This window comes from Lampetra fluviatilis, chromosome 9 (genome assembly GCF_964198595.1).
Source record: "Lampetra fluviatilis chromosome 9, kcLamFluv1.1, whole genome shotgun sequence".
NCBI classification, from domain to species: Eukaryota; Metazoa; Chordata; class Hyperoartia; order Petromyzontiformes; family Petromyzontidae; genus Lampetra; species Lampetra fluviatilis.
The window spans coordinates 2,656,501-2,727,114 of record NC_136283.1 but is presented as its reverse complement, the minus strand read 5'-3'; the positions used below and the strand labels follow the sequence as shown (position 1 = coordinate 2,727,114).

The 70,614-nt window shown below is 46.6% G+C and overlaps 2 protein-coding genes across 2 annotated transcripts; one reads left to right on the top strand and one right to left on the bottom strand.

The window, feature by feature from the left end:
- The first annotated feature begins 26,441 nt into the window (after window positions 1-26,441).
- On the top strand, window positions 26,442-38,379 carry TIMM23 (translocase of inner mitochondrial membrane 23). The gene is made up of 7 exons (XM_078859573.1): window positions 26,442-26,690; window positions 28,959-29,017; window positions 29,823-29,916; window positions 31,374-31,458; window positions 32,773-32,831; window positions 34,456-34,566; window positions 37,945-38,379. The coding sequence occupies exons 1-7, from the start codon at window positions 26,588-26,590 to the stop codon at window positions 38,058-38,060; spliced, it is 627 nt and encodes a 208-aa protein (XP_078715699.1). The 5' UTR covers window positions 26,442-26,587; the 3' UTR covers window positions 38,061-38,379.
- An 8-nt stretch (window positions 38,380-38,387) lies between these two features.
- Window positions 38,388-50,607, bottom strand: NCOA4 (nuclear receptor coactivator 4). The gene is made up of 10 exons (XM_078859572.1): window positions 50,423-50,607; window positions 47,214-47,345; window positions 45,771-45,911; window positions 43,518-43,612; window positions 43,293-43,401; window positions 42,284-42,373; window positions 41,895-42,050; window positions 39,681-40,943; window positions 39,281-39,373; window positions 38,388-39,059 (listed from the first exon to the last, which is right to left on the bottom strand). The coding sequence occupies exons 2-10, from the start codon at window positions 47,331-47,333 to the stop codon at window positions 39,054-39,056; spliced, it is 2,073 nt and encodes a 690-aa protein (XP_078715698.1). The 5' UTR covers window positions 47,334-47,345; window positions 50,423-50,607; the 3' UTR covers window positions 38,388-39,053.
- Window positions 50,608-70,614: the final 20,007 nt, after the last annotated feature.

The following is a 70,614-nucleotide window of genomic DNA, read 5'->3' as shown; positions in this document are numbered from 1 at the left end:
GGCGGTTATTGTTGTCCTCTCCTTTAGCTGCGCACTCCGTCGTTTAAACTCGACCACCGCACTCGTCATTCCTCCAGAGTGACGGGTCTTGCCCAAGCCCACTTCATCTTCGCGGCAGTCAGACACCTGTGTGTGTGTATGATGTGTCTCTAACGTGCGCGTGTTCCGTAGTCCGTGTCTTCCTCCTCTTCCGCGGCTGATCGTAATCCCAAGGGGGCATCTCTTCCGCGCTTCTTCGCGCACTCGTCAGATTTGTTCCAGTTCTCACGACGTCCGCGTGTGCCCTGTCGGATAGGGACGGCGAGAATTCACGCCCCACGTGGTCGTGGTTTGGACTTCGCGCAAAACAGCAGATGGTCGTGTTGGGTCACCTGTACGTTAACCATTCGCCTTTTCTTCATTAGCCTCAATTATGCCTGGGCCTGTTTATAGCATCAACGACTGGGTCTGTACACTGTACTATTCATACTACTGTTATACTAGTTTATTTTATTTTACCAGGTAAGGCGCACTGAGCTATATAGCTCTTTTTCAGAAGCGACCTGGCCACAAATGATAGTTCAACGAAGTGGCTCATCATCACGTGGACATTTATCGCAGCCAAATCCTCTAAACGCACGTTGATTCTAAATGTGGAGGGAATAACCGGAGGATCCAGAGAAAATTCCACGCGACCACGGGAAGAGAGAGAGAGAGAACTTGCAAACTCCAAATCTAGAGCAGGTGTCAGGAACGGGATCAGACCCACGACCTCCTGCATAGCAGGCGAGGTAGTTAACATCTCACGACCTTGGCACAGTGGGGGGGGGGGGGTTGAGCTGAGCCTTCAACAGAAGGGGTCCCCCCCCCCCAACACAACGGGACTGGCCCGGTACTACTTGGTACTGCTACTTGTGCAATGTGCAGAGAGAAGCGCTTCGTGTACGCGATGTTGCAGCAACGCAACCTCCTCTACGTTTCAAGGTTGCAAGAGCTATATTTAGATAATGCCTGTTTCGGGCACTGCGTATCTGCACCGTGCGCGCCCCTATATATAGCCGGTCGCATAGCATCTATACCAAGCGCAACTTGGCGGCGCGCAAAGGAGCTAGAGGAGAGCTCGCATATACGATTAATTAAATAACATATTTCAGTACTTTGCTGATTATTGGTTCGACTCATCTGATGACACGAAACGAGTTGCGGCGGGCAAGGGGGGGGGGTCTTACCTCTGCTCCCATGCGTGCCGCTGGACGGGAGGTGATGGCCGAGGCTCGCTGCTACGCTGGAGGCATGGTTTGTGGCGGGATTTTCCGCCGTTCTTTTTTTAAGGGACCTGAATAATCGACGAATGGTTCCAGCTTTTCAACTCGAGCATGGTGGCACTTATCAGCCGACAGCCTACACCTTGCATGTGTATGTTTCGCGACACGGTACAGACGTCCGTTAAAATATGTTGTTACCCATAATGCTCCAAAAAACGCATAATGAGTTTGTCTAGAATGTTGATTTTAGTGATGGAACAGCGCCCCGTCGTTTAGACAGAATGCTCGTGCCAATCACACGTGGTAAATCAGGAGAAATTATTTAACAAGCTAGATGAGATCAACAGGGTCAAAACGGGTTCTGAGTTTGCTTCCTTCAAAGCAAATACTACCGAATAAAATTGGTCTGGAAAGCCAATAGGCCGATGACTAAACACATCTAATTCGTATGCAGAGACGCAGAACGGAGATCTGTTCATGCATGCTGCATATTAAAGTAATTGTATTTTTTCATTTGCTATACAGCCAGATAATACGACAAATCGCTAACCTTAAACACCCAGTCGTTCATAAAAGTCGAAGGCAGTATAGTACTATAGTAATAGAGCAAGCGTTTAGTGCGGGGACGTCCAACAATACGAACACATGACATGAGTGTAAAGTACAAGTAAGGTAAACACATCACCCAACACATGCGAATACAACTAAAACATCGCCAAAACTGCGGACACGAACTCAACAACTATCCTTGTACCACAGCAGTGATTGCCCTCTCTGCATTGTGAACCAGGGCAATTGCGCTCAATGAACTCGTCCTTTGAAGCAGCAAAGTGGTGGGCGGAAGGTGGGGGAGGGTGCTCAGGATAACTTCGAGCAAAACAAAGATCATGCTCAAGAAACACTCAACAGGTTCGTTAATAATATTTCCCCCCCAAAATATAAATACCGTACGTATTTTTATGCAGGGAATTGGCAACCATTCGGGCAATGGTTATTCTTCATAGTTTTTTGCTGTTGTTTAGACATCTCTGTCATAGATGAAAAATATGATCCGTATGTGTTTTTTTGGGGGGCATTAGGCCACGTGGTAGTAGTTTCCTCCTAAATTTATTGTCATTAACTCCTCTTCTGCCCGACAAGTGTGTCACGTTTTCAAGGATGTTGTTGAAACGTGTCAATGCATCAATCAAATGCTGATCAAGAAAGTTCATCCCCACTCGGTGGCTGGAGACATTTCAAACTGCGATGAGCTTCATCAGGTAGTGGCGTCGGGAATTGCAATTTTGACTTAAGAGATGTTGGAAAAATACAGGAACGGACTTGACTCTTTAACCAACCTGAAGTTGTTCCAAGTCACTACAGGTCGAAATTCCCGTACAGAGTTCCAGGTGTACGGATGTTCTCCGCTCATAAACGCAATTAATAAAAATAATAATAAATCACGACGTTTCGGAGGCAACACAAGTCTCCGTCATCAGGTGGGTCTGTCACAGCCAGATTTGCTGTATCACTTGATTTTTGTTTATTTTATTTTTATAAATTTTAATTTCATTTTGTACCTACGTGACTTTACCTAAAAAACTAAGAGTATGAATCCTTGCAGTCACGAAAGCTTCAAATCTAGAAGGGATGTTAATTGCCTTGCCTGTTATACAGGAGGTCGTGGGTTTGATCCCGACCTTGACGCCTGTATATTTGGAGTTTGCACGTCTCTCTCTGTGGTCGTGTACATTTTTCTCCGCGTCCTCCAGTTTTTCCCTCCACATTAAGAATCAATGCGATGAGAGTATTTGGCTGATATAAAATCCCACGTGATAAGTCACTTTGTTGAACTATCATTCGTGGTCGAGTAGCTTCTGAAAAAGAGCCACATAGTTCAGTGGGCCTTATCTGGTAAAATAAAATAAAAAGTTGAGTTTTATATTAATAATTGTTCCACGAAATAATCAGCGTCGTTGCAGAGAATATAAATAAGACAGCAGATAGACAGCCAAATTACCCCTTCTGCACAGATCTGTCTGGCCACGTAAAAAAAACCTACAATAATTCGTTTGTATACATCTCATCACACAACCCACTGGCACCACGGTCTTCTAGAAGTGCATAATTTCAGCAGAATTGATCTAATGAAAGCAACCACTCTGAAACGATTTCCGACAAAAAGTCCCGGTAGATGTGCCAAATTTGAACGTGGCTTTTTTTTTACTGGGGTGTTTCATCAGTCGAGTCCTGCTTGCCCTGAATCAATGCATTGTTTGATGATGATGATGATGTCTATATGATGATGATGTCTATGATGATGATGTTGATGATGATGATGTTTATGATGATGTCTATGGAGATGATGATGTCTATGATGATGTTTATGATGATGTCTATGATGATGATGATGTCTATGATGATGATGATGTCGATGATGATGATGTCGATGATGATGATGTCTATGATTTTCGATTTAAAGCTTTCGTGACTGCAGGGATTCATCTTCTTGGTTCTTTCGGTAAAGTCACGCAGAATGGAAATAATAAAATAATAAAAATAAAACAATAAAATAATATTTTACAGTTTTATTTTTATTATTTTATTATTTCCATAATAATATTTTACAGTTTTATTTTTATTATTTTATTGTTTCCATTCTGCGTGACTTTACCGAAAGAACCAAGAAGATGTCTATGATGATGATGTCTATGATGATGATGATGATGTCTATGATGATGATGTCTTTGATGATGATGATTTACACTTTCTCTTTGCAAAAAATCCCCAGCAGTAGGCGCAGTGACGTCAACTGCCAGTGGGATGTCGGTGAAAGTCGCCGCACGCCGCCTCTGCGCACGTTCCACGAGGCCGTGATTATGTAACAGACTCCCATTAATAATTCACAACGCGCAACTGCACGCACTGCTACTGCCTGCACAAGTAGGCGGGCACACGCACGCCGGGGAGAGAGAGAGCGAGAGAGATGCGTGTGGTTTTCTTTTAAATTTAGATTTTTCTGGGTGTTTTTTTTTTAACGAACGCATTCTTCCGGAATATAAGGCGCGCGCCGTGGAATAATACGCATCCACCCCAATAAAAGCGCGTGTGTCCGGTGTTGATAACGTTATGGAAAGCTGGTCACAAACAAAAAATACTGCACGCGTATATTTGTTTTACGGGCTCCGTCGTCAACGTTTTCGTTGTGGTTGTTGTTGTAATTGAACCCCGTCTGTACACAAGCAGCATTGAATGTTACCAGCAGTGCACTGTACAACGTTTGTCCGAGTCATTTGCTGCAAGGTGTGCACTGTTGCGTGGCTAAAGCGTGTTGCGCATTGCCCGTGAGTTAGATAGACCCATAAATGTGGAATTTCCATTCATTGCGCTCATTTATTTTTAAATCACCATCTGGGGGGGGGGGTCTGTTTTCTCCCCACCTCCCGCTCAGATCAGACCCCCCAACTCCCATCGCCACCCGCATCCCTTCCCTATATCCTTACCTGTCGGTTCACCTACACGTTGATCCCCATGAACGTTTGAATTTCAACCGGAAGAGTCCGCAAAGCTGTTCGGGGCAAAACATGTTGGCACCCAACCAACATCCATAATCCCATCATGCGCTGGAGTGTGCCGTGGGGGTGCTAAACCAAGCCCATCATCTCTCAGCGGTCGAAAAAATATTTACTGCTTTGTGGGGAAGTAAATTATGGTTTTCCGATGGGTAGACTCTTCCTCCCTCCCCCCGCCATAGGAACGTGGAATGTCCACCACTGGTCATGGTAGCACCACCTGATTATTTGGGCAGGATATAACTGATCGTTTTTATTCAATGGGAGGGGTGGGGGTTGGGGGGCTGGGGGGGGGGGCGTGAGGGGCGTGGTGAGTTGCCAGCCACGTGCAGAGAGCTTCCGAAATGCATGCATTGTCGGAGATAATTTCTTAACGCTATTTGCTAGCGCGTGTCTCTGCGCGTTACATAACCGCGCTGAGTAAACGCGAGCCGTGCGTGTGTCTGCCTCCCTTGGCAAGCGCAGTGATTAAACAACCTACATTGAAATCCTGGGCTCACTCACTAATGGATTATTAAGTATTTTCCAATTCACTTCCCCCCCACCCCATCACCAGCAGCTTACCTACTTTTTGTCAAGGGGCCACACCTCCCACACGCATCTCACGTGGGATGTAGTAAATATCAGCAGAATTCCGTTTTGTCGTCACATATAAATACAAATATGTTTTTTAAGACCATCAGCATATTGGCTTTTCCAGACAAGTATTATCAAACAGATATGTTTTAAGATGATTATCTTTTCCTTAACTCTCAACCGGTTTCGACCTTTGGTTCTAAGTGGTAGTCAGGCTTGTTAAACAAATGCTCAATTTGTCTTGGTTCTTTCGGTAAAGTCACGTAGATTGAAAATTAAAATAATAAAATTAAAATGTCATTAAAATAAAAGCAAAAAACCCATGAAGTTTCGATCGCAAAAACAAGCGGTCTTCATTAGAATATGAATTCCTGCAGTCACGAAAGTTTTCAGTCAACATTTAAATGCTCCATTACGAGATGTTATTGGCAAGAGCGAGCACTCCGTATACAATATGGAGCTGCCATCAACGCAAAAAAGGTCGAAATTGTTTCAACGTATACTGCTGAATGGCATTGGTCTGGAAAGCCGATAGGCCGATAGACTGAAATAAAATTAGCATTCATATTTTGAAACACAGAATGGATGTTTGCTTTTGGTGTATTTGATTTTACCCACAATGCCCCACGGCAATGCATCGTTCGTTTGCCTGAGAGGATGACTGTTTTACGATGAGGCTTTTTATCGCCGTATTCTGCAGATCTTAAGACGCGCTCGGTGTCAATAAAGTTATACATATATCAGCACACACACACACATGTACCGTATTATAATACGCATCCCAATCACTTCTTTAAAACGCTGGAGGAAAAGTGCGTCTTATACTCCAGAGAATACGGTAATCGATCACTGCGTTTTCACTTGCTTAATAAAATGTAACTTTGCTGGTTTGCAAACAACCAAAAAAAAATCTCCTTTCTACAGCAAGGCCAGTCTATCACAATTTTTAAACGCCAAACAGTCAATTCCATGAATCTTTTCTCTGCCATGGCAATTGGGAAGGACGAGGCCTTGATGAAAAAAAAATGCCCTTGGGAGCAGGAGCTACCAAAAGGCATAAACTATCGAGCAAAGAAACATATTTTGCAAATTGCTCCATCAATGGGATACTGGTGTGGTGTGCTGCTAAGCGCACTGTACTTGCACTCCAGAGGTCACTGGTTCGATCTCCTGGCGCGGCAGTTGGAGACAGTGGTGCAATGTTCTCAAATCCTCCTGTGCCTCTGCCTGCTCGGCAATATCAAATGTCGTACACCCACGGCGATCGGTAGGTAGGTCACGTGTGGTGTGATAAAGCATCGGGACGTCAACCTCTTACCAAGACGTCCGGCCAGTGTGAAAGAGTAGGCCAAAAGCACCCTCTCGTGCAGTGTTCTCCACTAATTTGCATACACTTGGGCCACTTTCGCCGATGAGACATCATCGGTGTGAGGGCCGCCACACATTTGAAACCATTGTTGGGTTTAACAGCAGCACGATGATGATGATGGGGGGGGGGTGTTGTCACTCTTTGTGTACTGTCGGGGGGCCCGCATGTCAGAGGCCGCACTAAAGGCCGCCAGGGACCGCCAGTGGCCTGCGGGCCTTGCAATGAAGAGCACTGCTCGAGTGGGACTCCAGCGGAGGCCCTTCTGTCAGCAGTGGCGTGAGCAAGCAATTGCACAGCTGCGCCTTCACCCCTTGACTGCTTCAAGCGGCCCCCTGCCAATAAACAGTGTGCACGTGGATGCAAAGCATACATTGCAAAGACCAACGATAATACATCCACCGAGAACACGGGGATAGATGTTTGGTACGGTTAAATTCCAAAATACGTCCAAAAACCGTTGTCAAATATGTGAATGCATTGCCCTTTAATCAAGGGCAGCAATGACCTACTTTTTTGACCCACAGAGTTGTAGCACACAGCACACACACAGCTCTTAAAATCCACAGTGCTGCTGCATTCGCTCTGACATTCGCAGCACTGCCAAACAAGTTTGCTCTTGTGTATAAACCCCTGCCACATATACTGTATCGTGTAATGCATGCCCAACACCGCATTTCGGTGTGTGTGTGTGGCTTTTGCACGCATCACGAGCAACTAGAGACATTTTTTTTTAAACCGTGCAGCAAATTGGCAACCGAACATTTGTGATCGATAGATAGACGAATCACGCAGCGTTTGTGTTGGCAGACAGCATAGGATGAAACTACGAGGCATTATATAAACTACCTAAAGACAACGTTTTGGGCGCATACGGTGTGAGAGAGTTGAATTGGCTGTCAAGTGAATTGCCGTAACGAACGTTGTGAAATCACACAATTTGAATACCAGGCACAACTGTTTAGTCAGTATTGCAGACTGGCTCAAGGGGTTTTCTCGTTTTTTTTACGGTTCATTCTCAATCCACTGCTGGATTAATGCCGTTCAACAAACTCCGTCGTGTCGTTGATTCAGACCAACATTTACATTTTCTGGAAGTTATTAGTGAATATGCACCTTGTATAACAATATAATAATGACATATTCTTGGTTCTTTCGGTAAAGTCACCGTAGATAGAAAACAAAAATCTAAATTAAAAGCAAAAAAACCCCACGACGTTTCGATCGCAACACCTGAAGAAGACCGCTTGTGTTGCGATCGAAACGTCGTGGGTTTTTTTTGCTTGTAATTTAGATTTTTGTTTTCTATCTACGTGACCTTTACCGAAAGAACCAAGAATATGAATTCCTGCAGTCACGAAAGTTTTAAGTCTAAATAATAATAATAATGACAATTTAAAGCCGATCGTCAATGCACTGCTGGGTGAAGGCCTTCGCCAAAGCCTTGCAATGGCCCCCAGAAAAATTTGCATCGTTTTTCGTGCATGGGTGTTGTTTGGCTACACCTCACCACACTGGCCAGTTGGCCGTCGCTTTAAAGGTGGGGCCCGGGATCGGCTCGGATATCACTCGCCACCGATGTTATCTGTGGCCGCCAATCAAAACATCGTGCGGTCACATCGCCAAGGCTCACTCGGTAAAGTCCAACCAGCAGAGAGGCGTGTGAACAGAGGTGAGGCTTATTCCCCCCCCCCCCCCAACTGATTTTCATGGTATCTGATTTTTTTTTTACTATATTGATTTAGGCTGTTTAGCTTAACATTTTTTTTTTACCTAATTTCAACTTTATTTTTCAGGACAGTTTTGTCAAGTTTTTGCAGTAGAGGGCATTGTTTCCAAATGTAATCCCAAGTAGGTCATGTTTTAGCATTCCAATTTTTGGCCAATATCAAGTTCAAGTTTACGTGTTTTTTTAGCCGAGTAATTGAACTGATAATTACCGATAGAGTAATCGATTAATTAAATCATCAGACAGCCCAGCTCTACACACGTTGAAGACTGACAGCAGCAGGCCATAGATGACAATAATTTCAACTTACAACAATAATTTAAACTCACTGTCGGAGAAAGAGAATGGAATTCAGAGGCACCAGGAGGAAACACAGACTCGCGTAAAAGTCAGCAGCCACGCGGAGAGCCGGCGCCTAATTTCCTGCCAAGCTCTGTGCTCCTCTATATATGAAGACGTTATCGGCCAACTAAAGCGTGTTTACGTGTGGGAAGAAACAAGAGCACCCGGACACAAACCCACGCATGCAAGGGCGCAACACCGTATCCCATACAGATGACGCAGTTGGAGTCCACGTCTGCTGTACCGTCTTCTTCCGGCAAGCCAGGGTTATGGCATCTGGACGCCAAATGAGAATTGAATTTCTCAACATTTCTGCGAACCTCCAACCTTCGCATCTACACCGCTGGGTTGCAGCCGCGTGTCACCGCCACCGCCACCGCAGCCGCACAATGCAAACCATAGCACGATGGGCGGGCAGCCCTTTCAGCGGCAATGGTTTATTTTCCACTAAGCGATGCCACGTGCACAGTGGGTCCATCGCAATGCACAGCGGACGTTTGTTTTCTGCAAATCATTTGGAACCGCAAAGCCAAGCGCGTGGTTTCCTTTACCAGCGACTAACAGCAGCGGCGATGTATCGATAACTTCTGAGCAAAATGCCCCTGAGCGCATGCAACGTGGAAACAAATTGCGTACGCGCATGTGCACGTACGGGACACGAAACACGATGCTTTACGTCCCATACGTGACGCCGTTTTGTCGGCAGTAATGTAATAGGAATTCAATGAACATGCTTTGTGGTAACGTCAAGGCTAGAAAGGTACTTTTTTTTCTCGAGAATACTTGTATGCATCTTTAACTTTTTTCGCACCGTACTGGGCTAATCGGAGGTACTTGACCATAACATCCACATATGGATGGCAACTCTATCATTAAAATATGGATCATGGAGACAGGAACGATGTCTCTTACTCTATAATTCCGGGAGCTGTGACCAGTTTTATGAAACACCTTCAGTGAAAATATTTCCTTCATTTCCACTGATTGATTGGTTGTACTATTTTAAACTTCTTTCGCACCTTACGTAGCCAACCGCGTTAATCGGAGGTGTGAAATTGATTGAAATATGATGTCAGGGCAGTTTGTTGCATGCAAATGACCCCTGGGCTTTAAGACAGCCACCAGAATGAGAGGATACGAGTTTGCAATAAAGGAAGTTTGAAATAGAATGTGGCATCAAAGTTGTGTTGTAGTAGATGCATTCAGGAAGAGGAAGTTGCAATCAGTGGGGCACATGTGCAGGATGGGGGATGAGATAAACAATTTACAGCTTCGGAATAGAACGAGGTTAGAAGAGTGGCGTAGATGCAGTCAGGAAGAGAAAGAACGGTGCAACGAGCGGCATTACAGGAGGGAGAATGTTCACCAACGCAGTCAAGTTCAAGTTCATTTATTAGGTATAGCCCTGTGAGCCATTAGGCTCTTGAATCGGGTGCAACCGCAACAAACAAAAAACAAAAACATGAACAAAAAAACATCTTAGAGTGAATATGTGACTGAGTGCAAACAGAAAATCCAAGAAAAGACAGCAACATATTGCAGAAAAAAACACCGTACACCAACGCTGTGTGCAAAAATCTCAGTGGGATGCAAGTCAAACAACCAACAACAACGAAGTGGCCCAAACAAGTTGGTAGCGAAGAGTATGACCTCAAACCAGATGGTGGAATACCGTACAGAGGACACCGCTTTGAGGAGGGGGTGGGGGAGTGGCAGGTATCGATTCTGATAAAGCTGCGGTAAGATCGCCACGACGAGATGTGGTGGCATCAGTGGTTGTTGGCTGTCGTCACTTTGACAAAAGAATTCGACTTTTTGTTTACTGTCATTCCCCCCCTCCCCCACTCCGCGTGCCCCACTTTATCTTGATTGCGCAATCGGAGCCACGTCATCGACGAAGTAGCGCAACCCTCTGTGTTAGAAAACAGTCCGAATAAGTGGAAATCACAGAGCCGCCCTCTGAGATCCCTTCTTCCAGTGGCCTGTGGTCCACACATCGGAAGGCCGCACTTTTACACCCGCTCTGCTTTTGGGGAGTAATGTTTGTCCCGTGACAGTCAAACCGATAGGTGACATCTCAGCGCTGGAATTGAGCAAATGGCAAGGGTAGAATCATGTTAAACGTGGCGGCCATTTTTTTCGTGTTCGCAAATTATGACCTGGCCAAGACCATCAATTCACGACGCCCCAGGACCTGGTTTAACCACAGACAGCCGCCTTAGATTGGGGTGCCAACTCGGCATTCTGGGCGTTCCAGCCACACCGCTGTCAACCCACACGGTTTACCCCGTGTTCTTGTACAGCGAAATTGAGTTTTCAGGTCCACATGGCGTACAGCCGTTTCAATGCGGGAAACATTTTTTTCGTCTATGTGTCCTTCCCTTGTGATGGGACTTTGTCGGATGGACGTTGAGATGTATAAGGGGCACGGGGTGATCAATAAGGTCTGAATTGGTCTGCAATAAGGTAGGGCACTGATAAGGGGTTGACAGGTACGAAGCCACCTCTGATCATTTTGAAATCACGAAGACAAAATGTCAACGCGAGTTGCACTTTCAGCAAGGGTTCAGCACCGTGTAGTTTTGTGGGACTGGTGGTGTTTTAAATGGAGGGTTACTTTGGGATATGCCCCCCCCCATTCACCCCACTTCCCCAACCCTACAACCACACTCCCACCTCATGGTGTATAAATAGCATTTAGACCCATCCCCATTCAGCTGTTTCTGAATTGTGAATGGGCTTGCCATTCACGAGGGTCTATCCGGCTCCCGTGATTTGAACTCCCACGTGTCATAGCACACGGGCTGACAATAATCACGCAGTGCTGTGTTATAAGCGCGCATCGCCATTCAGATGATCGTTTGTGGCAATGCACTTTCTACACGCAGTATATTAAAATAATCGTATTGCTATGTGATGCATTGCTGAAGAGAACTGGTTGGAAACAACATTTCCCAACATCGAGCTGTGAGAATTACAGATTATTCTCAGTCAGATTTGCTTAAACATTGCAAACATTGCAGGTGGCCAGGTGGCTTGGCGGGCAGGAAACTGAGTTGGCATTTCTGAGACCCTGCCTGGGTGCATAGCCAGGCTGCCGCCAGTGATTGAACTGTGTTCTCAAATGTTGTGAGTTGATAGTTTCAGCCCTGGCACAAATAGACTACAAAGACAAATGTCCCCCTTTTATTTATTTATGTCAAATTTTCTTGCTGTGGATTTCACACCTGATGACGATTGCTTGTGTTGCAGTCGAAACGTCGTGATAATTTTTATTGTTTTATATTAGCATTATTTTATTATTTCCCTTCTACGTGACTTTACCGAAAGAACCAAGAATATGAATCCCTGCAGTCACGAAAGCTTTAAATCAAAATATATAAGCCTATTACGTAATGTTGATGTCTTGCTCTTTGAACGCCTTGCAGTGCGCTAACCGCTGCGCCACCGCTCCACACCCCCGCAGACAGCTCGATGACCTTTAACATGTACAGACAGGTGGGGGCCCATTGAGAGCAGAAATCTCTTCTCGCAGAGAGACCAGACTTTAAATACAAGACATCTGCATTAAAAATTAAGGAAAGCCGTCCACGCGTGGGACCTAGGGTTGGCGCCTCTTGGGGTATTAAGAAGCCGGCTCATATCGTGGGCAGAAGAAACATCTCAAAATACTGGAAAAATTAAAGAATGTAATGGAAATTATGAAAAAAATTCAGCAGCCTCTTTCACATATATTGTCCCTCCACATAAACATTTTAAAATGTTTTTTTTAATATATTTATAAGAAGCCCATCAGCCACACGGCCTTCTGTGAGTGCATCATTTAATTGTGTTATGCAACTGAGAACAAAGACTCAACAAGAGGACGCGTGTGGGAGGAGCTTCATCTGTGACGCTTCTACCCCCCCCCCCCCCCATTTAGTCGCGCGATATTCCACGTCGTGGCATAACCTTTCCGCGGTTCCAATTTCCTCGCGTCGTCAAAGATAACAGCGAATTAAGTGATGCCCACTTGAAATTCGCGGGGCTCATCGCAACCCGCGACTTGCAATGGACTCTACCGTCAGCCGTGGGAACACGTGGACGCGACTCGGCTTTGTCGTTGTTCTCGATGATTTTTTTTTCTCTCCGGTTCATTCGCGGGGCTCAAATGCTTCACGTGGGGGGGGGGGGGGGGCACGATGCTTGGCTTAGAGGCAGACGGTGGGACCGTCGGTCCGTCGGTCGGTCGGTCGGTCGGTCCGTGCGTCCGTCGGGATAGCTGGCGACTCGTCTAGACAACACCGACACGCGCTCACGCACCGCGCTCTATTCATAGCGGCGGGGTGATGAGTGCCCTGCGATAGCACACTGTACACAAGATGTGCCCTTGTGCCATCTGGCAGCGACGTTGTTGTGTCATTCCCTGTGCGCGGGCAGACACAAGCCTCGTGCACAATCTCGCAGTGACGCTGTGTACACAATCAGTGCACAATTTCGCAGTGACGCCGTGTACACAATCCTCGTGCACAATCTCGCAGTGACGCCGTGTACACAATCAGTGCACAATCTCGCAGTGACGCTGTGTATACAATCCTCGTGCACAATCTCGCAGTGACGCCGTGTACACAATCAGTGCACAATCTCGCAGTGACGCTGCTGTTCTTATGCAAATGTATTATGCAAGCTCGTTGTGATTATTTTGCGTCGTTATTCGTAATGATAAACAACCTCTGTGCACAATCTCTCTGCGATTCTGTATGCCAAGTATGCCAGCCCGGTGTGTACCGTATAACCTTCACGTTCCTCTGCGCACACGCCCTGTCTATTGTGTACACTCTCTCGATGACACTACTTTTTGTCCGAAATCGCTCGAATCTCTGTACACAAACTTCCCGTGGAACCTCAGTGATGCTGTCGTTGCAGTCCACAATCCCTATGCAATCCAACAGCCACGCGTATTTCCTATACACACGCCTTGCGTACAATGTCAAAGCGATTATGTATTCCGTATACACACGCCCTATATATATACATTTTCCTTCTGTGACGCTATATCACCTGCATGTGTGCAAGCATTGTGTCCAATCCGCCTTTTGGCGTCATCTGGTCCAACACCATGTGAGACTAGGCTCTAAGGAAAGCTGTCTCGGGTGTCGACCAATCAACTTCAAGGACAATGCATACATTATCAGAGTTATGTTTTTGTTTGCATTATGACTGCAGGTATTGTGGTCTATGCAAACATGACTCTTTGTAAAAAAAGGTGTCAGTTTTGTTGCCATATAAAAGGGTAAAAAAACAATTACTGGCAAATGAGGTTCCAATGGTCCAATCGAATCGTGACGATGTCGCTGCTCATGTGCACAGTTTCTTCTGCAACCGTCTCAATGATGTTGTATAAAATATTTTTTTTTTTAAATATGAACAATCTGACCACTATTCTGCAGTTGCCGTGCACAAAGCCGCATTGCACAATCCGCTTTGTGATTCTGCCTGACCCGTGCACGAGCCCCCCTGCACCACGTGTTCCTTCCATAGCCTCGGGGTCGACCAACCAGCGGCTCTGTTAAGGACCGCTTCGTGAGCCTCATCCACAGGTATTGTGGCCCCTTGCAATATTGAGTTGTTTGTTTGTTTGGCGAACCCAGGCCCTGCACCGTACACAAGCCTCGTCTAGCTAGACACGCGCTCTCTCTCTCTCTGATGATCACGTATTTCCTATGCAGGATCCTAATGTGCGATATCATTGTTATCCTCCTACAGCGTCACTCAGAGAGATTGCATAACCCCATTGTGTGCAGCAACAGCAGTATCACTGTTCGATTGCACACGGGGATCACGCACGAGGCATCGGGCATCGTATACAATTCTGATGTGTAATACAAAGCGCCTCGGTGCCGAGATGTTGACTCCCTCGCCGGGTATACAGGAGGTCTTGGGTTCGATCCCGACCCTGACGCCTGCTGTATATTTGGAGTTTGCACGTTCTCCCCGGAGAACCCGGATTTTTCTCCAGGTTTTCCGGCTTTTCCCTCTACGTTTAGAATGAACATCACACGTTTCGAGTAGTTGGCTGCTATACGTCCCCACGTGATGATAAGCCACTTCGTTTGAGCTATCATTTGTGGCCAGTGAGCTTCTGCAAAAGAGCGATATATCTCAGTGGGACTTACCTGGTAAAATTAATACATCTTCTTGGTTCTTTCGGTAAAGTCACGTAGAAGGGAAATAATAAAATAACAGACATGTTCTTCACCTGAGGACGGCTGCTTGCGTTGTGGCCGAAACGTCGTGAGAATTATTTAATTATGTTTTATTTTTATTATTTTATTATTTCCCTTCTACGTGACTTTACCGAAAGAACCAAGAAGAAAAATTTATATAGTTTAGCTTTTATAGTTTAGTATGTCTGTGATGATAGTGACCCAATTGACACGTCGAATTGACAATCTCTCTGTAATAATGCATTCTCTATACGCAAACAACGTCTACAAGATCTCCATTATTCTACAGTTCCCATGCATAACCCTCTTTAAAAAATGTATCTTTGATGTATGTTGAACTTCTTTCGCACCGCACGTAGCCAACTGTGTTCATCGGAGCTGCGGCTCTGCTGATCCTGCACACAATCCTCATGCTCGCAGTATGCAGCTGTATTCTGCGTACACAAGCTTCGTGAATATTCTCTTTCTCAGTCTCTCATGCTGAAGTTCCCCAATATCATTCCAATAACGGATACAAGCGTCCACTGCGTGTGCTAAATGCTCTCGGTCTAAAGCGTTATGCAAAACCACACGCTCCCGATTAACCACACTGGGGTCATCATGCCTTAAGCCACCATCAATAAATTTCGTTCTCTGGTCTGCATTCATAGTATTATGGGATTTCTCGCCATTTACGGATTCGAATTCCAATTCCCATCTAACAGTCTATTTGTGATGAGCAAGCAAGCTTCGTTCAAATTCCCCGTTGTTATTCTGCCGTTCCCATATACACTTCCAATGCACAATCGCTCCCCGAATCCGTATTCTCCATATGCCAGCCCCATGCACAACCTCACCGTTATTCCGCAGTCGCCCGTTCACAAGTCTCCTAGTCCCGCTGCTGCTACCCCCATTCGCAATCATCCTGCAGTCTCTCTCCACGATGCTGCCAACCCCGTACAGAGCAGTGTTTATCAACTCTTTAATTGGCTGAGAATAGGTTTTCCCCTTTTTTCTGCCAACAATTGCTTATTGTAACCCCACCTTGCTGAATTTAGTTTCAACGGAGTAACCCCCCTTGCCTGACCCAACATGACTCAGAGAAATAAATGTGTGAATAACGAACATTACCAATTGTCCATTTTTGTGAGATATCCCAACTGGCTCGTGACTGCAAGCGAATAAAACTAAAATTCAACGACTGCTCCGCATGCGTGCGGTGATTTGTTCGCGCCCACTGATTACTCTTGGAAACGACATTGTTTACGATCAATCAGTTTATAAATTTAGTTTATATATTGTCAGATTCATACATAATTATTCACAATTACTCATGTATGATATAATTTTACACGTTTATGAATCACCTCACCTACCCCCTGGGATATTGGCACGTACCCCCAGGGATCCGCATATCCCCGGTTCAAAGCCACTGCCATTGCTCGACAGCCCCAGAGCACATTATATAACTCAGCTGCTGCTGCTGTTGATGTATGAGCTGTGCACAGTCTTCCCCTCCTAATGCCACAGCGCCTATGCACCAGCTCTGTCGACAATTTGCTTGTAATGCTGCTGCTATTCCTGTACCCAATCCTTGTACACAACCACAATATTACAAACTCACGACGTTGCACAAAGCAAAGATCCCATACCCCCCCCACCCCACATACAGCCTTCAGCAAGAGACTATTGGGGACAGTGCCGTTCGCGTGGTGTTAGCGATCAACAATGAAAACCGTCACAACGCCCGTTCACCTTTGCCTCCGCAATGCCGATGTTGACACAACGCAGCAATGATCGCGTCGTTTGTGGCTCGCTTAACATAGGAGAGGCCCAGGACCGGTCAACGTGTTCGTCACCGATGTTGGCTGCGAGCTGAACGCTCACACCGCGTGACGACTGAACCCTCCACACACACTCCCGTGGTCCTATCTCTCCACATTGCTAAGGAGACCCCTAATGGCAGCTGTCCACGTGCGGCTCAAAGTAAACACAGCACCGGCCTGCAAGTAAGGGGTGGGCTATGTTGCTACTGGTTATTCCTATCAAGTTATTTGAATAATATTTTTCGAAAAACGTCACGGGCTCTTTAATAAGTGAAGCAGACGGCTCGTGTTTCGTGGTCAATACACCCCAACAATTATTCACGCACAATCCCGACGCCAAATCCCACCCACCCCACCCAACTCGAGTCGCCCAATCACATCCTGCCAGTCCCACGCACGGGGCAGCAAATATAGGGCCGTCCTTAAATGACGTCACGCACCTAGGGGGGGGGGTCAGACATTTGTGACGATGTGTGACGAGGGGGGGGGGGTTTGAGAAATGTGACGTCACATCAAAATGCGCAACTTTAAATACATATGGACAATATGTTCCACTTAATTAAATATACTTTTAAATAAATGTTTTCTCCTACAACATCAGAGTGCAGCGTCACATTAAATACGCACTACAATGACAATAGTTTAAAGCGATTTGAAGCATGTTTTATTTGGGGGGGGAGGGGGCAGAGCTTTGTGACGTCATATTTGAGGGGGGGGGGTCTGACTTTTTGTGACGCCGTGTGACGAGAGGGGGGGGTCAAAAATTGTCCAAAATCGCGTGACGTCATTTATGGACGGCCCCTGTGACCTCCCTAGCGCAAGATAACGGATCTAAATCCGAACTGCATTTCCTATTGCACTGATATTACGATAAGTCGAGCTTAGTGAGCGGGGGTGGGGTGGTGGTACATGGCCAGCGCCCCTCCGATTAGCACGGTTGGCTACGTACGGCGCGAAAGAAGTTCAACATTCAGCTTGCTGCACCCGGAGCGATGTGAGTGCCGGCGGTGGGCATAAGGAAACCAAGCAAAAGTGGAGTGACCCAAGAAGCTCAGGGGGATGGTGGTGGTGGGGGGGCTCTGATTGTCATTCGTCTGCACTTCTCTTACCTCGCTACATCTGTAACTCTTGCCGATGTGTCATCAGTGGCAAGGATTGTATACACGGAGAGGAGATGGCCTCAAAAATAATGTCTGCTTAGGGCCGCCAACGGCATGAGCCCCATCACTGGCCAAACATCCTAATGCTGTAAATTTATAAATGCAATCTATTGGTATGACACAAAATAACGTTGCCCCCCTACTGCTACAACTTGGCACGACCCTGAAAAAAAGAAGAGCCTTGGAGACTTTTTTTCTGAATGAGGCTTTCCTGGTTAAAGCATCATCATCACAATAACATTGCATATTCATTATTCTACATACTGTATAATCGTCATCCCGTTGTTTCTCCGTGATAAAAAAAAACACGTCCCACTGTTTTGTGCATCGTTCCGGGATATGCGGTTGCACTTAAGAGGCGATATAAATCTAATTCGTAAGTTGTAATGGGAAAGTATAACATCCCACGGGGCAGCTGTTACGTAACGTGCAGAACGCCCACTCGACTCTCAGCCACAATGCATGCGCACGTGCCCGCGTGAATTCGGAGGCGTCCCTAGTGGTACAACATCTTGTGTGCACAGGAGCGTAGGACATGCACAGTCCGTGTAACAGTCCTTGTGTCAATCCACTGCTGGATGACAGCCTCACCACGCCGAGCGGATAGTGGCATACGTTTGACCATACTTCACCCATCTGGTTTAGTGCGGGGTGGTGAGGTGCGGGGGGGGAAGTTGAGGACCGCTTCAGATATCGCGTGACCCACCGATGTTAGCGGTGCCCGGGACTCGAATTCAAAGCGCAGTGCGCTAACCACTGCACCACCGCTCCTCCCTCTTTGCACTGCTGAATGCATTCCGCGCATAGTTTATCCGGCCCTATAAACAAATATATGGCTACTGCATTAAAGCAAGTAACTGCAGTCATTGCGTGCTGTGCACTTCTGTATGTACCCGTGTGTATAGTTATGCAGTGATATATACCGTACAGTACACGCCTATGAATCTTAGTCATTCCGTATGACCACTTTATGCCTTCATGCCAACACAAAGCATAATGTTTATTTTACCCGCTGTTTGGAATTGCGAATGATACAATCTCAAAACTAAATATTCCCCACGATCGGACCGACGGAGAGTTGGCTGCATCCCTGGCACAAGCACCTGTAAAAACAAGGAAGAATAAGCAGGCGTACGCATGGCCTCTCTTCGTAACGCTTTCAAGTAGGCGTGTGTCCACGAAATGGTATTTACATACTAGTTCATGAAGCCCGTCTTCGCCAGGCAAAAGTTTTCAATAAATTATAATAATAAACCTGATACGATTTTTTACAATTGTTATCTACGATCAGACATTAACAACTACATCAAAACATTTCTGCAAAAAAACCGACTTGATTTAACTTCTTCAATTTAGAAAGACGTAGCCATCGAAAACCGCTCCATTTCAATATTCCGTTCTTTTTTATTATAAAGAACAACAATTTATGAACTTAATACTCTGAGGGGACGCTTCTCTCTTTTACCGTTTTCGAATTATTCAGATTTGAACATCATCAAATTCGTATATTTTCGTTCAAAACCGCTTTAATCCGAAACATCTCAAAAACAATAAAAGATATGGCAATGGTTCTCGCTTTAATTCAACTTGCTGTTTAACGCTCTATCAAACGAAACATCCCGCAATCTTATATTTTGAACGATTTCTGAATGACACGCACAAACATGTTTATGGGACACATAAAATCGAGATTTGTGGTTAAATAATAATACAATTTCGGATTTTCAGATTGTTCCTGTTGTTTGTGTCCCAAAAGCTACCTATGTTCCCACTTTTAGCTTTCTACCTTGTTGGGAAGTGCTCTAGAGGTTTTTGAGACGTACATATTAAGGTCTGTATTTATATAGGTGAGATAGAGAGGCAATGCGAAAGCCGACGGATATCCATCACGGCGAAGCGCCCGTGAATATGTGCACGTACGATCGCCGTTTTAGCGCTGGGTGAAGCACAAAGCACGCACGCCCCACACACACTGACGAACACTGCCACAATTGTGTTCACACTATACCTAGCGATCTGGCTATAGTTAAATCTTGACTTGAAGCTTTCGTGACTGCAGTAATTCATATTGTTTGGGTCTTTCGATAACGCCACGTATGGATAGGTTCAAAGAAAAAAAAACTACGCTGTACCTTTTGTTGTTTGCGAGCACCTATGAAGGTCGGGGTGGTGCATCCAGAACCAGGCCCGACCGCCTTTGTCTCCCCAGTGCCGATGTTTAAACCGCGCATTCAAGGCCGAGTCTACCTATGGGAGACCCAGAACTGGTGGCCAGGAATCGAAAGTAGTGTTGCTCATTAATACGCTCCCACTTGCCTTACACCGACGCAAATATCACAACAACAACCGCCATTCGCCACTAAGTGGCGGTGACGTCACCACGACGCTTGTGCCAGGCCATGTGCACCTTGAGGCCACGTGAAGTGTCGAACGCCCGCTGGCAGGAGGTCACGGAGCAGACCCAGCAGGTGCCACGGGTCGACTGACCGAGACGACTGGCTGATGCACCACCTGTGCCCCCTACTGTGCCAACTTGCTGTGCTTTAGCCACCCGGCGCTCCGCTCGTTGTTGTGAGCGTCGCTCCTCCGCCCTCCGTTGTTGTTGGAGGGCGACTGCCTCCAAATGCCCAGTAGCGTCCTTCACGAGCCTCCTCACACGCACTGACGCACACACACACGCCACGCAATGATCCCCCGTAGAGACTTTATAGGCAATTAGGCCAAGTCACTGTCGTCTAAGCGAGCACACGACGAGGTGGGTTGGTTTGGCCAAAACCAATTCCCGCCCCGCCGCCTTTGTCTCCCCAGTGATGAGGTTTAACACATTTAGCACCAGGTACTCATTGAAGGCTGAGTCGGCCCTCGGGCGAGGGAGGGCACGAATCGGCTCAGACATTTCGCTACGACGCACACAATCCACACGGCAGTCTGTTCGGCCAAGTGCTGTTAGCGAGCACCTATGAAGGCGGGTACGGCACGCAACGGGATGGTGTGGCCGGAATCATGCCCGGCCGCCTTTGTCTCCCTAGTGTCGATGTTTACACACCGCACCAGCCACTAATTTGATGGCTGAATCGACGTCGGGGAGGCCCAGGACCGGTTCAGATCATCCTCAGCGGTGTTGGCCGTGAGCGGGAATCCAACTCGGGTGACAAAGGTTTCGTTTACGCACGCAGCACGCTAACCTCTGCGCCACCGCTCCCCCAAGACACACGCACGCACACACCCCCAGGAAATCAGGGGGGGGGGGGGCGGTGAAGATGAAGGGTCTGGTGGAAAAAAAACCCTCTTTGCCATCTGCGTGTTCATTTATAAATACGATGGTGGGGGGCGGGGGGAGGGGGCGGGGGGAGGCGCTGCTGGGGAACTGACGTCACAGCGTCAATTGCACCACGAGCCGACAGCTCCTCCAGCACGCGGTTACATAACGGGCGGGGGGGGGCAGCCCGCGGGGGCCCGCGGGGGCCCGGCGCGCGCGCCCCCCGCGCGTGTGGGCGTGCACGTGCGCGAACACGTGCGCGTGAATGTGTGTCTGCTCGTGAACACGTGTGTGTGTGTGTTTGGTGTGTGAACACGTATGTGTGTGTCTGCTCGTGAACACGTGTGTGTGTGTATATTTGGTGTGTGAACACGTGCGCGTGTGTGTGTATCTGCTCGTGAACACGTGTGTGTGTATGTTTGGTGTGAACACGTGTGTGTGTATGTTTGGTGTGTGAACACGTGTGTGTGTGTGTATGTTTGGTGTGTGAACACGCGTGTGTGTGTGTATGTTTGGTGTGTGAACACGTGTGTGTGTGTATGTTTGGTGTGTGAACACGTGTGTGTGTGTATGTTTGGTGTGTGAACACGTGTGTGTGTGTATGTTTGGTGTGTGAACACGTGTGTGTGTGTATGAACACACGTGTGTGTGTGTGTGCATCGTCTAGCGGTTGGCGCACTGCGCTACGAACTCCGCCACCCGAGTTGGATTCCCGCTCACGACCAATAACAGTGACAGGTTATCTAAACCGGTCCTACGCCTTCCGTAGGTCGACTCAGCCTCAAATGAGCACTTGGTCACGGTGTGTGCGTAAACATCAGCGCTGGGGAGACCAAGGCGGCCGAGCGCGGAGTGTGCCGTGCTCGCTAACAGCACTTGCCCCAACATTCTGTCAAAGGCCACACGGGGGGGGGGTATTTGTCTTTGTGTGAATGCCCTTGTGTGTGTGTGCTGTGTGTGCGTGAGAACTATATTCAAACCGATGACTTCACCGAGGTCGACTCAGCCTAAGACGAACACCGTACCCTGTACGCTGTGCCAACATCATCAGCAGCGCGCCGACGAGGTCACGGTTAAACCCCGCCATCGTGTGACGCACGCGATGACTTACTAGGCGCTCGCTAACACAACCAACGCACACCTGTGCCAACAGAACGCAGCAGTCTGCGCGGATCGCACAGACTGCTGGCATTGTCCCCTTGTGCGCGCCTCGAGTGCCGAATCTCATTGCAAACATTCACACGGAGCTCCCCGTGCTCGCTCACGTCCCATTCATTCAATCCGCACCACCCCCCCCCCTCTCCTCCTCGCCAAGGCGCATCCTCCCTGGAACATCAAAATCGCAGCCCCCGCCGTCTAGAGAACCACCAACCCCTCCGTCCTGCCTGCGATCAGGCGGACGGCGAAGGCTGTAACCAGCAAATCTTCAAGTGGAAACAAAAACACGAAAAAAAACACACACACACAAACACAAACAAACACAAAAAAGACGAAAAACCAAAAACACACAAAAACACAAAAAACTAAAAAACATAAGATCCACTAACAATACCGGCAAGTTCCGTCGGTGGCAATGCGCGCGGTCGTGTTTGGGGCTTCTGCGCTGCGCTCCAAAGCTGGCGACCCGAGTTCGATTCCCGTTCACGGCCAAAGCCAGGGACGATTATCTGAAAAGGTCGTGGGCCCCCCCCTAGGTCGACTCAGCTTCAAACGAGTGCCTGGTGCGGTGTGTTAACATATCGCCACCAGGGAGACAAAGGCGGCCGGGCGTGGTGTGCAGTGTCGGCCTTCATAGGTGCGCTCGCTAACGGCACTTTCCCCCAACAGTCTGTTGAGGCTATACGGGGAATCTTTGTCTTTGTATGCGGGTGAATGGAGGGGCCGTTGGAGTGGTGGTTTGTGCACTGCGAGACAAATTTGACTCTTCCAGTTAAATCCCTTCATCAGTGCTCGCGTACATCACGACACTCTGCGTGGGCTGTACCTTTGTCTTGATGCCAGCGAGCGATTCTATTCAAGCGTGAACGGACCAGCGCATCACCCGAGCGCCTTTGTCTCCCTCGTAAATTTGCATTCCGGGATCAGAAACATCACAGCGATTCCTCGAGGCGTATGGACGATGAAACGATGGCACGTGATCACAACCATCTCAAGGCGTGTATTGTTTAAGATATCCAATTTATTATTTCTGGGGATCGGCACGGTCGTTCAGATGCGTTATGAAACCGCATTATTGTCGGCCACGCTCAATCCACCGCTGAATAAACGCGTACCCACGAATTAATTGTTGTTTTAGCATACCCACACTGCTTTGCCTGTCACTTCGTAGGCGTATAGTTCTTGCATACCATTTAGTGTTTGGAATATGACTAAATAAATACATTATTTAAATGCTGCAGTTCCAACAGCGATGTTCACAGGGAGGGGAGCTCTATACCACTGACTATGCAACCCCCCCCACCCTAAGCAGCAAGTGCAGCCGATACCAGCTCGAGTGTGCTTGTGTTTGCCTCCGGGCAATGAGTGTTTGTGACCATATTTGTGTTTGGTTTTGTATGCCCAAACAACAACAACCGCCATTCGCCACTAAGCGGCGGTGACGTCACCACGACGATTGTGCCAGGCTATGTGCACCAAACACACATAAACACACACAGGCAACAACCAGATCAAAGACGCACCCCCCCCCCCCAACGTTTCCTTAACACGTAACAAGGACGAACACAGCGAGAAGTCGGGAATACCCACGTACGCGTGCATGCACACATCCCAAAGTGACCCATTGCGCTCAGCCACGGAGCGAGTCGCGACGTAGCGCAGCAGAGGCCACGTGCAGCTTGCATGCGTTGTTACAGTGATGTGGATCATGGTGATGATCGTGATGACGGTACGTATGTTGAACTTCTTGGGGTTGTTTTTTTTTTATCGTTCGTCGCAGGCGGGGACGAGACACGGGAGCGCCGTGGATTTTGCTCCACTGGCTTCTGTTGCTCGCATCACGCCCCCCCTCCCCTGTCCCCCACCAGCCTCTCACATCCCTTGGTGATCGCTCATCCAAGCATTAGCCACGCTCAGAGTCGTATGTTGAACTTCTTTCGCACCGTACGTAGCCAACCGTGCTAATCGCAGGTGCGGGGTTAAGACAACAATCTAAACGCAAAAAGCGAATGCGAAACACATTCCTGCGGAGGGAGCTGGTAGGAACGTTGGGTTGCTCGGTCAATGGCCAGGGTCAACGGCGGCGTGGTGTATTCCGCAAATATGCCCGACTGTGAGGGCGGGCATAAGCCGGCGTGAGTAGGTTAAACGTTGAGTTTTATAAGGGCACCACGGGGTGACCAGCCCCTCCCCACCCAGCCCCACCCTCCCCACCCAGCCCCTCCCCACCCTCCCCTCTCCACCCAGCCCCTCCCCACCCAGCCCCTACCTGCACGACGGACGGACACAATAATCCCCTGTGGGTTGGTGTAACCAGGAGGTTCCTACCAGTATTACATCCAGCATCATTGAGCGATTTGCCAGAAGAGTTATTATGGCCATTGAAGTAATATAACTATAAGCTCCTGGCCATCTCGCCGCGCGAGCCTATAACACCTGGTTATTCCCAGGGCAGTATCCCATACAAGTGCAAACCAGGCTCAACTGACCTCTTCGTGGTTGCATTTGTTGTGGTTGCACTCCCCATCTTTTGGTTATCATTCCGACACTAATCTCGTCCGTCGGTCAATCAGTCCTCCGCGCCATGACGCCTCCTGCCCAAACCCCCCCACTTGATTTTTTTTTTGCTCAACATTTAAATGTGAAGCCCGCGATGTTTCTTCCCCTCGCCACGTGCCCCCTTCGCCTGTTTCTTCGTGTAGAGCGCAGACAGCGGTCCATGCATAATGCATGCGTTGTCTGGTTCACAGGGGCGGACTTGTCACTGCTGTGTCTCCCCCTTGTGGGTGGAAGCCGGTCGCAGGCAGACAACTGACAACGGCCATCAACATCATCGGCATGAGACATTGCCAGAGTCTCTATACTGCTGTATTATGAAAGCATCGTCAGCCATGGTCTATCCACTGCTGCAATAAAAACAAATATCTATTCGTACATCTAGAGACACTTCCCTTTTACGTGACTTTACCGAAAGAACCAAGAAGAACCAATAAAATGAATCCCTGCAGTCACGAAAGCTTTAAATCGAAATTTAACCGCCTCTACGGGGAGGGATTCCACATAACTCTGAAATCCTTCAACAAGCTCCGTGATAAGAACGCACAGCTAATCGAATCTCTCACCTTTATATATGCTCCAAGCACGTGTGCTGTTTCATTCAGACGCTGTCGCCTCGACAGACCTGGTTTTCACCTGAGGACGGCTGCTTGCGTTGTGGCCGAAACGTCGTGAGAATTGTTTTATCATGTTTTATTTTTATTATTTTATTACTTCCCTTCTACGTGACTTTACCGAAAGAACCAAGAAGATCTACAGACACGTTTGTCTATCCGCTGCTGGATGAGGGCCTCCCCACGCCGTGCGGGCAGTGAGGATGCTGTGGAGGGGAGCCCAATCGCCGTTAAGTCAGAGCTAAACTTATTCACATCTAGCTTCATATCTAGACTTTACTTCTTAGTCGATATTTCCAGACCGCCACTTTGCTGACTTGGGGTAGGGATGATTGGCGTAAGGCACTACCACTACCATATATCATGAAATATTTTTTTTTACCTATATTCTTCTAGTCATATGAACAGGTTGATATGAGATCAAAATAAGGCGAGGGAGGAGGTGGGAGTGGCTGGGTGAGGTCCTACAGAAGGCGACTACTCTCTCCGCCGTAGACTCTCTCCGCCGTAGACTACTCTCTCCGCCGTAGACCAATCAATCACCTTCAAAGACAATGCCATCAATAATTAGCGGAGCGTGGTTTTGTTTTGCGTGTTCACAGCAAGTCGCTTAATCCCTTGTAAAACAAGGTTTCTGTTTGGAGTTCCAACATCTTAGCACCTCCTGTTTTGATCGCCAGAAAGGCTAACAACCTATCACTATTATTATTATTCTGCTGTTTTTCTTTCAGCTACGAAAATTTTGGGGGGGCCGCGAAAACCGAACGCTTTCAACTTGACGCCGTTGCCTGCGTATGACGTCACCACGCACGCACGCGCGCGGTGACGTCACGGGTCACGTCGGTGTGACGTCACCGCGCACGCACGCACGCACGCGGTGACGTCACGGGGCATGTCGGTGTGACGTCAGCGCGCGCCCTCGCTTGCCCTTGCAACCAGAACGACGCTCGCTGCCCGCGTTGTGCCCAGAATTGTTGTGCTGTTATTGTTGTTGTGCTGTTGTTGTTGCTGCTGTTTGACAATGGACGGGGGCTCGGGCAACAAGAACTTCGGCCTCTTCGGCGGAGGCGTCTCGGGCCCGCCGGGAGATTACCCGGCTCCCGATGCCGGCATCCAGCTGCCTCGTGAGTTGAGAAGGGAGGCCTAGGCCCAACCACGCCGACACCACCACCATCATCACGCTGACACCACCACCACGCCTGCACCACCACCACGCCGACACCACCACCATCATCACGCTGACACCACCACCACGCCTGCACCACCACCACGCCGACACCACCACCATCATCACGCTGACACCACCACGCCTGCACCACCACCACGCCGCCACCACCACTACCACCACCACGCCGACACCACCACCACCACGCCGACACCACCACCACCATGCTGACACCACCACCACCATGCCTGCACCACCACCACACCACCACCACCACGCCGATACCACCACCACGCCGACACCACCACCACGCTGACACCACCACCATCATCACGCTGACACCACCACCACGCCTGCACCACTACCACGCCGACACCACCACCACGCCAACACCACCACCACACCACCACCACGCTGACACCACCACCACCACACCGACACCACCACCACGTCTGGTTGTTTTTCACAATGGGCTCCTTGGTGGTGTCAGTGAGTAAGGTTGTAGTTTAGTAGGAGGGCTGTGGCGATGTCGTGGTTGTGGTGGTGGTAGTGGTTGGTGGTAGTGTCGCGGTTAGCGCGCTGCGCTACGAAGCCGGCGACCCGGGTTCGATTCCCGCTCACGGCCAACACCGGTGACGATTATGTGAACCGTTCCAAGGCCTCCCCTAGGTCGACTCCGCCTCAAATGAGTATCCGGTGCGGTGTGTAAACATCGCCACTGGGGAGACAAAGGCGACCGGGCCTGGCGTTGGCCACCCACCCCCTCGTGTGCCGTGCCGGCCTTAATAGGTGCTCGCGAACAGAACTTGCCCCTAAATGATGTTTAAGCTATACGGGGGATCTTTGTCTTTTTATAAATTCTCCCGACACGTGACTTACTGTACATTGACATGCGTCCGTACAGTTACTAAACATTCAGTGAAGGCGGTATACATTGTGTACAATTGTACACGTGTGTATTGGTGTGTATGTATATATACACGTGTGTGTGTGTGTACTGCGCACACATAGATGAACCAGACACGTGTGTGTTACATGTATTGTACATTGACACGTGCGTCAGCGTCTGTGAAGTTTTGTGTAACACGAATGCCGAGTCGGTTGCAGACACCCACTGTGTGTGTGTGTAGGTTCACCATACACGTGTGTGTGTGGGTACATTCACCATACACTGTGTGTGTGGGTAGGTAGATGAATCATACACTGTGTGTGTGTGGGTAGGTAGATTCACTAAACACTGTGTGTGGTTTGAGTTTCTTTGCTAGGGTGAGATGGAGCGGTGGGCGCAGTGGTTAGCGCAAAGTTCCATTTCCCGGCCACTGCTGTCGTCAGCGGCGAGTTCGGGCCGAGTCGACCTAGAGGGAGGCCCCAATGACCGCATTCCAACATCACTCGACGCTGATGTTGACAGTGGGGCCCGTAGTGTGAACTTGGGTTGCCCGGTGTAACGCAAGCCACGTGATGACGCTACAACATCATTCAGACAGTCACGGCGCACGCCTGTCAATCAATGTCGTGTCTTAATTTCGATTTAATGCTTTCGTGACTGCAGGGATTCATATTCTTGGTTCTTTCGGTAAAGTCACGTAGAAGGGAAATAATAAAATAATAAAAATAAAACATCTTTTTAAACGTCGTGAGATTTATTTTATTATTTCCCTTCTACGTGACTTTACCGAGAGAACCAAGAAACGGACGCCTTGTCAATTAACGGTGCTACAATTTGGATACATTTTGCCTCGAATATCTTAAGAAAGATGTAACAATAAAAGCCTTTGCCGTGGGGGGGGGGGGGGTCTGCATTTTGACCACGAGAGGGCGATACACAATCAGTGAAACGAGAGGTTCAAGCGACAGCGATTTCAAAGTTGCGGCAACGTCAAAATGTCACCAAATTCGTACAACATTTACGTCCTCAGATAACCCGTGCGAGATTCCTGGCCACGGCCAACTCCAGCGTGCGTGCGAGTGGTTATCTCGAAACCCAAGTCGTGCCCGACCAGCGCGGTAAAGTATAGTCGAAACGACCCAAATGTTCCTACGACGCCACGTGCAGCAGCCATGGTGGGTGGCCTTCGTCCAGCAAACAAAATGTCTGTAGGTGTTCTTCACGTGACCTCTAAAGGGGGGTGGGGAGTAGGCAAGTTCACACTGGGCCCATCTCGTTGGGATGAAAGCTTGCTAATGCCGTGTTGTTCTTTCTGCTCTTTCTCTCCTGTACCTGCAGTGTCTGGAATGAGCCCCCTCTCGCCCTACCTGAACGTGGACCCGCGTTACCTCATGCAGGTGAGGGCGTTGTGCGTCACTTATCGGTCGAGTGATCATCTTTTTTTTGTATAGATTTATACTAAAAGTTTTGATCTGTATTGTATTATGATTGTTATTGGGATCAAACATCTAAATGGAATTTTTTGCACTTTTTGTACGCAGCATGGAAGTGGTGGTGCTTTTTCTGCATGGTCTTATTGTTTACGTGCGTGATGTTTAGATTTGTGTTCAATGAATTTCAGGTGTATCTTGTAATTTTATTGTTTGTTGCGTTTGCACCCATATCAAGAGCCGAATGGCTCACAGGGTAAATCCTAATAAATGAAACAGAAAAAAACTGAAAACTGATCTGGCCCAAGCCGACTTTGAGAAATTCATCATTTCACATTTCGCACCTCTGATTAGCACGGTTTGCTACGTACGGTGCGAGAGAAGTTGCACATACGTACTTACATAGCGTTGATTTGCATCTGTGCAGTGTTTTACGAATGTCTCACGTGACCACAGTTGTTTTTCCGCTGGTTTCTATTTGCTTCATCGCTGCACTTTTTTTTTTTGCTTTCATTTTGGTGACCCTTGCAAATGAGACTCTCTCTCATCTGGTTAAACAAAAATCAACCTGAACACTTGATGGCTTCGTATCTCCCATTGTATGGTCTCTTTTTGCAATTGTATTGCAGAGTCCAGCTGATCCGGCATCACTTTGGGAGACAGACCCGTTTAGTGCAAGTGCACGCGCGCGTGATTCTTGGTGAGAGCGGTTTTAACCGCGGTAGCCCGTTGTCCGTTGATGCCCGTCCGCTGATCGTGCAATCTTGCGCAGGACCAGGATGAATTCATCCTTCCCACGGGCGCCAACAAGCAGCGTGGCCGCTTTGAGCTCGCCTTCTTCACCATCGGCAGCGCCTGCCTCACCGGTACCGCTGCACCGATCGTCGTGAATAAAACCGCCATGGCACAGTAGCATGCAATGCTGCGCTATGTGGTCTGGATTCGTCATGGGTGGAAAAAACCCGATTTTTCCAGCGGCAGGCATCGTTTTTTTTTTTAGAACCAATTAAACTGGATTTCTCCCAATCTCAGATGATCGGGTTTAATATAAAAAGACAATTAAATCCGATTGTAAAAAACCCGACTGTGCCACCCTTGGGATTCGTAGCATCTTAATATATGCATGTCTGTCTGTATGTTGAACTTCTTTCGCACCGTACGTAGCCAACCGTGCTAATCGGGGGTGCGAAGGGAAAGACAACAAACTAAATACAAAAAGCAGTTCTAAAGAAATGAGTTTTCAATCTAGGTGATTTAAAAGTGCATAGCTCCAGTGGCTTCTTAAATATCGTAAGGAAGATCGTTCCAGACGGCCGCAGAAGCGCATCCGACAGCGATGCGGCGACCGTCTTTGTTCGACGGTCAGCCAAAAGCCGCCGCGAAGATGAGCGGAGTTCGCGCGATGTTTTATGCTCCTTGACGAGATCAACAAGATATCGTGGTTCATTTGTGGCAAAGTATGTGCAGCTGCGAGATAGCACTCCGATGTGTTGCAGTGTTGTTCTGTGTGTTGTTCATCACGACGTCCAAAGATTTGCTCCCAAGTGCTGGGATCGGTTTCACACGATTGAATTTAAGTTCCCATTGGGGTGCTGACGTTCCCCGCGAGCGCATTCAAAAATTTTCCCGCACGGTATCCATGCCGCAGCCAGGTGGCGCAGTCCCCACCCGCTGCTGCATTGTGTGGAAGATGATGAGCTCTATATTCTTGGTTCTTTCGGTAAAGTCACGTAGAAGGGAAATAATAAAATAATATAAATATAAAAAAATAAAAATTATCACGACGTTTCGACTGCAACACAAGCAATCATCATCAGGTGTGAAATCCACAGCAAGAAAATTTGAAAAAAAGTGGTGTTTTTTTTTTACGTAAATTTTTTTTCAAATTTTCTTGCTGTGGATTTCACACCTGATGATGATTGCTTGTGTTGCAGTCGAAACATCGTGAGAATTTTTATTGTTTTATATTTTCATTATTTTATTATTTCCCTTCTACGTGACTTTACCGAAAGAACCAAGAATATGAATCCCTGCAGTCACGAAAGCTTTAAATCAAGATGATGAGCTCTCTTTACGCGTCTAGACCATCAGGTGGCGTGCTGCCCCCATTTTTACGTCAAGCCTCGGGCACGGTTGGTATGGTTATGTAACTCTGTAATTTAAATTCCAGTGAAGCCCTCTTGTCAAGAAACCTGTAACCCTGATTTCACCAGAGTGCGCCTGGGGCATGCAGAACAGGACTTGAAGCCGTGGCAATGTGTTTCAATAAGCATACGGTTTCTTGAGTTCTGTGTGTGTGTTTTGCACATATGAACTTGTGCAGGCGCCTCGTTTGGAGCTCTGAATGGTCTGAGGCTTGGCTTTAAAGAAACGCACGGCATGAAATGGGCAAAGCCAAGAAATGTCCAGTAAGTATTATATTATAACAGCGGTCTTCGTGATGCACGTATCCTGACTCACGCTAAATTTAATGACTTGCGTGTTTTTGCACTTGTAAAAACAAAAGTCATCGTTTTGCTCACAATTCTCAGTTCCTTCTGAGGTTCACACAACACACAAACTGAAAACATCTTGGCTTATGACCCACATCAATTCCATTGGCTCATGGCGCTAGCCAATCACACTTAGGATTGTAAAATGTACCCCAACAACAAGCGCGATGTTTTGATTGGCTCGCTGAAAGGAACTGTGGGTGTTCGAACCTGCCTGACATGGCAACGTGCTTTCGCAAGTTTTTAAAGTTGGCTTTCAACATTTGCTGATGTTGCATCCCCCCCCCCTTGTCCGTGTGCATGCCAAGTGCATTTGCGGCTCTACACAGACACTTTATGAGCCTCTTTTTGCGCTGTCAATGACAACTGAAAATATAACTCTTTGGTATGGATTCCTGCAGTCACGAAAGCTTCAAATCATAACTGAAAATGATGGCTATTTTATGTTTTATTTACATTTGGGATACAGTATTTGTTTAATATTTCAATTAGCATTGTATTTAATGTTCAGTAACGTATTTAATGTCAAGCCACTGCTGGATAAAGGCCTACCACCCAGCTATGTCGATTATGTTTTTTTTTATTGACCTTACTTCACCATGCTGTTAAGTGCAGGTTGCTGATAGTATGCCTCGATAATGATGTTAGCTGTGGCTGGGGATCGAACTCAGATCGATAGGGATGAGAGCTTGTGCGCTAACTGCTGAGCCACAGCTCTCACAAGATTAGCATTATTTATACGCATGATTACATATAGGGGAGTAGTGATGGATCTGTTTGCTTACTAAGCTATGAGCTGATGATCTACAACTACAGCCAACATCAGTGGCAAATTGTATCTGAACCGGTCCTGGGCCACCCCCAACAAGACCGTATAGATGAGCGTGGTGAAGTATGGTGGGAAAAAAACCTCCCATAACAATCGCATCCAGTAGTGGCTTGAAAAATGGTCCTGAGTTATCATTTATGACATTGTTATGCATTTAACTGACATTCAAGTGTTGTGTTTATCATCCAAACAATTTTAAGCGACTATCAAAAACACACACATTGTATCGTGTCTTTTGCTTGCACAGATGTTTATTATTATTATTGTTTAAAATGTGTATGCATGACTTGGATTGTGATATTTGCTGCCTGTACGCATTTCACCAGAAACAGCTTACGTTATCTATAGTGATCTCGCGTAGTTCTGCATTTTCTTTTCTAAGTCACGATGTCAATTTTCAGGATCCTCAACATGGTCACGCGCCAGGGTGCTGTTTGGGCCAACACGCTGGGCTCCGTGGGTAAGTTTGGCATTTAGACAAATCTTCTTACATGTATGTGTGTGTATGTTGAACTTCTTTCGCACTGTACGTAGCCAACTGTGCTCATCGCAGGTGCGGGGGGGAGGGGGGAAGGACAACAAACTTAACACAATCCAGATGATTTTAAAGTGCCATCGCTCCAGTGGCTTCCTAATATCGGAAGGAAGAGCGTTCCAGATGGCCACAGAAGCTCATTTGAAAGCGCCGCACGATGCGCTACAACTGCACAGGTTTTGTCGCTTCTGCTGCGTGGCTCTACGATGATGTATCTGGCGCGACGTCCGACGTTTCGCTCAAAATGCAGGGAGCTTCTTCACGAACTGAGTTATCGGTTTCCCGTGCCATGTCGGTCAAGCGAATGTCAGTTGCTGAAGAAGCTCCTGGGGCCGCGGAGCGAAACGTCGGACGTCGTGCCGAACAGCCCGAAAACGGGTCCACCATGGGAACCTCATTTGCCAGTAAAAATATGATTATTGGTTTTTTACCCTTCTATCTGGCAACAAAACTGACACCTTTTTACAAGGAGTCATGTTTGCATAGACCGCAATACCTGCAGCCATAATACAAACAAAAGACATAAGGACAGTGCACATTATAATACAAACAAAAGACATAAGGACAGTGCACATTATCAGAGTTATGTCTTTTGTTTGTATTATGACTGCAGGTATTGCGGTCTATGCAAACATGACTCCTTGTAAAAAGGTGTCAGTTTTGTTGCCAGATAGAAGGGTAAAAAACCAATTATCAACGGGTCCACCGTTTCGCTCCTTGTTATATAATTTATAATAAAAGATGAGGGTTGTTAAAGTAGCACATTTATAACTCTCAGGGCTTCATTCCGCAAGGGCCATCCGTCAGCTGTCGCGTGACAATGCCACTGGCGGTAGAGACTTGCCACCTGCATTTGAGTTTCTAAAAAAAGATGAATGCAGCGCTTTTTTACTATTTCAAGACGGCAATTTCTGCTGAAGTAAGAATTCCGCAGTCTATGTCTGCATCAAACGTACGTGCAATGACGCACACAGCTATGACTGATGTGAATGTATACAAGCTTTGACATTTAAAATGTTTTATTGCGACCATGTTGGTGTATCAGACTTGTATACAGCCCCACAAAATAGGGTTCCTATCCCTTCAAAGTTGCACTTTGCTTCCACGAAACTGGGTTGTGCAACAGCTTTGTCTGGCAAAAATGGCACTCGAGTTTTTTTTTTTTAAACTTGTCATTCAAATCTCAAGCAATTGGTAAACTTGGAAAAAATGTCAACCGTATATTTCCCAGTGATGTATGAAACATACATTGCCGTGCTGTGGTCAGGTGGCTCAGCAGGAGAGATTGAGCAATTTCAAATCATGGTTGGGTTTTAACTCAGCCCATCATCCCTTTGGGGTGCGATACAAATAGTACCACTTTGTGTCTTTTAGGGAGGCTCATCCGAGCCATGCGTATTGATTCGATTATTGATTCACCCCATGTACAGGGGGAATTTCCACAGTGGCTCATGGCTACAAGTGGGAGATGAGCATCGTCCGCACTGCTCATTCTGATCTGGAAATCACTTTTGACGTTTCGGTAACAATTCCTTCCTGTCCCCCGCAGCCCTGATGTACAGTGCTTTTGGGGTGGCGATCGAGTACGGGAGAGGAGCGGAGGATGACCTCAACACGATGGTGGCTGGATCGCTCACGGGCATGCTTTACAAGTCCACCAGTAAGTCCATATTTGCACCAACAACAACAAAAACATTGTAATGATTTTTTTTTTTTTATGGCGTCGTTCGTGAAAATTGCATCTCACAATCGCCGAGAAACCACAGACCAAGCTGGAAAACCTGCCAGGCAGTAAACCGGTGCCAACAACTACTCTGCAGTTCTGTATATATGAAGATGTTTTCAGACACTTGGTGGATGTCTGTATATGTTTGAGGAAACCGGTTCCTCCACGCATGCAAGGGGGAAACACTCTATCCCATACAGAAGGGACATGTGATAGTAGTGCACACTTTGCCGCATTGCATTCTGCTGGCGAGCCAGGGCATGGCACCTCCTCGATGCCCACGGGAAGGGAGTTTTGAAACATTTGTCATTTGTGCGGTGGTCCAACAACCCCCTCGCCTCCGCAGTGCTAGATTACAGGCCACGTGCACAGCCACCACCGCCAAAGCTGCATCAGTGCAGGGCTTGGGTCATCTGTTCGCAGAGGAAAAAAAAATGTTTTTCTGGCGTGTTACAAATTCCTCTTGCACTATATTGGTCATGCAGCGAGACAAAGAACATGTGTGCGGAATCCCCGCGGCCGGCACAGCGCCAGGTGAGAGCGCCATTGAATGAATCGACACTGGTCCCGGAGTCGCGTTGGCAGGCTTTGTTGACCAATCGCGACACGCCGTCTTTCTGTCGTTGGTTCAGCCCCCCCCCTCCCTCCCGTCAACCGTCATTACGAGGGATGTGTTCTCGACTTTCGGATGAATACGAAAACTCTGGTTTGAATTCCAAATTTCTGACGTTTCTTTGGGAAAGAGAAGATCGTTTGGGATTGATGCGAAATTGTGACGCCCGCTGGAGGCGATGTGACTTGGATGATGTCACGGCTGTGATTTTCCCGTCATATCTGGCGTCGCTTGGGATCGGGTTGACGTCACTGTTGTCAGCACTTCAAATTTTAACATAGGTCCATACTTTTCCTTAAACATCTCAATTGTTTCAATCCAAAACCAGAATTGAAATCGGATTTTTTTAAAGTCCAACCCCTCGTTTATACATGTTAGCTTTCGCAGTTGGGCTGAATGGGGAAAAAAAATAGTTTATCCTTCAGGCGGTGAGTGATTGGTGTGAGACCATGGTTGTTTTTCCAGGGGCTGCAATGATTCACAGCAAGGCCCTCAGCTAAGCTCATTGTTCTGACTTGAACAATTTGCCTTGAGCCACCTAACCACGTGAACTGTTTTAAAATCCGGCACACTTTCAGTTAATGGTGAGAAAATACCCAAGTCCTGTGTTTTAAATTTTTAAACACAGGCCCTCTGCATTAGTTCACCGATTTCAACCTCTGCCCCAGCACTTACTGACGTGCTGGTGGTATTGTCGGTAAACCTTTGCCCCGCTCTTGAAACTGCTTATTTGGCAAAAACATAAAATCCCCAGCAGCTGATGGAGCAGACTGGCCTTTACAACACAGAGTTTTCGCAGACATGCTTTTAGGGCTTAATGCTTATTGCCATTTTTAATACCAAGGTCGAAACTTTTTTGTTTGTTTCCCACCATGTACATCCCTTTGTCAATCCACTGCTGGATGAGGATCCCTCCCCATGCGGTATAGGTTGTTGTGGCGGAGTTGTTTTTATCGTTCGTTGCCCTGGTCAGTGCGAGTTTGTGCAGGCAGGGAGGAGACACGGGAGCGCAGTGGATTTTGCTCCACTGGTTTCTGTTTCTCGCATCACGCCCCCCCTCCCCTGCCCCCCACGAGCCTCTCACATCCCCTGGTGATCACTCATCCAAGCATTAGCCACGCTCAGAGTTGTATGTTGAACTTCTTTCGCACCGTACGTAGCCAACCATGCTAATCGGAGGTGCGGGGTTAGGACAAAGAAATAAAACACAAAAAGAAGTTCTAAAGAAATTATCTTTCAATCTAGATTTAAAAGTGCATAGCTCCAGTGGTTTCCTAATATCGGAAGAGCGTTCCAGACGGCCGTAGAAGTGCATCTGAAAGCACGCAATGCAGTGACCGTCTTCGAGGGTTAGCCAAAAGCCGCTGCGAGGATGACCGGAGTTTGCGTGATGGTTTATGCTCCTTGACGCCATCAGCAAGGTATTGTGGTTCATTTGTGGCAAGTACTTTGTGTGTAATGAGTGCGAGTTTATAATGTATTCGTTTGGCAACCTGAAGCCAATACAGCTCGGTAAGCACTGGACGGACACGGTCCGGTCTTGCAAAGTTGCTTCACCGCATCGCGCACTTTCAGATGCCCTTCTGTAGCCTTCTGGAACGTTCTTCTTTCCACTGTTCGGAAGCCACAGGCACTATGCACTTTCAAATCTCGATTGAAATCTAATTTCTTTAACTGTTTTTTTAGTTTGTTGTCCTTTCCCTGCGCGTCCAGTTGGCAATGTTGGCTACGTACGGTGAAAACGAAGTGCCACATATATGCATAAGCTTGCGAGGTCCAGGCAATTTGGTCAGGGCTCTATTTTCTTTTATGGCATCTGAAAATGCTCACCTTGCAATAAAAAATCCCACTTCAAACCACTTTTTACCAAAACATTGTGAAGGGCGGGTGGTATTGTTTTATTGTGGCCGAGTTATTCATTTGCAGGGATGCTCCTAGGAGCTACAAGTCCGCCAGTAAAAACCTTATCTTCGGTTGGATGCGGTCATCGTGCCACTTGCAATATCAATTTGAAATGATTCGCAAAATCTTTACAGGGGGTCTAGAGTCACGTCCTCAACCAGTTTATCAACTCCAGTCCTCGTGACCCACTCCCACTGCGCAGCTTTCTGTGATTAACAATCATCAGGGAGGTGCATTGGCTGAATTTGTATCTAAACAGAAGGATCGGAAAGTTGAAATGTGGGTTGTGGCATTGGATGGAGAGATTGGTTAAATTCTAGACCAGGTTCAGGACGACCCAGACAAAATGTAAATTTGTACATTTGGCACATCAGATGTGAAAGATTGAAGGATTTTGGTAGACTTAAAAAAAACAGAAAACTACAACTGTTGCTTAGCGACTCAAACGTTACCTGTATAATGAAATCAAAGCTCACGGTGGGGGACAGGATGGGACTTACAAAAAGGTGGAGCGTGTGTGCGTGAGCGGCATATGCAAGTTGAGTAACAGACCTAATCCACTACTCCTGCTGGAACTCGGCCTGGTCCCCCCCCCCACTCGCACCACTTTCAAGGTCTTTTGAAAACTTTTGAACCCAGTGCCTTTGTGGACACTGGCGATCGCTTCCCTTCTGTCCTTCCCTTGCCCCGGTCCCTCCCGCACCGCAATTCTGCACTGCGAGACGTTTGTTACGGGTGCTCTACAATCGTAAAGTTGTTTTTGTGTGTGTTTATTCATCATCATCATTGTCTTGCAGGTGGGCTCAGAGGTGTTGCGAAAGGTGGAGTGGCTGGGTTAACCCTGTCCGGTCTCTATGCCCTCTACAACAACTGGGACCGGATAAAGAGCTCCATGCGGAGACAATCCATCTGACTCCGACACGCACATCTTGTGTACATACGCAAAAGCATCAAGGCATCAATGCTGTCGATTATTTAACAATGTTTGTCTTGTGCTGGAAGATGTTTATTTTTATTTTCTCCCCTTGGCATTCGGACAAGTTTCGATTTTGTATAACCCCACACTCATCTGTTTGCAAATTATTAGTGATGGTCAACTTAACTTCTAATCACAATTACATTCTCCCCCCCCCCTCCAATATTTTGAATGTTTGTAGAGTTAATTGGCCACAACAAAATGTCTCCATGTAAATGAAGTGTCATTGTAAAATAAAACAGAGGTACACGACAAAGGGTGCTTTCACGTGAATTTATTACGATAAAATCTGCATTTTATGGAAATGTTACATTGCATTAATTGCACTGAGTAAAGTATAATGCTTACCCTTAGCTCCTCAGGTATTAAGCGTATAAGCAAATATTTCAGGAGATTAAAGGTGTCATTTTAAAATAGGCTAGTGGTGCAGTAATATCATTAAAGTTATACTAAAGTATCATTTAATGGGCTCGGTCGTTCAAAAACGATTTTAGCAAGATGTTCATCACAATGAAATTTCCAAAATATCCCACGTCACAAACCATCATGAAAATGACCGGTTTTTAATTTGCAATAATGTATATTAGAAATTGCAACTGTAAAATCAATTCAAAGCAAGAACTTTCTGTTAGAAAGATTCCTGCAGAATTCGGGCATTGTAAAAGCCGTTTCATAATTAGGTTTCATAGTGTTTTAGCCCACGAGCAATAAGTGCATGAATGAATGCAGTCTCATTCGGCTTGAGGCGTTGACGGATGCACCACCTTGAAAATTAAATCGGGAACCTCTATAAAAAAAGGTTAACAATGCCCATTAGGAGTTAAGCACCATCAACATGTATGATGGCCTACAATTTTCATGTTTAGTTTCTAAACGATTAAGGTTTTCATAAGAGGCCATTGGCAAGAAAGTGCTGTTCTTGGTAGAAATTCACATCTGCGAACAAACAAAATGCTTGGGTCAAGACAACACGCACACGTCCAACTTTTCACACCAGTGTCTACAAAGAGTTTAACATAATAATCAAAAACAATCATTGCATCTGTTCGATAAAACATGATCATTTTATACACATGCAAACGCTCGGACCGTTTCAGGAATGAGATTTCATGTCGTAAGGCTCCAATTAAAATAGAAGATGACGATAAAATACAAACCTGAGAGTAGAGAAGCCATTTTTTGTACGGAGGTTCATCCACGGTGTTCATCTTTGAGAAGACGTTACAAAACGTGTGCATTTCTTTCTCTTCCTAAAACACAGCAAGATAAATTCAGCGTTAGAACAACGCAAGATCATGTACATATGCTTCTATCATGCGGTACTTTCTTTGGAGAAACATTCTTATCATTCACGCGGAAACATAGCTCTCCGTTGCGGGTTTTTGGCTTAATTGCGTGTCGTTTTGGCACAACGTCCGAAGTTTCGCTCCGCGTGCTGGGAAGTCACAGCTTGCGACGCTCGGAGAGAAACGTCGGGCGTGCCGAACAACCCGCGATAAGAAAAACAGAACGGCGCACGTACGCGGTAGCAGAAACAAGCAGCGACCAGGCCCTTACGTAGGAGCGCTTCTTTAGAAGCCACTTGTCCGTGTCCTGGCGAAGGTGATCAATCGCTGGGGAGCTACCAACGCCGCCGCCGCTGCTGCTGCTGTAAGAGCTGCACTCTCGCGCGAGGATCCATTTGGCGTGGTCGCACGGCCCACCGTGCGGCAGCTCCACACACTTGAACCCTGGCGGCGCCACCGCCGCCACATCCCTGGCTGCACACTGCGTGGCCAGCAGCCAGTTTGTGATGGAGGCGGTCATGGCCTTCTCCATCCCCCGGCTGAGTTGCGGCTTGAGAGAGGAGTGCACTTCCTGGGCGAGGCGCGGCTGGCGTGGGTGAAGCCACTGCTCTTTCAGGTCATCCTTCCCTCCCTCCTTGAGCACAGCGGGACCTGGAGGCTGCTCGCTCTGCGACTTCTTCTCCGAGACATTCAACTCAGCCATGGACTTCTCCACCCCGTGGCGCTCATCTCTGGCTTTTTCGCCGTGCGGTGCGACGACGACGACGAGACTTCCGTTTTTGTCGCGGCCCTCCTGTCCCAGCAGCCACTTGTTCTGGGCCTCACGCTTGCAGCTTCCCTCGCACACGCACTCCGCGAAGCTGGCGCAGGGCTCGTTGGCCTTGCACGCCTTGCGCACGCTCAGCTCCGGGGCGGGGCGGGTACAGGCGAGCCACTCTTGCTGCTGCTTCTGCTGCTGCTGCTGCCCTCCGAACTTCTCCCCGTGGAAACCTTCCGCGGGTTGGATGCGAGGGGCCGCCTGCTGCAGCAGCCAGCTCTGATAGGGCAGGCGCTCATCCTCCGCGGCCTTGTCGGCCATGCACCAGAGGCTCGCCAGGTTTTCGATCTCCACGGGTTTGGGTGCGATGGGCATACCGGCGCAGCAACCGGAACAGGGGTCTGGCTGAGGCTTCCGCAGCCAATCCTCGAAGGCATAAGTGGCCGTGAATGGCTTCAACACGGCCTCCCAGCTCTTGCGAGTGGCCTCGTCGATGGGGGTGTGGTGGATGCCGGCGGACTTGTGTTGGGAAGGCTTCAGCAGCCACGTGTTGATATCCGACCCCTTGCAGAAGGCCGAAAGCTCCACCATCTCGTCATTTTCGCCTTCGTTGTCAGTGATTGTATCGTCTTCAGACAGGGCGTCCAATATTTCAAAGGTCGATGAGGTGGACATGGTGCGTGTGTGGTTTGCGTGAATGTTTGGGGCCTGGTCTTGTATCTTCAGCATGTAGTTTTTCACCTCTTTTTCAGCAGGGGTCGATCTGTATGTTGTACTCTGCACAGAAAAAGTTACATTTGTTAACTAAAACGATGATCCGTAATAATAAAATCACATATCAGAGCAGGGGTGAGGATCCTACAGTCTGTAACTTCGTTTCATCGAGCCCCCGCCCACATGAGGACTAACACGTCGAAACAAAGCAGAAAACAACATCAATCGGTCAATGCAAGCATCTTAGCTCTTATCCACAAAACAGGTTTCCCTCGCTTTATATACGATGTATGTGAAACTTCTAAATCTCACCGCACGTAGCCAACCGTGATAAATCGGAGATGAGTTTCAAAGAAAAAGGACACAAAGCGAAACCGCACGACACAGCTGCCTGCCGAGTAGTACACACAGTGGAGCGCGCACAATGCTGTCCCACATCCAACCGCATAGCCGCAGGAGTGCGTTTAAACCGCATCGTGTTGCAAAAATCGCTCAAACCGAAACTGCATAAAAGCGAGGGCGATCTGTAAAATCGGGAACTAGAAGGGAATATTTTCCGCCTGCCAATAGTCTAATTTAGCATGCTCAGTCACCTGTTAAGGGTGTGCCATAATTTTATGAGGACAAAACTATGGTGCATGATGATGATAAATACATGGAAACATTTGAGAAAGTTGTGTTTACAGTATTGTGTGTTAAGATGAACGCAGAACACCAAGCCGTTTTACCCAAAATTTCAATGAAGCGTCATCCATTTACAAAAGTTAATAACATTGCAAAAAAAAGGTCCATGTAGATGCGCAATTACTTGCCAAAAACGTATTTGAAAGTCCTAGTCACCCTTCAGTAAGGAAGCGGTCCCCCCCCTACCCCTGTGATAACAGCGATTCCGTGTGTCACAGCACATCCCACGTGACCCTGAAGTTACAAACCCGTGTGACATTGTTCCACGTCTAACATTGTACAATTTTATCAACGGCACCTTGGCTTTGGCACGTGTGCGTAATTACTCACCTTGTTGGTTTCTTCCATAGTGGCACTTCCTTTGAACAGCCAGTCATTCATGTCCTTGCTTGGGGAGTGGAATGTAGTCGTGGGGGGCAGCGCAGCCGCGCTGGAGGTGGCTTTCAGAAGCCAATCGTTGGGAGTCTCATTGCGGAGTGAAGACTTCTGTGAACGCATCAAAAGTGTCGTAGCAGCGCGTGTGCATTAGTGCGTTTTATCGCCGCAACGTGGCGTTGACGTTCCCTGTGAACATGCAACATTTCTCCTGCACAGTATCCACGCTGCAGCCTGTGCTCCCCCTTTACTTCCATGCCACCCCCCCAATCCTCAACTGTTGGCATAGACTGGGCCCCCGTCTAAATTGTAGAGCAACAAACAACAATTACAAATTATTTTACCTGCAGTGCAGAAGGCTCCTTGAAATGTGCAACAGAAGAAAGCTGCTCCAGTATGGGACAGGCACTGTAGCGGCTGGTGGGGTACTCTCCCTGTTGAATCAAAGAGAAAACGTTAAGGTGCAGCCCTGCAATTCCTTGCTCACACCCCACTGAAGGAGATTTTAGCCTTCTTTTCCACAATGGCCAGATGTCTCGAATGAGGTGAGAGTCCCCAAACTTTACCCCACTGCAGCTGCCGATCCAATGTGGTATACCCATGTGTACTGTTGGACCAAAAACTGCAATTACAATTTTGCAACCTGGATTTAGAATGACCTCTGAACCAGGCGTTTTATTTTCTGACCTATAATACCCCTCTCTCCAGCAAAGTAAAGTTTGTTTAATTTACATTGGGTAATGTATGCTCATACCTTAATAATGGCCAGCGATGTGCTTGAATAATAATGTTTTGAAACAATGTATGTACTTGCTATTAACACATGGATCAGATGACATAGGACTGACAACTGACATTTAAAACATGTTCCAAAACTGCAAAGAAGAATGCAGAGGTGCATATTTGGAGTTGCAATGCGACAGAAAGAGCCACACCACATGGAGCAGATCACATATGCAGGTTAAAGACATTATATATTTGGCACTTAAGAAAAGCGCCCTTGGACTCGTTGCTATGAAGGATACGGGCCACTGGCTGAGAACAACGATGCAGTGGCAGTCAAAGGAGAAAACGTGCCCGAGGCAACGTCCACGACAGGAATTGCAGCAATAGAATTGTCTCAAGTGCAGCAGGTAAACGCATTGCCCTGTGAGATGGCGATGGATGTCAGCGACTTGGTGGAAGCCTTCATTCAGCAGTGGATAGTCCAGGATTATTTTGATTGACTAAGAAACTCAAGACATCAGGATGGGTCTCATTCCCCCCCCCCCCCCCCCCCCCGAGTAACCTCGCGCACCAAAATGACAAAATCAACAGCAAATAAAAATCACGGCCGGTTTTGATTATTCACACCTGTGTGACGATGTTCCCAAACGTCGTGATAGCCTTTCTCAAGGCCGCAGCATCGGCTACAAAACCTATGGCATCTGTCTCCTCGGCATTCAGGTTGAGGCTGCTACACCTGCACACACGTGAACATGCAGTGGTTACATGAACCTTACAAGAGGATAAACCCATATCAATAGGCTAAAGCTGAAGAGAGCAACAGGGTGCGTACGGTATGCATGGTCTTCTTACCTCTGCAGGCACTCGGTGATCTGGACGTTCAGATGGGGGTCTGGGTGCTGCAAAGCCTCCTGTTGCTTGAGCAGACACTGCAGCCATCCCAGCACCTGGTAAGAAAAGGTTAAAGGCACAGCCCTGCAATTGCTTGCTCATACCACAGCTGTGGAAGGGTCCTCCCACTAAGAGGGGGCATAGAGAGCGCCCCTTTGGCCGACTCTTTCACACGAGCCAGAGGTCTTGGAGGATGTGGAGTAACCCCACATGTTACTTCGCATTACATTATCTACTGCTGGATGAAGATATACTTCACCACAGGGGTTGGTGGCCCAGAACCAGTTTAGACACCACTCCTCACTGATGTTAGCCAAGATTGGGAATCAAACTCAGGTAATCTCTGGTTTTTAGGTTTAGGGTGCTAATCACTACACGTATCCCAGCACATCAACAGAATATCATAATTCAGACAAAGTTTTTTTTTTTCTTTCTGTAGAAGTGGTATTTGCATGCGCATGTGCGGTTTGGTTAGTAAACGGTGCCAAAGTGGTTCATCTACTCTCCTACAGCCCGCTGTGCTCTGGTCCACATTCAATGCCACGTGGCACCTGTGAAAATATTCATTTCAAAAGTGTGTGGAATACCTATGTTGACACAGCCCGAAACAAGGAAAAAAAGGTAGCGGTCAGAATATCTGCTATGTAGGAACAAAAGAAGCTGAACATGGGGCCGGTCCGACGTCAGAATAGTTATGCAAAAGCGGCACCACACGAGACTGCTCTAAACGTTGTACGTTCAACTTCACTGCACAAAAGTATATAGGGTCACCGTGCAGTGCTAATGCTCCATTCTGTAAACAATCGTGTTTGCTGCACATGTACACAAGTGTCCAAAACTTTACAAGGCAAGAAGGCATTCACTACAGTAACTCGAATTTCAAGACTACTGTAAAGATGCTTAATTGCACAACGATGGATGCGTCTTGACAATGATAAGAACAGCAATCTCTGGCCAGCACAACCATTGGCAAAGAACCGCTATTGCTTAACATTTACTGTGGCAACATATGTCCGTGGCATAATGCCACTAAACGCCAACGAATTTGGAATGCAAGGCACACTTTTTTTGTGGGCAGTTTTATGTCCAGAAAGCGGTGTTTAATAACATGCTAGAGTTTAAAATGATCATTTACAGCTGAAAGAAAATAACGCCGATATTATTCTGTGACATTTGATTACTTTTGGGTAGTAACATTTATAGGACATGCGCAAATGTGGGGATCTGGGGAAAAGGGTCACTCAACCAACCAGTTTTGCTCATCCAATTAAAAGCTTACTTGCGATTACTTAAAAACATGTGAGCAAGAGTCTAATATTGGCTCTATTATACAGCTTTGAAAGCCGATTTTGTAAACTCCCATAGCCAGTGTTGTAATAAATACCACTACAAGTCACGTGAAAAATAATAATTGAAATACTGCCAAAATTTCAATTTGGGTTATACGTAACCACCCGCTAACAATTTAAATAGGGTTACATTTTGACATCCACGTGTTTTTACCATACCAGTTGGCAAAGCAGCTTGAATTTTACCCTCCGATACAAAGCAGGGGGGGGGAATTTAACTCTCAGGACACAGCCTTGATTAGCACCGTTGGTTACGTACGGTGAAAAATAAGTTCTACATACATACAAATAGACCCCTCTGGATGAGGTCTCTGGTATGATTGGTTATAAGCTGTTGTATGACCTTATACAAACGCATCTTTTTGCACAAAGGGATCAAAATATATTTTGTGAGCAAATATACATTATTGCTTGAACAGGTCTTCCACAGCTGTTCACTGGAACAATGTCGAGTATTTCAGTGCTGCATCTTCGGGTTAAAAAAGGAAGTAAAGAGACCGGTGCCACCACATGAATGAGGATGACGCGATGGATCTCAGCGATCACAAAACTGGACAGGGTCGGCAATGAAGAGATGAGGAAGGAAGCAAGAGTGGTTACCCATTCTCAGGCATATCGGAAGGTGATTTATGTGGAAGCACCAGGGCAGACCGAGAGTCAGTCCTAGAAATAGGTGGTTTGCAATGGTGAAGCAGATTGTCAAGGAATGAAAAGGGGACATGGAGATGGCCCATGACAGGAATGGGTAGATACAAAAAATTACTTGGAGGGTAGACCCCACATGACTGGGAAGAATTCCAGGAAGTTGGCAGCCCGTGCTTCACTTCCCCCATTTGCCATGTGCAGCATCGGCTTGCTCTGGTACCTGGTTGAGCTGATGCAGCTGATTGTCCAGCACCTCCTCCTTCACCTGTTGAACCACCTCGGTCTGCTCCAGCAGCCACACCTCTCGGCTGCGCAGTGACTCCAGCTGCCGGCTCAGGCAGTTGTGGATCTGAGCCCTCACCTGACACACAACCAGAACCACACAAATACACCCTTTTACTCATACATTTCAACATTTTACACGCAAGTTGTAACAACTCCCGTTGCCACGATTTCAATTCATATGGCATGGCATGTCATGTTATAGAATGGTTTTAATTTCGACATTTTATTCAAATTAAGCTAGGTGGCACTGAATTCTGGTTTGCAGTTATGACTCATTATTGAGAATAGGTTTTCCCCTTTTTTCTGGCAACTCATTATTGACTCGTTAACCGTGGTCACGTAATATACAGGAGCTTTGTTAATCCACTGCTGGAGCAAGGCCCTCCCCATGGCAAATCAGCCATGGGGGGTTGTAAGACCATACTTTGCCATGCTGGTCAATGGGAGTAAGTGCCTAGGACTGGACCAGATATCACTCACCACTAAGATATTTGTTATGGCCAACAATCAAACTCAAGTAACAGTGTTATTAGCACAATTTACAAACCACCATTCTACTCCCAAAGGGTATATAGGAAGACCTCAAATAGTTTGTCTACACCTGACGAAAACGTAGTTCTTGTGTGCATTATGGGTTTACAGTAAAGAATATAAGATCCCATGAGAGTTCAGATGGCCTCTTCGACATTGAAATAAGCTATCAGAATTTATTAATGTAACGATAGATGACCGTTATAACCAAGTGAGAGCCCATGGACACCGCAATGTTATTTTAAGGGACATTTTGTTTCAAATAAATATCCAAATTAACTGCGTGGGAAAGTCCAATGTGATAATTTCAAAAATAAATGTCAGCCGTGGCGATTTCCCTGTGCACTATCGGGAAACACCACCCTCCTCCACACATGGAGAAACAGCTAAACTCTTCCACATTCTCTGGTGTCAAGAACCAAGTCAGACCAGCGATAAGCTTATCTTTTCATCACGTACATAAGGCCGAGTTCCCACAGCCGAGACTCGTTCGACACATTCCCACCTGAACAGCGACACTTTCGGGTAAATATAAAGGACAGATTTCACCCCACACGACGAATCTGGCCACGCAAGTTCAATTCCCGAATACAGCTAACGTCAGTGACAAGTAATATCTGAACCGGGTCTCAGTCGCTCGTTTCGCCAACCCTCAACAAACGAGCGTGAAGTCCGCTTTAACAACCCCCATGGCCAATACAGCTTGGGAAGGGTTAGATGCAGCAGTGGATTGACAAACTGCAACAAAGTATTAGCACTATTATTACATTATGTTCGGTAGTACACCTTGAGTGCTCGTGAACACTTGACAAGGTTGCGAAATTATTATCAAGCGTGTTGCACTCACGTGCTGTACGTTTCCCCGAAGTTGCTGCTGTGTCGTTGACACGTCACCGATGGCTGCTTGAATCTGACTCTGGGCTTTCAGACATCTCTCCTTGAGAGAGGCGACAGGATTGGAACTCATTCTTGCTGTTACCTGCAAAAGTGAAAGCATCGGAAAAGTTCAGAGGATAATGCTTAACTCGGCGAATCTCATTTTGCACTCACGGGACCAGTAATGATTGACTTATCTTATGTTTATGGCTTAGTGTCCTATATATTGACTATAAAGTGTTGTCTGGTTTATGTTCTGAAGTTAAGCAATTATTCACATTCAGGATAGGCAGGTCAAAAAAAGCCATCATATATTTGCTGTGTGTTTTAAATAAAAAGTTGTGGGTGAGTCTTTAATCCGGTACGTGTGTGTGACCAGATCGGTCTAACTTTATTGACACCGGGCACAGGTTTGGGGTTCAGTTTTACTTTGCAAAGTGTCCGATGATACAGAGACTACGGTAGTATGCTAAAGACTACAGCGTATGCATATATTTAATAACCCCACATGTACAACTTCACGATACATGCCCGGCTGAATCGAACGGCCCTTTTCAAATAAATCGGCACAGTCCTAATATATTACACATTCACCGTGGGGACTTTGTACTGTGTCCAGATAACGTATAACGTGCTGGTGTTTAGTTTGTTGGCCACTGATGCAAAAAGAAAAAACTAAATGTTCTACTTGTCAATCGAAACGGAAAAATAAATGGGACACTGTTGGAAGTGATGTGCAGAAAGCACGGAAACACAAGGCCATTAGTAAGACGATATTCTTGCTCTACATTTTGAAGGACAACTATTATCCGCGGACGTTATTCCGCCAATCCGGCAGAGGAACAAACAGAATCATTCAGAACACATGGAGGTTTAAACCACTTTGTTCAAACTTAAAGTGCGGGCATGTGCAGCAACATCACAAGACTGAATAATGCATTACAGGAGTGGTTAGCCAAGGAATGAAACTCGTCAACAATGACTAAATTTCGATTTAAAGCTTTCGTGACTGCAGGGATTCATCTTCTTGGTTCTTTCGGTAAAGTCACGTAGAAGGGAAATAATAAAATGTTAAAAATAAAACATAATAAAATACAATTCTCACGTTTCGGCCACAACTCAAGCAGCCGTCCTCAGGTGCAGCACAGGTCTGTCGGAAAGACAGCGTCCGAATGAACACCACCAAGCTTGGCAGCGTATATTTAAGTTGGGTTAGAGGAGGAGGGCGCCTTGACAAAGGAATTTAGCATATTTATGGAAAATGCAGATATGTAATTAGTCACTACTTGTGGAAAGTGTAGGTGGTAGGGGAGAGTCTCAAAGTCATATTATGCCCGTGTATTATGTAGGATTAGCTAATGACTAAATTGAGTCCTGGCATTGACACAGACGACGATGATGTCAGGATCCCACAGGCGAATTGTTACATCGCACGATGTACGTACGATCGTGCGTACATGGCAGCGGATACGTGGGGCCTTCATCCAGCAGTGGACTGACCATGGCTGACGGATGTGCACGCTGAACTTCTTTCGCACCGTACGTGGCCCAACCGTACTCATCGGGAGGTGCGTATACATCATCATCAATCATCATCACGGTGATGATGATTGATGATGATGTATACTCATCCATGTGAAACACATTACAAAGACAAAGATCTCCCGTGTAGCCTTAACATACTGTAGGGGTAAGTGCTGTTAGCGAGCACCTATGAAGGCCGGCATGGCACACGAGGGGGTGGTAGGCCAACACCACGCCCGGCCGCCTTTGTCTCCCCAGTGGCGATGTTTACACATCACACCAGGTACTCATTTGAGGCTGAGTCGACCTAGGGTAGGCCCAGGGCCGGTTCAGATAATCGTCACCGGTGTTGGCCGTGAACGGGAATCGAACCCGGGTCGCCAGGTTTGTAGCGCAGCGCGCTAATCACTACACTACGGCTCCCCACATCACAAACACTACCACACACACTACACCACAACCACACACACGCAAAACACCACAACCACACTACCACACACACACTACCACACAACACCACATACACACACACACTACCACACAACACCACAACCACACACTCTACCACACAACACCACAACCACACACTCTACCACACAATACCACACACACAACCACCTTCACTCATCCCAAGGGGGGCGATAAAGCCGGCGAGCGGCCATTGTGTGGCGCGCGCTCACCACGTAGACGCGGGGTGCTCTGGAGAGGCGGTGGGCAGCCGTGCAACGTTCATAGCTCAACAACAAACATCATCATTATCTGTTTTCGTATCGTTCAATCAATCATTTATCCACACGTGCAAGTGCAACAGTAATCACCCACAGCGTTTTAATTTTAAAAAAGGTCACGCGAAAAAAACGGATTTTGTTAAAAGGAAATGTTCACAAATGTATGTTGAGGCCTATTTTTGGGGTGGGTTTAAAAGCCACTGTTGTGGTATTGAGAGATAAAGTCTCTGATGTTACTAGGCACATGGGTAAGATCAACATCTTAAGGAGATATTTCTGCAACGTCAATGCTGAAATATATGCAAATTAAATTAACAGCAGGGTTTGAAACAGATAATTATAAATAGTAAAAAAAAAAGCCACGGGTGAATTTGGTTACGCAACAACCGAATTATATACTTATTTCTAACCTATCATCCACTGTCACACCTCGAGCCATTTCGCTAAATACTCGTATTTCTCAAATACCACAATGGAAAGTTACATGGCAGAAAACAATCCCAGTATTTTTAGAACACCTACAAATATAAACACACTGTAACACAACACCCTATAAATTACCAACTATCACTCACAAACACATAACCTTATACTCCAACATAACTCAAAACGATATCAATTTACTCAATAACCCAGCATCGCAGTAACATCGTGTACCACGGCTAAAATTGTCATCACGTAACGTCGATTGCCGGCGTCGTCCGTCGCAACTCCCCCTTGTCAACGACACCACCCAAAGGGGCCCCCTCGTCAGAAAGGGGGCCCCCCTCGTCAGAAAGAGGGGCCCCTTGTCAGAAAGGGGGCCCCTTGTCAGAAAGGGGGGCCCCCTCGTCAGAAAGGGGGGCTCCCCCCACTCGGGTCACCCCATAACGCAAAACGCCGCCTCAGGCCGATGGCGCTCGGCCCGTCAAGGCTGGTCGCCACTCACCGATCAAAGCCACGCGGACACCGACGGCGGGCAAAGTCGAGGAGGCGGTCCTCCTCCTTCACAGGGGTCGACCGAGCTCGGTGGGGACGAGGAAGCGGCTCCCCGGCGCCGCCTTTTAGGCGAAGAGGCGACGTCGACGTCGCGGTCGAAGGGAGACGCCCCTCGCGCGTGTCTCCGCCCCCCTCTAACCCCCCCACCACCGCCCCCCTCTAACCCCCCCCCCCTATAACCCCTCCCCCCTATAACCCCCCCCCTACCCCCCCAACCCCCCCCCCACCACCGCCCCCCAGTCGCGTTTTCCCCCTCCCCCATCCCCAGAACGTGCCCTTGAGAGCCGGCGGGGCTTGCGTGGTGACGTAAAACGGGGACTTGCGTGATAGACGTACACCGGGGGTTACGTGGTGACGTACACCGGGGGTTACGTGGTGACGTAACGGGGACTTGCGTGGTAGACGTACACCGGGGGTTACGTGGTGACGTACACGGGGAGGGGGGGTTGCGTGATGATGTACGCGGACACTTGCGTGATGACGTACGCGGACGCTTGCGTGGTGACGTTAACGGGGACTTGCGTGGTAGACGTAGACCGGGGGTTACGTGGTGACGTACTCGAGGACTTGCGTGGTGACGGACACCCGGGGCTACGTGGTGACGTAAACGGGGACTTGGGTGGTGACGGACACCGGGGGGGGGGGGGTTACGTGGTGACGTACGCGGGGCTGACGTGGGGGCATGCGTAATGACGTCACATCGTGTGTCGCGACCACTATGCCCCACCCACGCCTCTACAATTCTTTGGGCTCTCCCACACGTGGTTCACTTTTGCCGTACGCTCCGGATTATACGACGCACCTGATCTCCCCCCCCCCGCCGGTATTTAAATAGCAAACTTGAGTTGCGTATTTTATATACGTGTATGAGACCAGACATGTGTAATTGCATTATCCAGCTGACTCTTGCGAATGCGACCATCATTTTCTCTAAAGTTATCACTTGGCTAAACTCAATAAACTTGAACCTGAAAACCGATAACACGTTTGTAGCGCGTCTTACCGGAGGGATTCGTGATCCGTGAGAAGGAACGAATCACGGCGATCAACAGCAGAGGAAGACGACGAAATATCCATTGGAGTGGCATGGCCTTAAGTAATACAGTACCATAGTATTTCGATTTTGTGTTCAGTACGTCGCATATCCGACAGCCCCATTATCCGCCTTGACCAATTTAACCGCCAACACTCAAGTGCAGTATTTAGGCAATTTCTTAAAGTAATTTGCGAAGCTCTGCAGCTGCTTGACCACGCCACCGCTTTGTGACGTCATGGTTGCCCGGGGTCACCCATCGCTTGCTCTTTCGGCTAGACTTGTGATCTTTGTCTTTGTAAATGCTTCGCCCTTTGCGAACGGGACTTGCAATCCAGACGTCGTCGGCGTGAGCTCCCGCCTCCGGCAGTGCATCAGAGAAATCCGATGAGCCATGAAGCTCCTTTTCCACAGATGTCCAGTGAAAACTATGGGACACGTGTCGCTTCAAGTTCAAGTTCATTTGTTAGGTATAGCCCTGTGAGCCATTCGGCTCTTGAATCGGGTGCAACCGCAACAAACAAAAAACAAAAACATGAACAAGAAAAAATCTTAAAGTGAATATGTGACTAAGTGCAAACAGAAAATCCAAGAAAAGACAGCAAAATATGGCAGAAAAAAACACCGTACACCAACGCTGTGTGCGAAAATTCCAGTGGGATGAAAGTCAAACAACAACAACCACAAGACAACTTAGATTAAGGCCATCAGTCTTACTCCGTACTACAACAAACAAATGTGGCCAAACCAGTAATCTTTTCGAAATCACCAAAATAAAGCAATGAAACAGTGATCATAGGAACTGTGACGGAATTTTCACAATAAACGACAAACAACATGTACTACCAAAACCCTGCAGCCATAGCTGGCTGCATGAGTCACTCCACAACAGCAGGAGCATCAATCGGAGTATTATAATTTTTCAATGCACCTTTAAGATCAGCACACTAAATAAAAACACACCGCCCGTGTCCTCCAGCCAGCGGTATGAGGTGGGCACACCACATTTTGGAAGCCAGATCACATGTGGTGGGGGCAACAGCGTGGGCACATGCCCACTTCTTCCAAAGGCAATCTTAGCAGTGTGGAATAGTTGGCCAAAAACACCCTCAAGCTCCCTTTTACTGGGATTTTTGCACACAGCGTTGTAATACGGTGTTTTATTTTTTTCTGGAAGATTTGCTGGTTTATCCAGGATGTTTCTGTTGCGCGTCGTCGCTTTAAGATGTTCTCTGTTCATATTTTGTTTGTTGCGGTTGCACCCGACTCAAGAGCTGCATGGCTCACAGGGCTACACCTAATAAATGAAACTTGAAACTTGCGGTAAGGTGCCTTCCACTAACAATGGCGTGACCAAGCAATTGCGGGGCTACACATGGACCTTACTGGACATCTGTGAAAGAGAGCTTTACAGCTCACGGAATTCCTCCAGTGTAAATATATATTCTGATTATCATCTAATTGTGGACATTTTCTCCCTCTTACCAGATACAGGTTACAGTATTTGGTGATACCGCTGCGAAATTGGCAGTGGTGCACAAGTGCAAATCACAGAAGCAAAATCTACACATTCGTCAATGCCACTCTATACATCCATGGCCAATGTGCTGTGAAGAAGGTCCATTGTACGAAACATATATGCTTTTACTTTATGGCTGTCTTAGATACTGTAAGTTCCAGTTTTTCAGGAGCGTGCAAGCAGCATTCTTTTCATGTTCAGTCACATGTTTTCGACAAACACATGCGAGTCCTTAATGCTTCTTTCCAGCGTCAGAAGTTTAAACACAAATGTTAATATTGTCCAAGCGTCACTGTGCATGAGTTTAGTGGCTCGCGTCCTGCACTATGAACTCGGCGACCTGAGTTCGATTCCCGGCCACGGCTTACACCGGTGGCGAGTGATGTCTGCATGCCTGTCAACCCCTTATCAGAGTGCCTACCTTCTTACATACCAATTCCGAACTGATTGGTCACCCCGTGCCCTTATAAATCTCAACGTTCATCATACGAAGTCCCATGACAAGGGGGGCAAACAAATGGACGAAACATTTCCCGTTTTGAAACGGATGTACGCCGTCTGGACATGAAAGCTCAATTTCCCTGCACAAGAATACGAGCAAACCGTCTGGGTTAACAGGTATGTGCCTGAACCGGGCATGGCTCCAACATTCAGCTCGCACTGACCTGCGTAAACTACGATCAAACAACCCCATTGCAAAGAACCGTGTGATACATTTCGAGAAGGGGTCGCTTGAAATATTTAATGGAATTGTCCACAGGGGGTGTAGCAACAACAACACATTCTGATTAAGTCAGTTATTTGGTAAGTTTGTGTCCGGTAGATTACTTCATTTTGATGTTATGCTCTGTGAGACTATATGGCACACATATTTGTGTTAATTAAAGCAAAGTTGTGTATTGGCTTGTGGCGTTTTCGTCTCTGTCCTAAAGCGTCTCGTCTCAATTTGACATAAAGGGCATCCAGCCAAGAATACCAGCATAGTGTGCTTACTATGTTGCACTTATTTCGCACCGTACAGAGCCAAACGTTGCTGATCGGAGGTGCGACTTGGATTACTACCTGTGAGATCTTCACTCAAACCTGCTCTAGAGGATTTGTACACCCCTAGCTGCAACTGCTATTCAGAATGGCCTGAAATCAAATGTATCATTCTGGATGACCGCTGCAAAGTATGGTCTTGAGTTTTTATTCTAGTGTGCTGATCATTAAAGGTGTATTGAAAAATTAAGATTCTGCTACTGATACTCAAGCTCTTATGGAATGACTCATGCAGCCAACTATGGCTGCAAAGTTTGGTCATACATGTTATGTATATCGTTTATTGTTAAATTTGAATCACAGTTCCTATGATCACTGTTACATTTTTTTAATAGCTTAATTTTGGTGATTTTGAAAACGTTTTGGTTTAGCCATATTTGTTTTTTGTAGTACAGAGTTAGCCTGATGACGTTAATCTACATTGTCTTATGGTTGTTATTGTTTGACTTGCATCCCACTGGGATTTTTTGCACACAGCGTTGAAATGCGGTGTTTTTTTCTGGAAGACTTTGCTGTTTTTTCCAGGATTTTTCTGTTGCGTGTAGTCACTTTAAGATGTTTCTTGTTCATGTTTTTTTTTGTTGCGGTTGCACCCGAGTCAAGAGCCGCATGGCTCACAGGGTTATACCTAATAAATTAAATGAAAAATGAAAATGACAGGAATAAGCATGCCCTTTGGCAATCGACTGCTGAATGAAGGCCTCTCCACAACGTGGTAGGAGCAAAGAAGTACACTATGATGTACCCTACTATCGTCGCACATCTAGGCTCAACCATGCGAAGCTTTAGGCATAGTAAGGATGCATTCTGGTCTTCGGCGTTTTACTGAGTAAACTTCTCTAACATTTATCAAAGCCAACATGAATACGGTTGATTGTAATCCATTATCCAGAGCAGATCTCAATGTCACATGGGGCGGGCACACGTCACTTGTACCCGTTGTTTTATGTGGCTCACAAGAGACGATTGATGTCATCACCGGGATGTGGCAGTCACGAGAGTTCACGCGCTGCGCTACAAACCCGGTAACTCGTGTTCGATTCTCGCCCATGGCCGATCACTTGTCACCAGCAACGCGCTGACCGTGGCAGTGAAGGATGGTCAAACAACCCCGATGACCAAAAGGCGTGGGGGGGTCTTTTTCCCCAATACCTTCGATTAGCACGGTTGGCTGCGTACGGTGCGAAAGAGGTTCAACATACAATACATACATATTGGGCTGTACATGATGACCTGAGAACCCACTAAAATGAGGCTATTGTGTACATTAACCTATATTGAAAACATAAACACGTCACTTGGCACTGACAAGTGAGACATATGACCTGGGTCCATATGGTATGGACCCGCACCTCCAATTCGCACGGTTGACAACGAAAGAAGTTCAACATACATTGTGAACAGGATAATAAAAAAAAGTTACGTCCTCAATTTTATCGTGATTTGTTTTTTCGTGCAACATCACGAGATGAGGTAGCAATTTGGATCTCGCATCGCAGAACAACCCTTTGTCTTACAGAACGGCCATCGGAAGTGAGGTATCACATATCGACGCCCGAGACCGCCTCGATTGACCTTTGGTCTGCTGACTATCGCAGAAGCGCTTTCCGCCTCGCCTCCCACCAATGCATGTCACCGTGTTCGTTGCATGGCAGTCAAACTGCCGATTTTAACGAGGGTTCGAATTTGGCACAATTAACTCCAGAATTGGTGACTTGGATGACACACCATCAACTTGTCACGCTGGAGAACCCCAGTTTAACGGCAGGTGGCTTGCATGGACTTGAACCCAGAATCTCGATTTCGCACCCGCTCAGCGCTCCGACCTCTGAGCCATATCCAGCCACCTTCATGAACAGAAAATAATACGTGCGCTCAAGTCCATCTCACTGTCTATTCTTGGAGCTTAATTCACCGTTTTTTTGTCTTTTTGTGCGCATCAATGTTAACGTGTAGTAGCCAGATTTCGTTGACACAGTGCATTACATTACGTATTCGTGCTGTCGTGTGATTGCATGACTGCACACATCTAAGCCTAGTAGTACGAGAAGTTTGACAAGAGATCGCGTAAACTTGAAGACGTCGGGATATTGCGGTGCGCAACCCCTGGGCGGTTTAGGATTCAGTAACGTCGCATATCCGGCCGTCACATACCCACCCTGACCCAGTGCAGGGTTTGTGCATGGCCTAAAACTCTCTAACGACGGGTTCTTTAACAATGTTCACGCTGGCCAACACCGGTTGGTGTGTTATGCCGATAGTGACTTGGGAACATACCCCAGCACAATGGATTGTTTGGTTAAACTGCACTGCCCTCTGCTGTTCAACTGTCGCATGTCGAGTGATTTGCTCCCTAGCAATGGATAATTATTACCGCTGTATCTAAAATAGGGTGCCATGGTGGCGAGATGTTAACTACCTCGCCTAGTGTGCAGGAGGTCGTGAGTTTGATCACGACCCTGACGCCTGCTGCTGTATATTTGGAGTTTGCACGTCTCTCTCCGGGTCCTCCGGTTTTCTCTGCACATTTAGAAACACGCGGTTAGAGTATTTGGTTGCTATAAATGCCCACATGATAAGCCACTTCGTTGAGCAATAATTTGTGGTCAGGTGGCTTTTGAAAAAAATATATATAACTCAGTGTTTTATCTGGTAAAGTAAAAAGTTTAGTTTAGTTCATCTCAAACGCATACCCGTACATAATAATATGGATTATGAGACGCAGTTTCTTCCCCTGCAATTAAAAAAAAAGGTTGTGGGAATGTTTTATAATTCAGTAAGCGATTTGTATTAACTTTATTAACGCTGGGTACACGTTTGGGGTGCGTCTTACTTTCCGGAGCGTTTTATATTCGGGAGGCTATGGTATCTTACCAATACGCTTTGATTAACATGTCAGATACCATTCACGCTTTCATTAATTTCACTTTTTTCACTGGCAGTTTATGGATTATACATTACACATCACAACCACCTTTTTTCACGGAATGGTTTCATTAGCTGTACCATGCTGATAAGCGCTGGGTGGTGCAGGCTTGAGCACGGTTGGCTACGTACGGTGCGAAAGAAGTTCAACATACATACAGGGAGCACAGATCGTGTTTTGGCTCTACTGCCCTCTGCTGCCCAGCACGGAACCACACAGGAGCCTATTGCACCATTTTATCTCATACGTGGTGGTCACCCATCTATTAAATTCCAATCCAGGCTCAATTCTGCTTGGCTTCTGAGATATGATGGATTGCGGCGCATTCCGATTGATTTGGTTGGTCATAGACGTAACAAAATAAACAAACGCTCCCTAAATTTCCTCCAGGACAATGGCCGCGCTCTTGATCCAAATACAGTATCAATTCATTGCTGCCCTCTGGTGTACGAACTGTGCCACGCAAACGCACGCAAGTTCAGTACAATTATGCAGCCGATGATTCGCCCATGTGTTGGGCCAGTGTTCCTCACTCAAATATTGTGAAGGGCCACCACATTAGAAACTGTGATTTTGTCCCACCACATACGTAAAAAACACATTTAGTTTTTACATTACCCGTATTCATTGGAGCTTCGGAAACATCCGTACCAAGAAGCTCACATCGCCTTGTAGGTGTTGTGCCCGATAGTGGCAAGAGACTGATATATTGTTTTGTCTTTGTTGGAAATTTAGTGTACATACATTTGTTTCATATTCAATGAAGCACTCATTAACAATTTCCGTGTCACTCAAAGCCTTCGCGTGTTTCAGTAAAATCCTTACAATGCGAAAGGATGTATCAATAACTGCAGATTCTTGCTCCGTGGCTTGAGATAACAACTTTTCCTGGTATTCTGGGAAGCTTTCAGTATCTTTACATGTACTTGTCGATTTGTAGATTCCGCCTGAAAACGTACTGGATAATCGCTGTGTACTGTTTAAAAATGTATTTCCAGATTGCTCCGTTTCGTGACTGACACGGCTTGCTGGCAAATCAACACAGATGGGTTTATTTGCACTTTGATATATTTTGCGTTTGAACTTTTTAATGAAAATTTTATGGACAAACGTTCATTGCCAATATATTATAATTTTTAAATTTTCTACCGTGCAAGTCAGCTTCCAAAGTTATTTATATTTGGCAGCTAACGTAGTTTGTATCCACAAAGATGACTGGATGACTTTCTTGACGTGATTGATGAGCAAGGTTTTAAACGTAAGACAAAAAAAAACGTGTTTGTCACGTGCTGCGAATACGATGCATGGTTTGATGTCATTTAAAGCAACGCATACCTTCGTGCATTGTAAATGGGTAGCTTATATTTCGGAGACATCGAACACCTTCAAATGGCCTACTGCCAACTCCAGCACTGCCATAGCCTCTCCTGTGTCCACCAGGCCATGTGTTTACAATGAGATACGGTACTTGGTAAACTGCCTCTCCGCTACAATGGGGTGACATTTTTTTACGAGAGGAATCGTTTCACCTCCACCCTTCAGAGGACAACCGTCTCGTTACCAACTCCACATTTAGAGGCAGGCAAGAGGAACACACGAATGAGAGAACATGCGCATGTAAAAGACACAATATTGACCTTCTTGGTTCTTTCGGTAAAGTCACGTAGAAGGGAAATAATAAAATAATAAAAATAAAACATAATAAAATACAATTCTCACGACGTTTCGGCCACAACGCAAGCAGCCGTCCTCAGGTGAAGAACAGGTCTGTCGGAAAGACAGCGTCATTCAGACGCTGTCTTTCCGACAGAATTGTATTTTATTATGTTTTATTTATATTATTTTATTATTTCCCTTCTACGTGACTTTACCGAAAGAACCAAGAAGATGAATCCCTGCAGTCACGAAAGCTTTAAATCGAAACAATATTGACCGTTACGCAAAGTAAGTGGACTTGGGCAGGACACGTCGCTCAAGAATGGACGGTGGTGCCCTGGTCAAGGAGGGACCATGTTCCAAGAAGACGACCACTGTGGAGATGGAGCTATGAAATCAGCTCGCGTGCAGGTGTTAGATGGACTCACTACATTGCGTGACTGAGAGAGAGAGAGAGATGGCAGCAGCTTCAGGAGGCCGTTATCCAGCAGTGGAATGATCCATCTCATCCATTTGCATGATCCGCACCCACAAGAAGAGTCATATCGAGAGGCAATGCGATCTCAAAGGTACACATGGAGCTTTGGCGGTCACGGGAGGCAATTCATAACCCGGCTGCCAAAATCCTCACCCCCACAGTATCCTCTATATCAGCTTGCCGCGGCTCGTACCAACGCGTGAACAGACAGCGTCGACATTTCCAAGGCTCGATTTCTCGTAAAATATTTGCCGGGCCGCTGGTAGACTCGGGTAGACACGTAGCTTTTAGCCAAGGCCATAGTGAGTGGTATATTGGATGTGGCGTGGCACGTGCAGATGAAGCATTTCGGGTCGCCGACTTCAGGTGTATAACAATCAGTATATATGACAGTGATGTGTAATACAGTGAGGGAAAAAAAGTATTTGATCCCCTGCTGATTTTGTACGTTTGCCCACTGACAAAGAAATGATCAGTCTATAATTTGAATGGTAGGTTTATTAGAACAGTGAGAGACAGAATAACAACAACAAAATCCAGAAAAAACGCATGTCAATTTTTTTTTATTAAATGATTTGCATTTTAATGAGGGAAATACGAATTTGACCCCCTCTCAATCAGAAAGATTTCTGGCTCCCAGGTGTCTTTTATACAGGTAACGAGCTCTTTGTCAGTGGGCAAACATACAAAATCAGCAGGGGATCAAATACATTTTTTACCCTCACTGTATGTATGTTGAACTTCTTTCGCACCGTTCGAAGCCAACCGTGCTAATCGGAGGTGCGGGGGAAGGACAACGAGCACACAGAATCACGTCTGATGTGGCGATCCTGTGTGCGTGAAGTTCAACTGCACGGAGGACCCAATGTGCCGCGGGGTGGCCAGACGCCGATCGATGTAGAGGGGGCGAAATCGTACAAGGGGGCCCATCCCAATTCATTCCTTACGCCAGGGGCCGACGCCAAACACGCTTTGGCACTGTTGTATCACCCTGATACACCACAGTAGGCCAGCTACATTTCCGCTGCAATGCCAAATCGAGGGCAGGGAAAATCTGTAAAAGGAATGGAATAAGATCCACTTAGCCAAAACAAAAAAAGATCCGGTAGAATTCCTCCTCCTCCTCCTCACTGTGCATGCACTCGGCCAAAGTGGCCGGTTTAAACAAGTTGAGCTTGCACGAAACGATGATGGCTCATGGGCGTATACATGGCACAGTTTAAGCGGCATTCAGTTACCGTCGTCAAAACCTTTATCAGCCATGCTCGGTCAATGGCTGGATGGATGAAATCCTCCCCCAGGCAGTCGCCATCCGTGAAGGTCACGCGATGCAGAAATCCATCGAGCTCCCGCACACAAGCGGATTTCATCAGATGTATCTTCGCACTGGGCATCCCACAGAGCAAAATCTCTACCTTCGCTGCCTCTGCCTTCGTTCTGAACCAATGGCCATCGTCCTCGCAACTTCTTTCTTCGCTCATGTACCAGCTTCACATTCCCTATTGCCGTACAAATACTGGAGGAAGGGCCTTTGCTATTGGTGCCACAGGGTCTGGAATGCTATTGCAAATAAACTGCAACTCGAATCACTACCTATGAGATCTTCACTCAAAACTGCTCTGGAGGAGTTGTACACCCCCAGCTGCCACTGCTATTCAGTGGCGTAAAATGAAATGTTTTGCTCCGGATGACCGCTGCAACGTATGATCTTGTGTTTTGATTTAGTGTGCTGATCTTTAAAGGTGCATTGCAATTTTTGATACTCCTACTGATGCGCATGCTGTTGTGGAGTGACTCATGCAGCCAGCTATGGCTACAGGGTTTGGTGGTACATGTTGTTTATGTCGTGTATTGTGAAATTTCGGTCACAGGTCCTATGGTCACTGGTACATTGCTTTTATGGCTTTATTTTGGTGATTTGAAAAGTGTTTTGGTTTGGCCATGTTTGTTTGTTTTAGTACAGTGTTAGACTGATGGCTATAATCTAAGTTGTCTTGTGGTTGTTGTTGTTGTTTGATTTGCATCCCACTGGGATTTTTGCACACAGCGTTGGTGTACGGTGCTTTTTCTGGAAGATTTTGCTGTATTTTCCTGGATTTTTCTGTTTGCGCATAGTCACTTTAAGATGTTTTCTTGTTCATGTTTTTGTTTGTTGCGGTTGCACCCGATTCAAGAGCCGAATGGCTCACAGGGCTCTACCAAATAAATGAAAACTGAAATAAAAATGATGAAACTGAAACTTGTACTGCCCAAAACTCGCTTACTTTTGCTAACAATCAATATGATGGCTCATTTGCGTTTGTTCTTTAAGCCATGTGTTCCGTATTCTGCCTCTCAATGTAGTTCCAATCATGCAGCTCCGCACACTTCTATGCATAATTTTGAGCTCATGTTCCGTTTCATTTACCAATGCCTATATTTCTTATCTATGTCATCGTAGCTAATATACAATGATGGAAAACTATCTTGTTAAGGCACATTGGTAGGTTTCTTTATAATCAAAATACATTTTCAAAAAGCATCCCGATCTCCTGTCATTTGCCTATTTATTTCATAATTGTGATCTCAGTTCGCCTTCTCTGACTGCCCGATGTGCACATGCTCTGATGCATCTTCCAGCTGTGTCTCTCCGACAGATATAGTCTTCATACGTATGGCAGGAAGTTGATCAGCAACACATATCTGTACATGTAAAGGTGGACGAGTGAGTTAGTGGATTGCTTCAGTATTAGCCCTTTGATTATCTGAAATGCTGCTCGCGAATGATAGATGGGGCAGTGGCGTTAATATTATTTCCCTTCTACGTGACTTTACCGAAAGAACCAAGAATATGTGGTCCATGGTTTGAGATATAAACTCACGAGGAGGTTCATGGACCTACAATAGAGACCCATAGGCTCGCATAGACACCAATAAACTCACACAGACATCCACAGACACACACGATGACACTTGGTGAATATCTGAAATGCCAGCGAATGATCGAAGATGGAAGTGCCGTTACTATGGGGCCGTCCATAAATGACGTCACGCACCTAGGGGGGGGGGTCAGATATTTGTGACGAGGGGGGGGGGGTGAGAAATGTGACGTCACATCAAAATGCGCAACTTTAAATAAATATAGACAACACGTTCTACTTAATTACATAGACTTTTAAATAAATGTTTCTCCGACAACATCAGAGTGCAGCGCCACATTAAATACGCACTACAAAGACAATAGTTTAAACCGATTTGAAGCATGTTTTATTTTTTAAATGGAAATATGGTTATGGGGGAGGGGAGCTTTGTGACGTCATATTTGAGTGGGGGTCTGACTTTTTGTGACGCCATGCGACGAGCGGTGGGGGGGGTCAAAAATCGTCCAAAATTGCGTGACGTCATTTATGGACGGCCCCTATGTGGTTCATGGTTTTGGTGGCTGTAGGAGCACGTGAACCGTTCTTTATTGTTCATCTCCGACACATCTTCAATTGTTGAGAAAACCTTTTGTACATCATCATCGTCATCATCTACGTGGCCATCTCCTGTTGGAGTGAAAAGTCTGTTTAGGGTGTGACATTCCTCCTTTGCAGGTTTACATATATACTGTCCACATATATGACTATTATGGGAAGACATTCCATGTACTTAAGTGGGAGTGCTGTATGCCGATAATACCGACTCCAAGACAGCTTTGCAGCGCTCAGGAAAATATCAAATGAGAAATTAAGCCTGGCTTAATATTTATATTAATATTTATATATACTTACGCTATGTGTGTAATGTGTATGCCCTTTGAGGACCCTACACAAAGTGTGTGTGTCTGTGCGTATGCATGCCCAAGAAGCTTCTGTTTGGCCAGATACAGGGGGTATCTGGCCAAACATCGCCTAGCGAGGAGATGGGCTAATGTGGTGATGGGACGATTGGACTTGCCAAAGGTTGTCAAGATCGGCCTCTGTGGAGGAGGCTCATGAAAGACGCTAATGGGCAGTAAGAACGCAGGGAGAAATGCTCACAACAGCGAGCGGAGCGTCGGAGCTGCTAAAACGCAGCAAGTTGACAAAGTTTGGAGTACAAGTTGGACATTTGCCGGTCATCGCAGTAAGTCAGTGCTCTTCACTCATTTTAACAGCGGAGACACTTTCGCCAATAATTTCACTGGTCAACACACTTTTTCTGGCATAAGGTATTCCAGCAGTTTTAAGGTAATTTTGGGGTGCTGATTCCAAATCTGGCATCAGTTTTTGTCTATCACATCAGGTTTTTGAGATATTAAATATTGCATTTTCAATAAAAACTGCAGAAGAAAAATATTAAATAAATGTGGATATCTACATAAAATGATATTATAAACACACTATCCTAAAAATACAGCACCATATTTTAACACTAAAGCAGTCACTGACTCGCAACAACTTGCAATCATAAGTGACAGAGTTAATTTCGGGTAAAATCAATGAAAATGTGGTATGCCGATAGCATAAAAACGAGATGTGATAGAGCAAATCTGAGATCAAATTTGGAATCAGCACCCTGAAATTAGTCTAAAACAGCTGCAAAAGTCCAGCCAAGATTTTTTGTTGTTGTTGTTGACCATTAGTGTGAGGGCCGCCACACATTTTAAACCTGTGGGGTTTGACAGCACGACGACGAGGGGAGGTGTTGTCACACGTTGTGTACTGTCGGGGGCAGCACCTTAGGAGGCCGCCAGTTGCCCACGGGCCTTGCCATGAAGAACACCGCATCAAGTCAACCCATAACGCCTGAGTCAGTCCCGTGACCTCCCTGCCAGAAAAAAAAGTATTCGCCGCTTCACGTGGCCTCAAAGTGCACCTAGCATGGCAAAAACACGCGTTGGGGTTACATCACCAGCACTCAGTGGCGAATGAAGGCCGTTGCTCTTGAGAGGGAGTACGTGCACTGCTGCATGCACCGTAATTTTAATCTGTTTGGCCCTCCCCCACCTCTTTTTTTTCTGAATTAAAGGCCACAATTGTGCTCGCGTACGCGGCGGGGCAACGTTTTGGACGTAGGTTGCACGGACACGTTTCGACCAGCTGTTGTGGTGTGTTGACAGCGCACGGACACGGGGGGGGCAAAGCGAGAGGCTCGCTCAGCTCCGGTATCGCAACCGCACGCACTCGAGACCGGTAAACACGCTCGCTCGTAAACACGCGCCGCTGCCAGATACCAAACGAAATGTCACAAGTGCTCGAATGCAGCAAAGCGCAAGCGGGTGTGAATCGCGAAGGCGAGAATGGTTTTCGAAGGCGCGAACATCCTCTCTCTTCGATACGGAAGCCATCGCTTCCACAATTTTCAACCACCTGTTGGAATATTATCTGTTAAGGCATCGCCACTATAACGCGAAATAGTTCGTCGTGAAAGAAAACCTGCCTGGGGTTCAAGGCTTCTTCAGGAGGGTTTGCAATGGATTGTTTGGCGAACACCACGAATTAGTGGCTTGCTTCAGTGTTGAAGGTGATCAGAGATCTTGGAGAAAACCCACAGCGTGTACGAGTGGCTGGGTGGGGGGGGGCACACTCAGCACTGCCATCTCCCGGTCACACCTCGTAGCCTCGTGCCTACAACACCTGGCAAGCCCTGGTGATGTCTGAAGCAGGTCTGGGTCCCATCATTCGTAAGCCGCAACTGACCAGGGCAGTGCATCTGGTCAATGCTCCCTACTATCAAGGTGGCGGTGGGGAGTCCTTAATCATGCAGGGCATTAACAATGGATGTAAATTGTCTTTATTTATTATTTATTTGTTTCGATTTAAAGCTTTCGTGACTGCAGGGATTCATCTTCTTGGTTCTTTCGGTAAAGTAACGTAGAATGGAAATAATAAAATAATAAAAATAAAACATAATACAATAATTCTCACGACGTTTCGGCCACAACGCAAGCAGCCGTCCTCAGGTGGAGAGCAGGTCTGTCGAGTAGACAGAGACGCTTGCGTTGTGGCCGAAACGTCGTGAGAATTATTTTATTATGTTTTATTATTATTATTTTATTATTTCCATTCTACGTGACTTTACCGAAAGAACCAAGAAGATATTTATTTGTTCCTACAAAACAATCTGTTCGGGTTGACACAGCAGAGCCTCACCATTCTGGCGAATTGCCCGATGATGCTGGATGCAATTACCAGCGAAACGTCGTACTCAAATTGTAAATGTTGTGGCTTCAACACACCGGTGGGCTGAAGCAGTGAACTATTTGTCTTTTGTCAACGTGACACATTTTTACTGATTGGCCGTGTCGGGTGGTGGAGGGTTACGACACATTTATAAATAACGCGATCTAAACCCAAAAACGTTGATTATGAATAACATTGGTCGCGAAAGCCTACGTGTTAAATTGTACTGCGTGTTGCTCGACACGATGTCCGATCTTTTTCCTCAATTCCTGAAGCAACTCCCAGCATGGCCAATCAAAACTTCGGACATCACGCGGTACGATCTAAAAAAAACATCACATCGGAGGGCTATTGAGCAGAGCCCCGAAACTCTACGCCATGAGTTTAAAAGGCACAGTATTTATTGGTAGTTACGGCGGCCTCAAAGGACGTCTTGGACAAATAAGTCGAAGAGTTTCATTTCGTGTTACATAATCAAAGTGTCTGCAGTAATTTGGATGAAGCCGAAATTGGCGAGAAGATGTTGACCGAGATTATTTTTGGCAACTTTCGCACATTCTCTGTCCCAAGTCCACATTCAACTGTTGGTCTGAAATAGCATCATTTGTTAGCCCGCGGATTCCTTCCACAATTAAACGGCTTTAATCCTCGCATTGTATTTTCTATGGAGGGTGGGACCTGTGCCCTGCGAGCAATTGGCAGCCAGCTCCGATAGCCGGTATACCAATCACTCATTGTTCCCATCTGGGTTCCAATCCAGCTGGACTTAAAAGTACAACTTTTGAAACTGGATGAAGTTCACTACGCATGGAGAGCGTCTCCATGCGTCGGTTTAACACATGCACAGAGGCGATGTGCCTTCATTGCTGAATTCATTCCAATGAGAACCCTTAAAGTTTCAGATGCGTGCACTTTCTGTGCTGTGCAACTTGGCGTGGTAGCCAAGTTACACAGCACAGAAAGTAGCTCATTGCCACCGATTATACTCACGTTCACATTTTGAGAGAGAGAACAAAAAACATGTTTGGTCACTTTTGTTTGGTATAGGTCTCAAATTGTATTCTCACCGTGCTATCCGGTAGCGCGGGACAAAGAATCAATGTTGGACTCTCGCCGAATATTGCAACCCCTGCCTTGCAACGCTCAGGCGGTCTCAGAACTGGAAACATGCTTTGTGTGGCATTGTTAACCTCTACTCAATAGGTGTGTATGCGCTTTCAGATTTTTCTATGAGATCTGAGTTTATCGCAACGAGATTCATGCCGAGTCGTAGAGTTGGAATTTAGCCCAATGCATTCTAAAACAAAGTTAGTTACGTAACTGTTGTTCACGTCGTCCTTGATGATTGGGCTGAGACCATAAACTCACTACACTGGAGAAGCCGGCTTAATCCAAGATTCGAACCCAGGGTCTCAATGGTGATAGGTCAGTGTGCTGACCTCCGAGCCATTGGACCACCTCAGCTTTCACATTCATTCTGAACCAGATGACTACTTCTTCTTCTTACTTTTGTATGGCTGATGTAGATGCAAAGCAACAGCTACAATTTCACATTCAGGTGGTCAAGCAGGATAACCGAGTCACGATGAGCGGAGTGTATCGCTGTGGTTTTCACACCTGATGATGACTGCTTGTCTTGCAATCGAAACGTCGTGAGAATTTTATAGTTTTATTTTTATTATTTTATTATTTCCATTCTACGTGACTTTGCCGAAAGAACCAAGAAGATATTTATTTGTTCCTACAAAACAATCTGTTCGGGTTGACACAACAGAGCCTCACCATTCTGGCGAATTGCCCGATGATGCTGGATGCAATTACCAGCGAAACGTCGTACTCAAATTGTAAATGTTGTGGCTTCAACACACCGGTGGGCTGAAGCAGTGAACTATTTGTCTTTTGTCAACGTGACACATTTTTACTGATTGGCCGTGTCGGGTGGTGGAGGGTTACGACACATTTATAAATAACGCGATCTAAACCCAAAAACGTTGATTATGAATAACATTGGTCGCGAAAGCCTACGTGTTAAATTGTACTGCGTGTTGCTCGACACGATGTCCGATCTTTTTCCTCAATTCCTGAAGCAACTCCCAGCATGGCCAATCAAAACTTCGGACATCACGCGGTACGATCTAAAAAAAACATCACATCGGAGGGCTATTGAGCAGAGCCCCGAAACTCTACGCCATGAGTTTAAAAGGCACAGTATTTATTGGTAGTTACGGCGGCCTCAAAGGACGTCTTGGACAAATAAGTCGAAGAGTTTCATTTCGTGTTACATAATCAAAGTGTCTGCAGTAATTTGGATGAAGCCGAAATTGGCGAGAAGATGTTGACCGAGATTATTTTTGGCAACTTTCGCACATTCTCTGTCCCAAGTCCACATTCAACTGTTGGTCTGAAATAGCATCATTTGTTAGCCCGCGGATTCCTTCCACAATTAAACGGCTTTAATCATCGCATTGTATTTTCTATGGAGGGTGGGACCTGTGCCCTGCGAGCAATTGGCAGCCAGCTCCGATAGCCGGTATACCAATCACTCATTGTTCCCATCTGGGTTCCAATCCAGCTGGACTTAAAAGTACAACTTTTGAAACTGGATGAAGTTCACTACGCATGGAGAGCGTCTCCATGCGTCGGTTTAACACATGCACAGAGGCGATGTGCCTTCATTGCTGAATTCATTCCAATGAGAACCCTTAAAGTTTCAGATGCGTGCACTTTCTGTGCTGTGCAACTTGGCGTGGTAGCCAAGTTACACAGCACAGAAAGTAGCTCATTGCCACCGATTATACTCACGTTCACATTTTGAGAGAGAGAACAAAAAACATGTTTGGTCACTTTTGTTTGGTATAGGTCTCAAATTGTATTCTCACCGTGCTATCCGGTAGCGCGGGACAAAGAATCAATGTTGGACTCTCGCCGAATATTGCAACCCCTGCCTTGCAACGCTCAGGCGGTCTCAGAACTGGAAACATGCTTTGTGTGGCATTGTTAACCTCTACTCAATAGGTGTGTATGCGCTTTCAGATTTTTCTATGAGATCTGAGTTTATCGCAACGAGATTCATGCCGAGTCTTAGAGTTGGAATTTAGCCCAATGCATTCTAAAACAAAGTTAGTTACGTAACTGTTGTTCACGTCGTCCTTGATGATTGGGCTGAGACCATAAACTCACTACACTGGAGAAGCCGGCTTAATCCAGGATTCGAACCCAGGGTTTCAATGGTGATAGGTCAGTGTGCTGACCTCCGAGCCATTGGACCACCTCAGCTTTCACATTCATTCTGAACCAGATGACTACTTCTTCTTCTTACTTTTGTATGGCTGATGTAGATGCAGAGCAACAGCTACAATTTCACATTCAGGTGGTCAAGCAGGATAACCGAGTCACGATGAGCGGAGTGTATCGCTGTGGTTTTCACACCTGATGATGACTGCTTGTCTTGCAATCGAAACGTCGTGAGAATTTTATAGTTTTATTTTTTTTATTTTATTGTTTCCCTTCTACGTGACTTTACCGAAAGAACCAAGAATATGTGATGTCTCATATACATTTCTCTGTTAAGGCCAGTAGTCCGGATAAAACGTATATATTCCCAGTGGATAGAATATATTGTTAATTGTTTTTGCTTGATAAAGATATTTAAAATTACTGATACAATTAAATTCAGCATGCTATATATATCACCTTAACGAAGACATTATCTAATTCTCATTTTCCAACATCGCTTACCATTTTCACATCTCCTCCCTCACTCCAATGTAATCGTTTGCACAATTATACGTTTTATATACGGTGAGTTATAAAATAAAACTATCAGGCTTATGTTGCCACATGTTTTGCTGGACGGGAGGTGATGGGTGGGGCTTGATGGCGTCATCGGCATCGTGCGAGGTGGGGGCCTGTATGGGGTTTCCCGACTTCGGGAGTCGGCCAACGATTTGAAAGGATGCCTGAGTAATCGACAACATTTGTGTTGTTGTATTAATATAATTAATGGAGGACTGAGTGTCCCAGCTAATCTTCGCTATCTGCAGATCCATCCTCGTGCTACTTTTAGTTCTCGAGTTGAAAGCGGAATGACAAACATTTTTCTTTTAAATAGATCAAGAGCCGCGAGACTGTAAAGATGTTTTTAAAGTGATGTTATTCAGCCAATCATCCATATGCGTCTCTTGCGAACAATCACAATCATGAAACGTTCGTATCTGCTTTCCAGGTCGTGCCCTCTCAACAATCCAACGCGTTTTATGGAAGGGGCAATATGTTTGTGTGTGTGTGTGCTGTTTTCGCTGTATTGCCAATTCTTGTTCTACTTTTTAACTCTCAAGTTATAAGCGGAACGACAAACATCTTTAAATAAATCGGCGCTACTGCCGTGTGATATCGTGAGGGTGGAGCGGTGGCGTAGTGGTTTTCACGCGACCTCACAAACCCGGCCACCTAGGTTTGATTCCTGACCACGGATACCAACGGTGGTGAGCGATGTCTACACCGCTCCTGTCCACAATCACATTCACAAACTGGCACTGACCAGCGTGGTGAAGTATGGTCAAACAACCCCCACGGCCTTCATCCAGTAATGGGTTGATTGTGAATTAGTATAAGGGCTTTTTCTTGGTTCTTTCGGTAAAGTCACGTAGTGGCCGAAACGTCGTGAGAATTATTTTATTATGTTTTATTTTTATTATTTTATTACTTCCCTTCTACGTGACTTTACCGAAAGAACCAAGAAGATGAATCCCTGCAGTCACGAACGCTTTACATCGAAAAATAGTATAAGAGCGTGGAGGCTTTGGCTCAGTGGTTAGCTCACGTCTTGCATTATAAATCCGACGAACTGAGTTTGATTCCCAGCCAAGGCTAACATAAGTGACACGTGATATCAACTTGTCTTAGGCTCTACCCCCCGACCGACTCACAGTGACCGGCGTGGTGAAGTATGGTCACGCAACTCCCATGACCGACATAGCGTTGGGAGGCCTTCACCGAGGTATTATTTATAATCATCGATTAATTAATTAGTATCATAATAATCGCGAAATGCGATCGTGGTGTGGGGGCATGTAGTGAACGCGGAGCGTGTTAGTGAGCAAGTAGTTTGAGCGTGTTGATCAATGGGGCGTGGTCAAGCAGCGGGTTTCCTATCGGGCGTAAAGATCACCGTGGCGGGAGGGAGATATGGGGGGAGGGGAGGGGGGCATTGAGTGCGGGGGGGCATTGGGTGGGGGGGGTACATTGGGTGGGTGCATTGGGTGGGGGGTGTATTGGGTGGGTGGGGGTACATTTGGTGGAGGGGGGGTACATTGGGTGGGGGGGTACATTTGGTGGAGGGGGGGGGGTACATTGGGTGGGTGG

Bases quoted from the DNA above. Each gene is read 5' to 3' on its own strand.
- TIMM23 (XM_078859573.1), top strand. From the start codon at position 26,588: ATGGACGGGGGCTCGGGCAACAAGAACTTCGGCCTCTTCGGCGGAGGC. The intron at 29,018-29,822 runs GTGAGGGCGTTG...AATCTTGCGCAG, and splicing joins ACCCGCGTTACCTCATGCAG to GACCAGGATGAATTCATCCT. The intron at 29,917-31,373 runs GTACCGCTGCAC...GAACTTGTGCAG, and splicing joins CGGCAGCGCCTGCCTCACCG to GCGCCTCGTTTGGAGCTCTG.
- NCOA4 (XM_078859572.1), bottom strand. From the start codon at position 47,333: ATGAGTTCCAATCCTGTCGCCTCTCTCAAGGAGAGATGTCTGAAAGCC. The intron at 43,613-45,770 runs GTACCAGAGCAA...TTTTCTTACCAG, and splicing joins AGCTGCATCAGCTCAACCAG to GTGCTGGGATGGCTGCAGTG. The intron at 40,944-41,894 runs GTGAGTAATTAC...TTTTCTGTGCAG, and splicing joins CTATGGAAGAAACCAACAAG to AGTACAACATACAGATCGAC.